The 63,492-nt window shown below is 44.3% G+C and overlaps 4 protein-coding genes across 10 annotated transcripts in view; 3 read left to right on the top strand and 1 right to left on the bottom strand.

Annotated features, from left to right (window-relative positions):
• The first annotated feature begins 2,974 nt into the window (after positions 1 to 2,974).
• On the top strand, positions 2,975 to 25,361 carry tprg1 (tumor protein p63 regulated 1). Of its 2 annotated transcripts, none has more exons than XM_077015097.1 (6): positions 2,975 to 3,082; positions 3,890 to 4,116; positions 5,074 to 5,165; positions 7,570 to 7,746; positions 23,111 to 23,264; positions 24,188 to 25,361. In XM_077015097.1, exons 2-6 carry the CDS (start codon positions 3,904 to 3,906, stop codon positions 24,380 to 24,382), a joined length of 831 nt encoding a protein of 276 aa, XP_076871212.1. In that variant the 5' UTR covers positions 2,975 to 3,082; positions 3,890 to 3,903; the 3' UTR covers positions 24,383 to 25,361. The 2 variants fall into 2 exon arrangements, with proteins under 2 accessions (XP_076871212.1, XP_076871211.1); XM_077015096.1 differs by lacking the exon at positions 2,975 to 3,082 and adding an exon at positions 3,397 to 3,543.
• On the bottom strand, positions 25,328 to 33,254 carry LOC143521775 (uncharacterized). 2 transcript variants are annotated; one of them, XM_077015098.1, is made up of 3 exons: positions 32,807 to 33,254; positions 29,205 to 29,349; positions 25,328 to 25,525 (listed from the first exon to the last, which is right to left on the bottom strand). In XM_077015098.1, the coding sequence occupies exons 1-3, from the start codon at positions 33,134 to 33,136 to the stop codon at positions 25,458 to 25,460; spliced, it is 543 nt and encodes a 180-aa protein (XP_076871213.1). In that variant the 5' UTR covers positions 33,137 to 33,254; the 3' UTR covers positions 25,328 to 25,457. The 2 variants fall into 2 exon arrangements, with proteins under 2 accessions (XP_076871213.1, XP_076871214.1); XM_077015099.1 differs by lacking the exon at positions 25,328 to 25,525 and adding an exon at positions 27,498 to 27,616.
• A 9,185-nt stretch (positions 33,255 to 42,439) lies between these two features.
• Positions 42,440 to 50,493, top strand: LOC143521772 (tumor protein 63-like). Of its 2 annotated transcripts, XM_077015094.1 has the most exons (4): positions 42,440 to 42,547; positions 42,725 to 42,838; positions 49,964 to 50,101; positions 50,264 to 50,493. In XM_077015094.1, exons 2-4 carry the CDS (start codon positions 42,786 to 42,788, stop codon positions 50,469 to 50,471), a joined length of 399 nt encoding a protein of 132 aa, XP_076871209.1. In that variant the 5' UTR covers positions 42,440 to 42,547; positions 42,725 to 42,785; the 3' UTR covers positions 50,472 to 50,493. The 2 variants fall into 2 exon arrangements, with proteins under 2 accessions (XP_076871209.1, XP_076871210.1); XM_077015095.1 differs by lacking the exon at positions 42,440 to 42,547 and having other exon boundaries at positions 42,599 to 42,838; positions 49,967 to 50,101.
• Positions 50,494 to 60,694: 10,201 nt separating this feature from the next.
• Positions 60,695 to 63,492, top strand: part of tp63 (tumor protein p63) — a 29,181-nt gene continuing 26,383 nt past the window's right edge. For 3 of the 4 annotated variants that reach the window (XM_077015091.1, XM_077015090.1, XM_077015092.1), the window contains exon 1: positions 60,696 to 60,882. In XM_077015091.1, coding sequence (XP_076871206.1) covers positions 60,841 to 60,882 — 42 coding nt within the window. In that variant the 5' untranslated portion in view covers positions 60,696 to 60,840. Of the gene's footprint in view, positions 60,883 to 63,492 lie in introns of all 4 variants that reach the window. The other variant, XM_077015093.1, reaches the window with a different exon arrangement.

Below are 63,492 nucleotides of genomic sequence, written 5' to 3'. Positions count from 1 at the left end.
GGGTTCACCTGGGGAGTAACACTGCAGTCGGAGCCTACAATACCAGCATCACTGCTCCGACACGGAATGAAAGCCTGGCATTCATCAACAGACATTTACAGTGACAATATCAAAACCCAGAACTTTCAATTCTACCATTTACCTAGTCTGATTGTGTGTGACTTGTGTATTTGTGTGTTAACGGGCCGCCCAATGGAGGATGGGTTCCCTTTTGAGTCTTGATTCTCCCGAGGTTTCTTCCTATTCCCCACCATCATAGGGAGTTTTTCCTCGCCACTGTCGCCTTTGGCTTGCTCATTAGGGTTCTGGACCCATAGTATTGTTAACCTTGTAAATCCTGTAAAGCTGCTTTGCGACAACTTGAGTTGTTAAAAGCGCTATACAAATAAACTTTGATTGATTGATTGATTGAAATAGCGCCCCCTGTGGTCACAAAACTCGACGGTCACAGAATCTGGTGTAACACCGGTCTGCGTCAGAAGGACGGAAATGAAATTAATGGGGTGCACTTTATAAATATTAATATGCGTTTTAAAATTTAGATTTTTTTTGCAAGTAAACAGGTTCAAGTCCAATTCAAGTCCCAAGTTATTGGTGTAAAGGTCGAAGTCAAGTCTAAGTCTCTGAATATTTTTTCAAGTCAAGTCAAAAGTCTTAATATTAATGACTTGAGTCTGACTCGAGTCCAAGTCATGTGACTCGAGTCCCTACCTCTGCCCATCACACACTGTCTGATTACATACACACACTCTCTCCACCATCATCATCTATCACACACCATCTCTACTGTCTGAAGACTTGCCTAACACACATTAAAGAACCACAGATTAACCAGTTTCCAAATACTCTCTTTCTCAGCAGAGGTACAACCAGCATCATGCTCCATTGCCTCAATGAGGTTATTTGAGTGGCAAGTGTGCACATCGGTCTTCCATGCCTCAGAGACACTTCTATCATATAATCCACCTAGTACAAACAGCATAACAATGGATCCACGCACCCAGCCTACACGCCTACAAGTCCCTACAACCCAGTGAGATCTTCAAGGGGACTGCAGTGGAATTGTAAACCTGCCTGGTCAACACACGCAAGCTCAGGACATGAAAGGCATCGTGTGCAAATGATGTCGGGTGTCCTGCTCTTCAGCACGGCTGCACCGCACACGTATTTGCTCATGCACAGACGTCTGAGTGACTATGATGTCACAGTTGAAGCTCACGACCCGGAAATGCTTCCCAACAGCGGCGGACAGATGGAAGTCTATTCTTCGCTGCGTGATGTCAGAGGTCACGCGGCTCCACCGAGCCTAACTGAGTGAGTGTTCGAGAGTGCTGTATGTTCATGGTAGGCTTGGCTTGCCTGTGCACTACATAAACTGATGACATTTACTTTCATTGAGGTGGATACATATATAAATATACCTACACCCACCTATCCACCCTGTGGGAAACACCGTCTTGGCACCTGCAATCTGGCGTCTTTATTAAGGACATTTTATACACGTTTAACCACAGACTGCAGTCCAGCGTGCATTATGGGCCCCTCCACCTCCACCTCCACCTCCCCCTCCACCCTGATCAAGTGTGCTCAGTTTCTGACCACAGGACTATCACTCAAGGGATATTATTTGGCCGACGCACCGTTGTTAACGCAGCGGTCACATTGGCGGTGTAGGCGTGTGCTGGTGGGAGTGTACCGGGCACAGGTGCTCAGACTGGTGCACCAGCCAGAAACATGCTGTCATACAGTTAGAAAGTGACCACTGATGAAACACGGAACAACAGCTAAGATGAACAATACATGGTAACGACCTTATATTCTGTAACACTACACCAGGTGGTAATTGTATATGAAAGTTATTATTAGTGAGTTATGTTTAGACATATAATTTACACCATGCATATAGAAACAAACTCTGGAAGCAGTTAATACATATGCTGTAAACAGCTCTGCCCACACACTGAGATTCTCATAACAACCTTGACAGCACGTAATTATCCACCAGCGTATACAACCACTCTCTGTCTCTCGGTGAGCACATCTGTAGCATGGACGCATCACAGCAGCTATTAACAGACCCACAGGAGTCTTCATTTACATTCACGTTTGCGGTACATTCATGCCGTTTGGACTATCCTCAGTGCTTCGTGATCTTATAGACTGTTTCCTAGCCGTTGCAGCCCACCTGAACCATTGGACAAGGATACTGGTATATTCAGGAATGCTGATGTCACAGGTGTAGCACAGAATTCTGGGGGGCCCACCACAAGACATAGGTCGGAGGGCCATTCTTGAATATTGTAATTATTAATTTTATTTACGGTCTCCTCCTGGGGCCAGTGGTAGTTTTGCTGAATTTCCCTGCCTTACACCACTGGCCTCAAAAGGAGTGCAAAAAAAAAACCATAATATTGAACAACCATAACAACCATTTCTCACCTTAGCAACGATTAAAATGCCTGCATACATGATTCTGTGAGACGGGTGCACCTGCAGCACAGAGCGCGCGTGAGAGAGAGAGGCCCTCCTCGCAAAACGTCCCGTTGCATCAGTTTGACAGATTGCCCTATTAGTGTATTAGGAACCCTATCACAAAGGAGGAGTATTACTACGGTATTGAGTGGTGAGGCTCGCAGACTAATCAAATGTGCGGTCTGACTGGGCATGTGCCAGGTATTAAGCTCTCCATAAGCTGTTGTGTGGTTGATGCTGAGGGTATTAGCTCTAAAGATGCTGTCTGAAAATAGTGTTTGAAAGCATCGTGTTTTGGAAATGAAGAAAGGATCAATTTCAGAGGCAGGTCCCATTTCTTGGGTTTTTTTCCCTCCTTTGATGGAGAGGAATTATGAATGCTTTTTTGTAAACACTCCATCCATGTGGATGTGTGAATAGCTGTTTCACACAACATCTCTCGCAGTATCCGCGGCCTTCAAGCGTGTCAAAGACGATTAGCGCGAAACAGAAACTGACGCCTAAACGGGGTATTGTGGGCGGAAAGAAATATAATTCTTGTAAAACAATCCACATCATCCCACTCGTCCGATCGTTGGCGGTAACATTTAAAGGCTATTTGCTGTGTGAGGTAAGGACATGGATTAGAAAGCTGTGACTGAGCAGGATGTTAACAGCCCAATGTGTTTGTGGTTAGTAAGTCTGAAGAATATGCTGGACAAATAGTCAATGTCAAGTCCTTCATCTCTCTTCACAGCCAGGGATGGGTGTTAGGAGAATGCTGTCGAAAAACAGTTCAGATACACGTGCATCTCTATTGTCTGATCTGTGGGTGGACGTATTTTTTTGTTTTCAAGTAGTTAATGTCATGTCTCAGACAGCTTTTAAAAAGAGTTGGGACCGCAAATGTGCGTCCATGTGCGATGTAGCTAGATCTCTTGTTTGTTTTTTCCAACGCCCACTTGTTAAAGATGCTTAGAGAATCACGGAAGCAGGAAACTAATACACCTGCTACTTAGTGCAGCGATTGGGTTTGTTTTTACGCAGCTTAGCTGTCTTCAGTATCGATAAAATACTCTCGCCCTGTTGCCGGTAAGCCTCCACTTTTCACTGCATTGTGTGTAAAAAGTGCGAAATGATTATTGAGCAATGAAACGAAAGGTTGTTGCGTTTAGTTGTAGCGGTTACAGATGCCACTTACAGTGAGTCCCACTGATGTGTTTCTCCAGGAAGCGCTTCAGTTTCACTTTAGTTTCATTTCATCCGAGCTAGAATAAACACAAAGATCATGTCTGGCTGCACGCTTTACTTATATCGTTATTATTATTATTTAGTGGACATTCGCGTGCTTTAAAAAAAATTACCTTGTGCATGCATAATCTATGATTTGAAGTCACACCATGAGCCTGTAAGATTAAATATTTCAAACTTTCCTCAGGTTTGATAAGCAGCATGACCGAGAGCGATGAGTCTTCGTTCCGCGCTGTGCAGCTTGAACAGCACGGTGCAGAGTCCGCAGGGCCTGGTGAAGCAGACACGCCTAGCAACAAGTCCGCCGAGACGGACAACTGGAGCCCGGACCCAGAACCCAGTCCACTAAGCCAAGGAGGAAGATGGACCTCTACTGTGGAGCAGTTCAAGCTCCGGAAGTTTTTTGTCCTTCGGGTATATATATATATATATATATAATGTCATTGGAGTTGATTCTCAGTAGTGTTATACTTTGAGGTTATGTTAGTATGTGTTATGTCTGAGGCCTTTATCCAAGAGGGACTTGGACACAGCTCTCCCATACAGCATAAAGTTTAGTGTCATAAAGAGAGTAGCAGAATTGTGTGAGTAGGAGGTAAATGTGTGATATTTGGCTTCGAGCTCAGCTCGGTTTGCTGATTGCCTGACCTCTCCTGCCCTCACAGGACTACAGAAGTTCTCCATAATCTACATACTCTCATTGAGCATTGTAACTGATTGTATTAAGATGCCATTGTTATAAACACAGAAGACTGTTCGGTTCTAACAATGGAGCGCTCCTCACCACACCCACTGCAAACATGCTGCAACTCTGGCAGAGAAAAGCTCACCTACTTTCTCTGCAAGTGTAGCCCTTTGTGTCTTTGTCTAACATGTTGTCTACTTGTCTGCAGCACAGGTGTCAGCTTCTCCACAACGCCCTGGCAACATTTGCTTATCAAATCCTGTCGGCGTACTTGACACACTGTACAGTGTGAATGGAGTGCGTAGTCATGGCGATAATGCCGTCATGGGGACGTTAGGCCTGTTCCTGCGGCTCGGCCATTTTTGTGGCAACATTGGTGGTTACATGCTGGCGATGCCCAGACAGAATAGAGGCAGGTTGATGCTCCTCTACGTATCTGGGTTGTCTAGATGTTCCCAGTCCTGACCTTCTGAATCCCTAGCATGGCCAAATTTTTAGTTCTTCAACATGCATGAGCATGAGGTGATTGAGAGTTCGGTATCTCCTGCTTGGACGTTGAGTGTTAGAAGCTAGAACTGCTTAGGAGATAGAGAATATTTGATCTAGAGATAATCACACCAGCTTTGGTATATGAACCTGTGTACTGGGAAAAGTTAACTCTTTGCTATATTCGCTTCCTGGTTTAGCCCGGGACTCTGGATCATGCTATCGAGGACATCAAATCCAAGGTCGACCCAAAGGAGGATGGTGCCGTTCAGAGTGTTTGGTTAATGGCTGAGTATGTATTTCATTTGTCTTTATTAGTTAGTTATATATAATAGATATAATGTCAACAAGGCGAATTTGATAATTTTAAGATTGAAATATTTTTCTTTTTCTGTTTGTGTTATGTAGAGCACCTCGAATGTCACTGCACCAGTGCAGACTTCAGTTGCTTTGTTTCATTAGATTCCTGGAAAAAAAAATGATCTTACACTGTTCCACATGTAGAAATTATATTAAGCAAGCAACCATGACTTCCACTTTGTGTTATTTTAAACATTCTCCACACGGATATTGGTGTCTGGACAGGAAGTTGCACATATGTAAATGATGAACAATTTATGTGCCAAGTCGTGTTTTCCAGGTTAAAAGCACAGGTAAACCCTCCACATACTCCACGTACTTTCCTCAAACCCACATAAGGACCACCATAGAATATGTGGCACTAACACATTTTTGCATGCTGTTTATAAACTCGGAGTAATAAGGAGACCGTAGTATATAAGCATCTTAAAAATCCCAAGCTGCAGAATGACTGCAGGGGGTGAGGCTATTACTGCCCTCTGTGTTCTGGGAATAAGTGTGATTGGAGGAAATGATCAAAGAGAAATAGACAGGCAGCACAGTCAGACTGCAGGAGGCCCTCTGGCTAAGTGTTGTGGCGGAGGTCAGCTCCCGACATGGGCTTTCAAACCCTTACCACATCACAATGAATCATGTAGCATTATGTATGTCATTTTCTTGACGCAGTACAAAAACACAAATATGAATACAATATTTCCTGCAATGGCTTGCTCTATGGCTTCATGTATTCTCAGCAAAGGTGTTGAATGTGTAATAGTAATAACAATAATAATAATAATAACAATCAGATTTTATTCAGCTTACATGCAATCAATTATTTTTATAGGTGTATATTTATAGGTGTATTGTTTAAAGACTTGAATGACATGGATGTTTATGCTAAGGATAATACATAATCCACAACAGTGTAATGTAGATAACTGCATATATCATAATGTGCTCCTTAGATGTTTATATGTCATAAAAGAATGATTTGAAAAGTGTGCTTCACAAAAGCAGGGATGTCCGTTAAAGGCTTAGAGTATAACCTGTCAGACCTGTAAACCACGAAAAGGCTCCCTAGAAGATTAGTCAGATGCCATTTCTACCTTCCGAGCTGGAGGAACTGGTTTGTTGGGGTGACCTGAGGTAGGACTCTACCTCATAGGTCTCAATCGTGTGTGTGTGTGTGTGTGTGTGTGTGTGTGTGTGTGTGTGTGTGTGTGTGTGTGTGTGTGTGTGTGTGTGTGTGTGTGTGTGTGTGTGTGTGTGTGTGTGTGTGTGTGTGTTTTCTGCATGTCTGACCCTGGAACACTGAAAGTAAAGTCCAGCCAGAAAAAGTGTGGCATAGGCCCTGGTCCTCTGAGGTCTTGCTGTGTAGTACGGTGTATCAGAGAGGGCACAGAGATCCTGACGCATTAGTGCCAAAGTCCTAGAGGGAGACTCAGCTGTGTGCCCATGGTTTGAATTACGGGGGTGACTGGAGAGACTGTGAGGTGCATTAGCCCAGTGCTCCATTGAGTTCTCACTAGTTCTGCCTCTTCACTGCTCTTCCTAACACACGAACACACACACATCTGCAGAAGCACCTGCGGCGACTCAGAAAACTGGTACGGTTTGCAAGCTGCTTGTGTTTTGGTTGTAGTTTCCAAAAGCCAAAAGGTTAGTCACGTTCACATTTTGATTAATGTGCAAACGGTTCTTTTTTCCCCTATGTGGTGTTTGGTGTAACATTTTGGAATGTATTGTCTAGACAGAACAATTTATATATGTGTGTGTTAGCATTTGTGTGTTATGTGTTTACATGCATGTGCCCTTTCAGGCATTTCATTGTTGACGTTTTGCCAAAGGCAATTCGTGAAATGTTTAATCATTTAGATTATGCACATAAGTAAGTTTTTGTCTTAAAATAACAAAACATTCACTCTGTTTCGTCAAAATGTGCCACCCACAACTGCAGAACTAAGCATCTGTGAAAACTGGTCATGCAAATTTGCAATTACACAAAAAAGTAAAAAGAATACCAACAACAATGAAGACACTCGAGTGTTTTCTTCTGTTCTTAGAATTACGTAGTGTGTGTGTGCACAATGAAGTTGAGTGGCTCAGTGTATATCACAGCTAGAGAAATGACTGAACTGTTTTTTGCAAATGAGTTTATTCTGAATATTCATAAAGGTGTCTGAGAACCTAAACAGACTGAAACTTCATGTCATGCAGGTTTCATTATTTCAGTCCTTGCTGATATTTTGATAGCTCATTTGTCATTCTCTTAAGATGTTAAGTAGAGTGGAAAAGCTTTCCATGAAGGCATAAGTGCTCTATCACTCTCTTTGTCTTTCTGTCTCTCCGTGCAGAATTGATCACTGGAACAACGAGAGAGAACGTCTGGTGTTCATCACAGAGAAATCGCTCCTTCTCTGCAAGTACGACTTCATCATGCTCAACTGTGATCAAATCCAGAGAGTTCCCCTCAACTTTGTGGACCGCATTACCCATGGTGCTTTCACCTTTCCTCCTCGCTCCCTCCTCACGTGAGTAAATCCCTGCGTTCATAATGTGGTTCATAGCATCTGATCCTTCATCAGAGGGTGAACTGGTGCCTCACGTGTCTCCTTAAGCAAGTAGTGATCATAATATCTTTATCATCATCATCATATCATATGTTTTTGTGATGCTGTATAGCACCATTCTGACATCTACTGACACATCTATATCACATAATAATGACATCTATATCATTCAAGTATGTTAAAACAACAACAAAAAAAGATTTAGAGACGTGGAATTCTATGTGAAGAGGAAAGTTTCAGCTGAGATTTGACAGGTGAAGTAGAAGAGATTGTAGAAAGATTACAGGAGTGGGGCAAAAATGTAGAGTCCATGTCATAAATTGACATTCCACCCAGTGAGGACTGCTTGGCGGACAGCACTGGTGGAACAAGCACACAGATACACTGCTCACATAAAGTTAGGGGCATTTGGCTTTTAGATTAAATTTATGGAAAATGTAAAGCTTTCATGCTACAGTGATATTATATCATGAAAGTAGGGCAATTAAGTAGACGCATGAACCAAAAGTCAACAACAGTAGTGGCTATACCCCAACAAAAATGTCATTTGCCCTTGAGCATCAATTACAGCTTGACAATGATGTCTCATGCTGTTCACAAGTCAACTGTCACAAGTTGTTGCCTGTGGAGGCCTGGCATCTCTCTTGAAGTGCAGCCCTCAGGTCATTGAGGTTCTGGGGTACAGAGTTATGAACTTCTACAAGGTGACTCAGCTGATCCTGTAGGTTTTCTATGGGATTCAGGTTTGGAGAAAGTGCAGGCCGCTCCATTTGAGGTTCCCCAGTCTCCAGCAGCCGTTCCCTAATGATGTGACCTCGATGAGTTGGGGTGTTGTCATCTATAAAGACGAAATTAGGCTGTGATGTACACAGTTTCAAATGGGTGGCTTGGGTGACTCTCACCTCCCTTAAATGTACCTGGAGTTGTGTGGCATTCAACATCCGGTTCGGCAGGATGTGGCCTTCTGTAACCCTTCCAGTCTCTCTGTATCTCTGTTGCAACCTGCTGATGACACTCTGTGACACTAAACTCAGTGGCCACTTCTGTCTGAGAACATCCTGTTTGAAGCCTTGCAATGGTGAGGTACTGTTGATCAATTGTTAGGAATCATGGTCTCATGAAGTCAAAATGTGAACAGCACAATACCAATTTGAACTGAACTAGGAAATGTATTGGTCGTTTCATGGATCATACACCCGTTATGAATTTTGTCATTAAGCTCCTTGTTAGAGAAAAGCAAGTTGTGCAAAAAGTACTGAAACATTGAGCAGTTTCTCATTTTTGCATTCAGAAGTTTAGAGAATGTCACATTAAGAAAGCTGATGCCATGATGACAAATTATTTGTGCCAAGGGTGGTAAACAGGACAGCTAAGCAGGATAAACAGTAGAGGACCAAGAATGGATCCTTGGGGTACACCACCATGAGTGACTTGGGAGTAAAACAGAGCGAGTAAAGATCATTTTTTGACTTTTGGTTGTTTTTTTGTGTGGTCCCTCAGGGTTTCTCCCTATTTTAGTAATAGCCAGTTCCAGAGATGCTCACAAGTCATTTTTTGCAAGTCCAAGTCAAGTCTCAAGTCTTTGATCTCAAGTCCAAGTCAAGTCTCAAGTCTTTGACCTCAAGTCCAAGTCAAGTCTCAAGTCTTTGACCTCAAGTCCAAGTCAAGTCTCAAGTCTTTGTTCTCAAGTCCAAGTCAAGTCCCAAATATTTGAGTGACACTGTAGTCGCAAATCACTGTATAGTTGTAATGGTCTTTTATGACACTTCCGATGTATAATAGCTTAAACTAGTTAATGAACACACAAATGTTTTCCAGATAAATTTTGTATCCGTATTTTTCTCCAAAAAGTATTTTTCTTACAAAATTGTCATTTTTCTGGATACAATATTCTCTTCTTTCAGTAGAACATCTGCTATATTTTGTTCTAAAAGATAAAGGAGGGCTGTGAAATTAAAAAATCACATTTTAACTATATATATATGAAAGGTCTGCATATAAAGAAAATAGCAACCAAATTAGTGATTATAAAATAAAAATTAAAAACAGAATTCAAATTTTACAATAATAATGATTCTGACATAAAAAGCCCTGCAGCAACAACTATTTGTCTCCTAATGAACTGGATCAAACACAATCTATTTGAACTTCAAGGTGTCTTTCAGTTTCCAATACAAGGAAACTGTTTATGCAACTAACGCATTACATTTTTAAAAGATCAGGATTGACAGGGTACTTGCACTTATCCTGGCTCGGTGAGGGCGCATTATGAGACCTCCATGACTGAACACCCTCTCTACTGCCACCACTGGTGGCAAGTCAATACCAATATTGCAATATTGCTAATAACCTTTCAGGCAGTGACTAACCTTTCCGGGTGGGTTTTCATGTGGCGAATAAAATTAGATGTGGTGGAACCAGCGTCCTGTATTTTTATGCCACACACGCTGCAGTTTGCTGCTCTTCTATTTGCTACTTGTACTTGTTTTGTACCCAAAACTTATTATGAATGGTGGAACAGAAGCGAGCGTCCTCACCAACGCCGCCATGATCGCGATGTTTTGCGCCAGGTTTGAGGTGTGCGGAGTCGCGCGCAACGGTCACTTGCGAAATATTTGACGCGTCGCAACCGTCGAAAAAAATGACGAAAATGTTACGTCAGCGGGAAGTAAAAAGCATACACACAGGCGGAGAAAAGGTTGTCAAATGAAACACAAAAGAACATTACAAATAAAAGATTGTTCACGAGTCTCAAATCACGAGTCCAAGTCGAGTCGCAAGTCTTTTGAATGCAAGTCAAAGTCGAGTCTGAAGTCACTGTATATGCGACTTAAGTGCGACTCGAGTCCGAGTCCCAAACTCGAGTCCCCATCTCTGGCCAGTTCACACCTGTCAGGTCTCAGATGACAGCTGCCAACCAGGGACACCAAGCGCTATCACGTGCTTCCTCCAAGTGGAACTCTGTGTCTTTTCAAGCTGTGGCTCATGCAACATCATTGGGGAGTGTAACATGCATATAGAGGAGGAGAAAAGAGGATAATATTCTGTGATTTATGGTATCAAACTTCTCATAGAGATGGATAATACTTGGTGAACAAGCATCAGCAGAAACCAAAAGGTCGTTGATATCACTTGAGAACAGATTCTGCACTGTGAAATTAATGAAAAGCAGACTGAAAGGGCATATAGAGAACATTTGCTGTGAGAAAGACAAAGTTGCCTGGCCCCCACTCTATCCATCATTTTAAGTAAAAACGGGAGGTTGGAGATTGGCCTGATATTGGCTAAGAAAAGCAGGATCAAAGCCAGGTTTCTTCATGGGTGCTGTTACAACAGCAGTTTTAAGAGAAGAAAGAAAGAACAGAACCAGAATGACAGAAAAGAAAGACAGAAAGGAAAGAATTAAATGAATAACAGAAGTAAAGATGGCAGAGAAACAACCTTTTAGAAGAAAGACTGGGGCTGGGACGGGCTGACTTGATTTCAGACATCATGATCGAATACTGTAGAGAAACTGCTATGTGCAAATTTCTAGGGTCAGTGAAGTACTTGTGAATTGAGGATCAAAGGAATATGTCAGAGATCCCGGTACTGATGTCAGATATCCTGGTATTTCAGCATCTTGTCCGAGTAGAGTGGAGAATAGATATGAAAATGGCAGTTTCCTTCACCCAAGACGCCAGCCCAAAGTTCGTAGAACTCTAAGCTCAAGAGTGTATCATGAGAAGTGTGTTAGCAGAACCAGATTGGTCCTGAACTGGGCATTGTCACTATATATGTTAGAAATCACACTGCAATAGTGTGACATTATGGCAGCAGGACAGGGAAGTGCAGGAAATTCAGACAGTGAAAAGGAGAAGAAAACAATGAAAGACAAATAGATGTAATAAGAATAGATAGATAAGAGACAGTAGGGTTTTTTTCCATTGGTGGTTGGCACACAGAGGCTATATGCAGTGAAGTGATGGTAGAAATACCAACTACAGAACCAGCGACAAAGATATCATTAAACACAATACTGGCCCTGCCACACACAAGGTCAACCCCACCACCCCACGTATGCTTGTGGGCTTGCTGTCCTTAAACTCTTATATGTCTTTTGTGGTGTGTGCTACAGTGCCTCTTGAAAACTATGAGCACCCTAATGGCTCGGTTTTGGAGAACCAGCAGAAGCAGAGGTGACTTCAGGGCGGCACACTTGAAGAAAGGACTTCCAAGAACTGGGGAGTGACTCACACCCTGCTCCAGTGAATGCACTGTGCTAGAGTATTCACTAATAATTGGACTCATTACTGTAAGCCTTCTGACTGGTGGGCGCTTTGTTTAAAAGTTCAGTCGAATTGTCCCTGCTTTGATGAACATCAGGGACATCTTGGATGATGTGATAATTATTGATTGCTTTTGCAACAGTATGGAGGATGTACATTTTATTGCCTTTGTACTTGTATATTATGTGAAATGACTCATGTACAAGCAGTTCTAACCAGCTGGGTTCATAGCTGCTCTGGATAACCTTGGCCTGATTCATATGTGCTCTCTACACAGCAGTTTTCATTCTTTCCTCTCTTTCTCTCCCTATTTTATCTTCATGAAAAACTCAGACATATGCTGAAGAATACCTGAGGTGATTTACCCCAAACAGTACTGAGAGGTACCAGTGGGTAAGACTTGACCAGTGAGACAAGCAAACCAGCACTGTTTTTTCCCTTTTTGTTAGTCGCTTCTCCTTTTTGTTGGATGGGGATTTGGCAGAAGGGGATGGGATGTGAGGAGAACTTATATCAGACAGGAAGTGAGGAAACCTTATATCAGACAGGAAGTGATGAGGCCTTTTATCAGACAGGAAGTGAGGAGACCTTATATCAGACAGGAAGTGAGGAGACCTTTTATCAGACAGGAAGTGAGGAGACCTTATATCAGACAGGAAGTGAGGAGACCTTATATCAGACAGGAAGTGAGGAGACCTTATATCAGACAGGAAGTGATGAGGCCTTTTATCAGACAGGAAGTGATGAGGCCTTTTATCAGACAGGAAGTGAGGAGGCAATTTATCAGACAGGAAGTGAGGAGGCCTTTTATCAGACAGGCAATGAGGAGATGAGGGGGCCTTTTTATCAGACAGGAAGTGAGGAGGCCTTTTATCAGACAGGCAATGAGGAGATGAGGAGGCCTTTTTATCAGACAGGAAGTGAGGAGGCTTTTATCAGACAGGAATTGAGGAGACCTTTTATTAGACAGGAAGTGAGGAGGCCTTTTATCAGACAGGCGCTGAGGGGCTGAGGATGGGCTGAGCTGCCTCATGCTTATGTAAGTGATTAGTGGCAGAAATTAATGTAGAGGCCTTTTATCCGAACCTTTTAAAACTGGCTCAGGGGACACCAATCCAAGTAAAACTAATTTGATGAATAAAGCGTAATGTGGCATGAAGCGCTTAGGAGAGGCAGAACGCTTTTGAAGGGCTTTATCTCCACACATTACATTCAATTATAAATAAAACGCAGACGAAAGCCACCCCAAAGTGCTGAAAGGAAGCCAAGCTACATCACACTAGAGACTCTTTCTCCTTCTCCTCTCACACTAGAGACTCACTCTCTCTCCCACTCCTCTCACATTGCAGACTCACTCTCTCTCCCTCTCCTCTCACACTGGAGACTCACTCTCTCTCCCACTCCTCTCACATTGCAGACTCACTCTCTCTCCCTCTCCTCTCACACTGGAGACTCACTCTCTCTCCCTCTCCTCTCACACTGGAGACTCACTCTCTCTCCCTCTCCTTTCACACTGGAGACTCACTCTCTCACCCCCTCCATCTCCTCTCACACTGGAGACTCACTCTCTCACCCCCTCCATCTCCTCTCACACTGGAGACTCACTCTCTCTCCCTCTCCTCTCACACTGGAGACTCACTCTCTCTCCCTCTCCTTTCACACTGGAGACTCACTCTCTCACCCCCTCCATCTCCTCTCACACTGGAGACTCACTCTCTCCCTCTCCTCTCACACTAGAGACTCACTCTCTCACCCCCTCCATCTCCTCTCGTCTTTCCTGACATTCTTCTCTTTTTAGTTTCCATCTCTTTTGCACTGTGAGTGCACTTATGAATGAATTCCACTCGCCTCAAATCTTTCAGGCTGCAAAACGTCAAAGCCAGCCAGATCCCGCTGCTCACACAAATCAGTCGTATTGATCTGTGCACCTTACCGCGACACCTAGAATTTAACCACTGCCAGTCACACTGATTGAAAGAAGCTCCATTCAAATGTTATCAGTCAGGTATATAACTTAGTGACATAAGCCATCCTGAACATACGGCTCCTCTGTGGGACTCAGCAGAACTCCTACAGCTCCACAGTGACAACATCATTCAAATGAATCATTTGGTGAACAGCATAGCCCTTTGTTCACAGCTGCCTTCCAGAGTGAGTCAGCAGGTATAAGCTGATGTGAATCTGCACTCAACATGCGTGTGTCTCTTACTGTGTTGCTAAGCCCACCTGATGGGACCCCTTGTCCTGTTCATGTAGATCTTCGGTGATACTCATTTGAGGAGATTAGGAGTGATGAATCTCTTGATATAGCTGTCGGCCGCAAATTGTTTAGCTTGATTAGTGACTCATTTTCAGGTATTGTATAATGGCAAATCAGGCATGAGTAGTACATGAGTGTGTGTGTGTGTGCGTGCGTGTGCGTGCGTGTGCGTGCGTGTGCGTGCGCGTGTGCGTGCGTGTGTGTGCGTGTGTGTGTGTGTGTGTGTGTGTGTGTGTGTCTGACTTCTTCTCTTTCTCCTGCTCCTCCACATGTTTGTTCGTGAGAAACTTTTTTCCCATGAGTCATGGTGACTTCACAGAGCAGTAGAATCACATGAGGTTTCTGTGCCTAATCTCATTTGTTTACTGCAGAGCAGGATGGTTGCTTTGGGATTGCAGTCCCAGCAGGCTCTAGTCAGCCTCTGGTTTGTGGTTTTACAACACATCTTTTAGAGGCCCTAGAAACATATCTTAAACGTTAGGAGAATATCTCAGCTGTGGTGTGGAGTCAGTCACTGTGTGGGTGTGAAGTAGTGGGATCTGGCAATGGATGGCGGGTGAGAGTCAGAGATGTGTTTTTGAAAAGTGCTTTTCTCTCTAACTGTCTAGACGAGGTAATTACCCCCCCAGTTACCCTGCGTATCACTGCCGTCTTCTTTCATGCCTGTTGAGGAGAGCTTGTTGCGAGAATTTCAAAGAGTGGTTCTGCCTGAAAGGTTTTCAGCAAATTGAGTTTGAAATGCATGCACCTCTCTTTACCTTCCCCTGGTTTTAGGCACGTGGTTTCTGAAGGTGTGCATATCAAACGATAACGGGCCTTGTGGTACCTGCACAAAACGAACTCTCCGTTTCCGTTCCGTTATGCTGCGCGTTAGACGTTTGGCTGTTGCGTTGTACTATGATAGACAGGTTGTTTTACATTTAATTTTAACTTCCACACCAATATCTGCCACCTCCAATGGAGTCTGTTTATTATGCAAATGTTTCATTTTGATCGTGCGACCAGCCAGGTGAGGTCAGGTGAGGTCAGGTGAGGTGAGGAGAGGCTGCTTCAGCTATTAGCAGCATGCTTAACATCCACCTAGCACTGAGTCAGGAGAGAGCATGGAGCCCTCCACCCAAGTACACCACCCTCCCCCCACCCAGAGCTCCATGTGAGAAAGCTGGCAACATTATTGGGAGTGTTGGGCGAGGTCACAGAAGATGGCAAAAGAAAAACAAAAACAGCTTTGCTTTTGCTACAAAATTGCTTAGTGACATTGTTTTATATAGTCATAATTACCAGGGGAATGCAGATCCAGACACTAATAGGTGAATGTGTGACCTTTCGAGGACAAAACAGTGGTTAAACTGTCAGAGAAACATTTTGACCCAAGAATACCCTGGTGTTCTGTTCTAGTGGGATGTGATCTGCTAAACATACGAGTTATCATAGCATTTCATGGTCACAAGTATCAAGGACCCATGTGATGCGGCTTTCTGTCTACAACAGAACCAGATCGACCCTGAACCCAACCAGCTCGCCAGTTTTCACTCAGTTGTTTAAGTCAAGCACATGTTTTCAAACAAGGTTCTCAGAAATGTCTGTTAAATAGGGGCAGTAACACAGTGGTGTTGGGCTGCATACAGTGATCATGTCTCAGAAGTGTGAGCCATTTGGCTAAATTTAAAGCCAATTTAAAGCAAATTCTACAGTTTCTCGGTCATTCATTGCTGTGGTAGTAGTGGCAATCGGCTTTAAACGGTGTTCATCAGTGTGAACTGAGTAACTCCATAACGGACAAACTGACAGCTTTCTTATTAGAACGGACATTCCTTGTTTGGCCAGCAGAGGGCAATGAGAGAGCAATGTTTCACATATATATGTGCGTACTTTTCTTCTCATGCAGCTGCAAAGTTACCAGAAGGCATTTTACGCCCATTACACTGTGCCAGAGATGATATCCACAGCTGTTGAATCATTCTGTGACAGTTTTGTGGAATCTTTCTGACCGTGAAGTCAATCGGTACTGTTCACACAAGGGCGTGTAGGTGGAGTTTGAATATTACCAACAAAAGTTCTGTCCCCCTGTAGTGAATACACTCGACTTCCTGATATGGAAGGCAGGGATTAGCCTTGCTTGTGTTTGGATTTGTTAACCACTTCTTTTCAGCAAGCGTCTGCTTGTCATCTATTTCATGGTATTGGAGCGTGTCTGTTTTGTTACTGCGCTGTACCAGCACAGCTGGGGGGGGGGGGGGGGGGGGGGGGGGGGGTTTCGTCCCACCTCTGACTAGATGAGGTGGCACGTTACATTAGGCTGCTAGGGGTGCTGCTAACAGATATACCAAAGCAGGTTTCACAGTGACTTAAACATGACACCAAAGATGATGAAACTAAAGTTGATGCAAATGGAAACAAAGTGAAAATACGAAACGTGTTTGAAATGTCCGGCGTTGCTTTTCTTGCACAAGAACACAACGGCACTGCTTTGAGATCTCACTGCTCAGAGGTGGCTGTGACCCCAGGTGGCTGTGACCCCAGGTGCCCGACCAGCCTGCTGCCCTGAGACAGCCGTGCCCCTCACTCCGGAGGTCGGTTGAGCAATCGGGGGATTTGTTAGCTGGCCCAGGCTCAGCACAAGCCGCTCGCCATGACAACTGCAGTGGGCCGCTGATGTTTATCTGCCGTGTTGACTTACTCATCCGCCAGCCCCACAGAGAGCAGTCAAGCGCTGCAGGAATTTCAAGACGCTGTCCTGAAGCTTAGCTAAGAATACACTGGAGTGAGTGCGTGCGTGTGTGTGTATGTGTGTGTGTGTGTGTGTGTGTGTGTGTGTGTAAGAGAGAGAGAGGGAAAAGAAATGAGCACTGGCTGTTTTATGAACAGCAGGAATGTTTGCTGCTGGTGTTTGAGCTGCTAGTGTTTGAGCTGCGGGTGTTTGAGCTGTGGGTGTTTGAGCCCTGTTCATGGAGAGTTTGGAAACTCATCCACACAATTTACTTTCTCTTTTCCTCTTTTCTATCTTTGTGTCTTTTATCTCCCACTGTCTGTGTTCTATGTTTACGTATTAGTCCTTCAGAACATAACAGTCATCCAACAGAAGAGTCTGTGTATGTGTGCGCGTGCGCATGTGTGTATGTGCGCGTGCGCGTGTGTGTATGTGCGTGTGTGTGAGTGTGAGTGTGTGTGTGAGTGTGTGAGTGTGTGTGTGTGTGTGCGCGTGTGTGTGTGTGCGTGTGTGTGTGCGTGTGTGCGTGTGTGTGTGTGTGTGTGTGTGTGTGTGTGTGTGTGTGTGTGTGTGTGTGTTCATGATCAGTGAAAGCACTGTTCTGTACCATAAACAGTGAGTCTGTAAGAACTCTGTAGGCTGCAGCTCAGCCCCCTACAGCTTGTCTCAACTAGCCCTCTTATTCTGATAGCTTACCAGGAATCATCTGGAAATCTTTACACACACACACACACACACACACACACACACACACACACAGCCCTCAGGCTACACACTTATCGTTTTTCGACGTGTGCAGTTATGCATTGGATCTCACAAAACCATGCACACAAACACACACACACACATACACACACACTGCTTTCACATTTGCTTGCACATCCACTTCCAACAAACTCCATTCTCTCGAGCGGAAGCCTTTCACATAGTGCCGCAGCCCTGGGTGTGAATAGTGAGCTGTGTGAGCCTTTCTGCCTCCTCTCCTCTCTCGCAGGGTGGAGTGAACTCCGCAGTCATTGTTAGCCCTCTCACAGCACCAGGGTAAACAGCCGTGTTCCTCACATAGCCCAGGGCCAAAGCTCCTCACCCCGAAGGGGTGTTGTATACGGGCGTGATCTTGGACGGGCGTGGGTTTGGACAGATGTGGGTTTGGACGGGCGTGGGTTTGAATGGGCGTGAGTTTGGTCGGGTGTGGTTTTGGACGGGCGTGAGTGTGGACGGGCTGGGTTTGGACAAGCGTGGGTTGACTGGGTCCCTGGCTCCCCACCCACCGCTGCCTCTCTGTGGCCAGCCGTCAGGTGCCAACAGAGACGAATCTGTCTTCATCCGTGTCTAGGGGAGTTGAGCGATCGGCCCGCACGCTTCCCGCACTCTGTGTGCACTACACACAATAAGGCTTACAAGCAAGTGACACGGCGGGAGAAATTAATGAACCGCTCCACCGTTGTTAAACACGGGTGAAAACGTAGTCCATTGCTTGGCTGAGATAAATGCGTCTGTCGCTTTTAAGGTCAAGCGGTTCACATGTATTTGCCCAAGTTTATGTTCTGGGAGGATTAATGCAGGTTACTGTTTCTAAGGGAGGGATGTTGTTTTTCTGGCGTGCTCATGGTTTGCTTTTACACTCGCTGTTATAATGGGGACAATGAAGAGGAGGAAACCAGTGAGGAGCACACGGCCTGCTAACTCCTCATGTGGGTGAAAACTGAGGTCCTGGGTCAGTCCCACCAGGAGCCCAGTGTCACGACAGGGACGGGGAAATGCAGAGGAACAGGGGGAAGGAGGAGAGGAGAAAAATGGAGCAGAGACAGAGAGGGGCAGGGAGAAAAAGAGGGAGAGGGAAAGAGAGAGGGAGGGTTAGAGAGAGGGGGAGGGGGAGAGAAAGAGGAAAAGAAAGAGGTGACAGCGCTGACAGTTAAATATGCTCATCGGTCTGTAAAAAAAAAAACACACTGTTCTTCATTAACACCACAACCTGCAGAGTCGTCCCTTTAGTCCAGCCTGTCTGATAACACTACACCCTGCAGAGTCGTCCCGTTAGTCCAGCCTGTCTGATAACACTACACCCTGCAGAGTCGTCCCTTTAGTCCAGCCTGTCTGATAACACTACTCCCTGCAGAGTCGTCCCGTTAGTCCAGCCTGTCTGATGACACTACAACCTGCAGAGTTGTCCCTTTAGTCCAGCCTGTCTGATAACACTACACCCTGCAGGGTCGACCCTAGAGTTCAGCCTGTCTGATAACACTACACCTTGCAGGGTTATCCCTAGAGTTCAGCCTGTCTGATAACACTACACCCTGCAGGGTTATCCCTAGAGTCCAGCCTGTCTGATAACACTACACCCTGCAGGCTCGTCCCTAGAGTCCAGCCTGTCTGATAACACTACACCCTGCAGGGTTGACCTTAGAGTCCAACCTGTCTGATAACACCACACCCTGCAGAGTCGTCCCTTTCGTCCAGCCTGTATGATGACACTACACCCTGCAGGGTCGACCCTAGAGTCCAGTCTGTCTGATAACACTACACCCTGAAGGGTCGACCTTAGAGTCCAGCCTGTCTGATAACACCACACCCTGCAGGGACATCCCTTTAGTCCAGCCTGTCTGATAACAGCACACCCTGCAGAGTCGTCCCTTTCGTCCAGCCTGTCTGATGACACTACACCCTGCAGAGTCGTCCCTTTAGTCCAGCCTGTCTGATAACACTACACCCTGTAGGGTCGTCCCTGGAGTCCAGCCTGTCTGATAACACCACACCCTGCAGGGACGTCCCTTTAGTCCAACCTGTCTGATAACACTACACCCTGCAGAGTCATCCATTTAGTCCAGCCTGTCTGATAACACTACACCCTGCTGAGTCTTCCCTAGAGTTCAGCTTGTCTGATAACACTGCACCCTGCAGGGTCGACCCTAGAGTCCAGCCTGCCTGATAACACCACACCCTGCGGGGTCGTCCCTAGAGTCCAGCCTGTCTGATAACACTGCACCCTGCAAGGTCGACCCTAGAGTCAACCTAGTGTCTGATAACACTACACCCTGCAGGGTCGACCCTAGTGTCCAGCCTGTCTGATAACACCACACCCTGCAGGGGCATCCCTACTTCCAGCCTGTCTGAGGGAAGTAAGAGGTTGCCTGTGGGCTTTGGCTGTGACAAGGGTCCAGGTGGCGAGGGTTCACACACGAAGGGCATGTCTGTCCTCACACCAAGCCGAAGAGGTGGTACTTCACTTAATGGCAGGAGCCTGCGGGTTGGGGAGAGTGGAGGTGGTGGGGGTTGGTGGGCAGCAGAGAGAGCTGGAGCTCTCATCTAGACCACAAGAATATGTTCTAAAAAATACTCCCACTGTCTGGACGCTGAGGTAGTCTAGAGTCTTTCTGTGATTAAAACAGTGACTACACAAACTCCGGAGGAAAAAAAAGTTCTTTTAAATTTTCTTGGGAACCTACACGGGGATGATGAACCAAATTGCTTTCCAATGCAAAACTGAGTAAATGTTTGTGACATCACGAGTGTTAATGACCACACTCCCTCTAGTGTTAATTAGGGGTGACCTGCAATAGTGGCTGATTCGACTATAGTCGACTATACCCCCTAGTCGACTATGAACGTCATAGTCGAATGTACCATTCTAACTACATGGGGGTGCCCAAGGATGCAGCTAAGCATTAGTTGTTACATGAAATGTCTTTGTTTTCGTTATATATAGCCTTTTGTCAAATAAAATCATCCTAATTTCTGTTAATAAATATTTAAAAATGATGTTTGCGCATTAACAATAGGCATCTTCCTTACTACACATTAATAAATCACAACCTGCTGTTGCACAATCCAAATGAGCGGAGCTGAACACACTACAGAATACGCGCAGTATCTGCCAAGATTATAATGGCTACTAAAAAACTTCAAAAGTATTTTGAAAAACATAAAGATGAATCAAACAAAGTAAAGTGCAAGTTATGTCATCAACGTCTTTCATTTCGCACGACAACAAACAACATGGCATACCATTTAAAACGTATAAGGCGAAAAAAACCGTTTGTCGTTTAACATTATAAACGTATAAACATTTTGTTGTAATTTGCTTTTAAACGCCATTACTTGAACCTTTCCTTGTATTTTTTTGCTGTTGTTTGGCAATTATTTTATATTTTCAGGCAGGTATATTTTATTTAAAATATTTTTGACATTTTGCACCTGTCTGACAGTTCGATATGCGCAATGCGCACTGACGGTTAATGTTCTCTAACGTTTCATTAAAAAAAAAATAAGTAAATAAATAAAAGGTGAATAAAGCCAACCTACCGTATTTCTTCATTTATCTGAGTGTTTTAGGTTTTTACTTTGAAGAGGAAAAAAGTCCTGAATGAGAACGGGATGCCGTTTAAGGCGCTCTAAATAAAATAAAATTCGATTCGACTATTAGTCGACTAAAGGGAAAAGCTGACGAATCAGATTCGACTATGAAAATCCTTAGTTGAATACACCCCTAGTGTTCATGATCACACTCCCTCTAGTGTTAATGATCACGCTCCCTCTAGTGTTAATGACCATGCTCCCTCTAGTGTTAATGACCACGCTCCCTCTAGTGTTAATGACCACGCTCCCTCTAGTGTTAATGATCACGCTCCCTCTAGTGTTAATGATCACGCTCCCTCTAGTGTTAATGACCACGCTCCCTCTAGTGTTAATGACCACACTCCCTCTAGTGTTAATGACTACGCTCCCTCTAGTGTTAATGATCACGCTCCCTCTAGTGTTAATGATCACGCTCCCTCTAGTGTTAATGATCACGCTCCCTCTAGTGTTAATGATCACGCTCCCTCTAGTGTTAATGACCACGCTCCCTCTAGTGTTAATGACCACACTCCCTCTAGTGTTAATGACCACACTCCCTCTAGTGTTAAAATGAACAAAGCAACGTGAATGTCCAGGACAAAGGCCTGATAAATATACCTGCACCAGGTTCCAGGAACATGATGTCCCTAACAATTACTGTCCGGCCATTCACATTTATTAGGTCACTAATAAATAAGGGTAATTGAAGTGCGTTAATACATCAAATTCAAGATTAGCTGCACCAGGGGCACCCTGGGTAATTTCTGCTGGAGTGTGTGCTACACATCGTTCCAGAAATCTGACCCACTCCCTGGCGTGATTGATGAACAAACTGTAAACAGTGCGTTCAGAAAGATCTTGGTGAAAATGGAAGGGTTCCAACATCATTTCAAAGCCTGAATGTGAAGAGGTTTTTAAGCTCACTTTTGGCTGCAAGGCGCTCCCTTGTCTGGTGGGGTTTCATCAGCCTAGAAAATAAAGACGTGGCCTCTGGGGGTTTCATTAAAATCTGTTTACTTACTTAAGAGAAAAGCGAATGGGAGGCAGGGAAAGAAAATGTGATGAACGCTGGGAACTGCCTTTAAGCACAGTAAACATTAGATTGGCCCAGGCACAGAGGAGGTGCCCTACCAGCGGGAGGAGCTTGTGTCTGGCAGCCAGGCAACTGAGGGGTTCGAGAGGTCAAGCTGACCTATTTGCAAACACAAGTGCGTGTGCGTCAGTGAGCGGGTCAGTGCGGGCTGATGGCAAACACCGGCACACAGATTACGGCACACAGACCACGGCACACGGGCTGCTCGTTCAACACTAATTCTGTCTGAAATGCTACTGAAAGCCCCACTCCTTACGTCTCGGCCATATTTTCAGAAAATTCTCCATTTAGTTTATTCTCTTTCAGTGACTTTTCTTATTTCTTCTGTGTGGTATATATGGTCATCTTTTATGGTAAAAAGTCCTCCAAAAGTATACCGTTAATATCAAAATAGCTTCATTCACCATTCATATGTAGTTATAGAAATCATGGGTAAAATAAACACATTTGATACTACAAATATTAATCACTGCATAATGATGAAAACATATCTAGCTAGGATCAGTATGTTTACATTACATTTATTCTTATAAATTCTTATTTATATATTTATTTACAGTTCTGTGTGATTTGTTGTCATTTGTGTTGTGGGGCACCTCGGTCTTGTTTGTATGTGTGTAAATGGGTGTGTACTGATGTGTGTGTGCCTTGTGTCACAGGCGAGAGGGAGAGGGACTGCGTGTGTTTTGGGACAGGCTTCGAGAGCCCACCTTCAAATCGCGGTGGAACCCCTTCGCCCTGGACTACCCCTACACCACCCTCACCTACCACCCCGTCCACAACGCCAACGACAAGCTGGCCAGAATGTGTGAGGTGAGAAATGTAATTAAGGAAGGACGATGACCCAGAGGCGTAGACGCACACCTTTTCTAATGTATACAGAGAAGTGAGAACGTTATCGCACTCTCCTCTCACCATTCTTAGGAAAATTCTCCTTGCAGATGTTAGATAGATTTGCCCGATATGAGTATCCATTATTGCTACTGTACTATGAAGAGATTAAATAATATATTGTTGAACACAGGTTTACCGCACAGATGTGGTCTGCAATTTTTTTTTTATTAAGTTATTTATTGACAGTACCAATGGCATGTCTGGAGACCTAGATGAAAACTTTATTTGTTAGCTCCAAGGACCTTTCCAAATGACCCAAGCCAAAGGCTGAGTAAAGACGATCTTCATTTTCAGCATAAACTAAGCAACAGTTTGTCAGCCCTGTGACCCTGTGAGTCTTGCTTTAGGCTGGGGGGGGGGGGGGGGGGGGGGGGCTGCAGTGATCACACTTCAGCAGGTCACGATGGCTGTGGGTGGGGGTGCAGGCCTCTGTACAGGTAACCCTGTAGATCACATAACCACTCATTTGGAGAGACAAGGTGTCAACCCTCCTGGCCCCTGTCCTAATTCCAGACATTCCACCACGCCCACAGAGGTGAGCAACAGGTTGGAGAGAGGGAGAGAGAGAAAACGAGAGAGATGGAAAATGGAGAAATGAGATGAGATGATGCATATAATGAGAATGTTTTGACAAGCAGAGTACATTAAACCACAAAACACAGGTTGGTTTGAAAGAGTACTTTTGAGAAAATTCAGGATTTGACCTTTGAAATGTCTTTCGCTATCAAGAACAGTCTGTCTTGTTTCTGAATGTTCTTCAGCTTACGGGAAGCGTAAGCAGGTCGACCTCGCCCGCGGACGTGTGGAGGTCTAATTCTCGCCTGTACACTTTCACTTCTCAGATCCACAACTTCAGGGAGCAGCTGACCACGGTGGCACAGAAAGCCCATGCTGAGAATCCAACACCAGGAAAAGCCAACGGAGTTCTAGTTCTGAACCAGCCCATCATCATTGAGGCCTATGTGGGTCTCATGTCTCTCATCGGAAACCAGAATAAGCTGGGTTATTGCTTGGCTAGGGGTAATGTAGGTTTCTGAGCGGAGGGCAGCTGTGGCACCATGTTATGCTATGATTTACACAGCAGCATGGCCATATAGAAAACGCATCGGAATCACACAGATAACTCAGAGGTTACTTATGCTGGTTTTTAAATTATTTTATAATTTTGTTTTGAATTGATTATGTGGACACACACAATAACCACGAGCAGCTTGAAGATCTCTCATAATAAAAGCAGTGTGCTCACTTTAAATAATCCTTAATCCCCTTCAGCGTGATTAGAGATAGATTTATTTTTCTGCTAAAATTTGTTTTTCTTAATGGCTTTATTTTGTCATCACAACAGTTTTTGCAATCGCTCCGACTTCTATGTCTTGTCATTTCCTTGACGAGCCATTGTGTAAGACTGTAACTTCTCTCCCCAGTCCTTCTGTAAGAATGTTTCTAAAAGCCCTGATTGGCCATGCTGTCATTGGTTCTTTTGTGCCTTTGAGAAAGCCTCCGTGTTTTAGCAATAGTGGCAGCTACTGGGCGAGTCCCTCACGGCCGCTACAGAGGCGTTGGGATGAGGACTCCTTCTGATACTCTGGTCCCAACATCGTCCTGGTTTTTCTCCTCTATAGCCGCTCCGTCAACACGCTGCTGCGTTCGGAGCCCCCCGCCCCCGCCGTGCTGCTTACAGGGGCTCTGAGGCGTGGAGGTGCGCATGTCATATTTGTTTGATGGTTTGGAGTGTTGGTACAGTTGAGCGCTGTGCTGGAATTCCCCCGAATCCGAAACCACAGCTTACTGTCAGCACACCATGGTTACCTCCCCCACCAGAGCGGCCATGTTGAGCAAAGTCCTAGCCCGTGAGGACACATGGCTGCTTTTCTGGTTCTGATTTCATTTCATTCACAGGTTTTACAACTTCTCAAGAGCCTCTTAAAACATATCTGTTAATGCTTGGCATGTATGTGTGGACGTTATCTTCTTGTTCATGTCATCTCATTTTATTAAAATAATGGTACATCATTGTCTTGTATTTTCTAGCCTTTTCATTTTATAACACGTGCGTTGCTTTGTGCATAAGCGTAGAGCCTTAGGTGAGTTAAGGTGAGATCGATCAGCTTCTCAGTAGAGTTGTGTCATCCAAGTACTGAATTCCATCTTGGTGGGTGGATTCCACTCATGTGTGATTCCTTGGCAAATGCAGGAAATGACAAGCAGTTACTCACCTGCTACAGAACAACCAGCCGACTTCAAATAAAGCATTTCGGCCTACAGCTTCCGTCATCGCTTTTTAAACAGAGTCAGTGATGCAGTTTTAAAAATGTGGATCAAGTAGAGAAGATCTCTGATTGGATCAGATGGGGTTTTTTTAAAGCTCGTGTGCGTGTGTGCGTGTGCGTTTGTGCGTGTGTGTGTGTGTTTCCACTGTGAAAGTGAGAGGTGCTCTCCTGGCCTGTCGAGTGTAAAGGATCCTGCCAGAAGGTATGTTCACCATACGCCTGGCCTGGTGCATGTTGTGTTAAGCTCCTGTTTATCTGATTATGTTAAGGACTCCACACAATAGGGCCCTGTTAATGTGCACTGCTACCAGATTTCAAACCAGACACCCTGCAAATGTGTGTATGTGTGCATTCTTCCCAATCTGCAGCCTCCCACGGTGTCGGCTTACATACGTATGGCTACAGTGCTCACCGCACACGTGTGTGCTGAAACACGCTGTTGTAGCTTCTGTGGTGTAGTCACACGCTTCATCACTCCCTTTAGTAAGCACTGTAGCACTAATGTGTCATTAACGCTGATTAGTATTGCCTTCAGTATGATGTTGCCAGATTATATCCAGTTTATCATCTCTACAAAATCCAGACGTCGAGCATGCAAACAGTGAAAACTGCAGGGACGGTTCTTGGATTGAATCACTCGCAGGGATTAGGTGCCAGTCCTGCCCTGGACTTCCTGTCCTTGATTAGGCTGATATACTGACAAGCTGCCACCTGGTTGTGACTGTTTACAGCCTGACCGGGTCTTTATGCGCTTACCTAATGTGGCCTACCTTTTCTCCCATCCCTCTGATAGTATCATAGGGTACACTTCCTTTAGACGCATGGCCTCTAAAGTTTAGTATAAGAAGCATTTTGTTTTGCATGTTGCACACACGTGTTGCAGGACCTTAAGGGTTAATACAGAGCTAGAGCAGGAGGTTTCTGCTAATTCAAGGTGAAGATTGGTGGTTCCCCGCGGGCAACGCTTCTCGCTCATGTGCTTGCAGTTAGAGTTTCAGCTCCTAAAGGCGCTTTCACACACGCTAGGACGCCAGCTAACCCTGCCAGCTGATGCTCTAGGAGACAGAGGTGGGACAGTGTTCCAAGTTGAGCTGCTGTGATCTCTCGCGACAAGCGCCATACAACAAACACGACGGTGGCCTATGTAAAGGGACCCCGTGGCCCGAGGGCTACCGTCACCTGTGATGCGGCCACCCAAAGAAGCCAGGAGTGTCGGGAGGTTGTGAGCCTGCATCCGGGTTATGCCCCGCTAGATTTCGCTGTCTGTTAGCACGTTTGGCTGGATGAGCCCTTTAACTGCTCAGTTTGTTGCCACGTCTCCATGGAGGCAAAGTTAACGACTGTTTCAATTGAGTGGTGGAGACAAGAATTGACGGCTCAAGGGTCCCTTGAAGGAACACAGATGTGCTTCCCCATTACACAAAGCCTGTTATCCAGCATAACAAACAATACATCCAACACCAGCGTCATCCACAGACAGCTATTTACTCTCAACACTGGCTTTTACATTGTTAAAACTGTTCAAGCATGACAATTTTTCTTTAATGGTCACAGTCATTTTCTGGGAATTCTCTAAAGCCCTTACAACGCTTCTCTCTGAATATGTCGCTCCAAACTAAGATGTAAATTTTAATGATTTAACTCTTTGATATTTTTACTCTCATATTCCAGAAAACCAATTGTTATGACATATAGTTTACTTTATATTACCCAGACACCATAGGGTCAACACCATGGCCCTTCACACATTTCTTTTGTTCATAAACTTGCTTAGGAAATTACCATGTATTGAATGTACCTTTTACATGTGGACATCCAAAGGAATTTCTCATAAAAAAAAAAAAAAACCTCAACGATTCGTTGACTCACATATTACACTCTGCGGTAATGCCTGAACGGACATGTGGGGCGTTATTTCATGGGTGAGATTCAGCACTACGATGCTCGATTAATCATCCTGAGGACCCATTCCAAAAGCAGTGCTTCTCCCCGCATTCCTCTCTGAGAAGGTAAAACATCGCCTTAGGTTACAAACTGCTGCCTCCAACCCCTCCTATGGCCAATCATTTAGACAGAAATACCATCACAGGCTGTTTTTTTTTTTCTTTCATTCTCTCATTCTCTCTTTCTCTCTCTCTGTCTCTCTCTCACTTTCTCTCTCTCTCTCTCTCAGCTATTGTTCACATTCTTTGTCCTCTCATTCTCCTCTTCATCCGCATCAGTGATAATAAGTGGTTTTTTGGTTACCCCAGTTCTTGTTCTTGTGCACTTGTGACATTCTCAATGCTAGACGTGCTATTTTCACAAATTCAAAATTCTCTCACTCGTTCTGGATCCTGGATGGGTGTGGTCCGTTTCTGACCAACCTGTCGCTTGTGGCCATCCTGTCTTACCTCACCCTGCTTCACCTCACCCTGTCTCACCTCACCCTGTCTCACCTCACCCTGCCTCATCTCACCCTGTCTCACCTCACCGTGCCTCACCTCACCCTGCTTCACTTCACCCTGCCTCACCTCACCCTGCCTCACCTCACCCTGTCTCATCTCACCCTGTCTCACCTCACCCTGTCTCACCTCACCGTGCCTCATCTCACCGTGCCTCACCTCACCCTGCTTCACTTCACCCTGCCTCACCTCACCCTGCCTCACCTCACCCTGTCTCACCTCACCCTGTCTCATCTCACCCTGCCTCACCTCACCCTGTCTCATCTCACCCTGTCTCATCTCACCCTGTCTCACCTCACCCTGTCTCATCTCACCCTGTCTCACCTGTTAAGATTTAGTGGAAGGAAAAATCGTGTCTCAATAGACAGGCGCTTTGCTGAGTTTGTTGTGATCCGAAGTGACGCTCCTTGTTTCCCTGGAGAGGAATTTGCCTGGCAGAGAGGGAGATGGGTGGAGGGGGCTTTTGAGAAACGTTTCAGAACGCCCATGACCCCGGTGACCCCACCAACACCAGAGCTGCACAACATGCCTGGGGTGAGTAACACTAGACCCGGCGCAGGGGCCGTCTGCCAGCCTCACGTGGCATGTGGCCCCTGGCTCCTCGGCCCCTAGGATCTCTGGCTGGAGACAGTGTTGATGTGCGGGCAGGGAGCGTCCGTGCTGCGCGGACCCGGCAAAGAATCACACGCCACAGACCGCTCTGTGGTTTTGTCAGTCACTGGATCAGTTTAACAACTCAGCATACCTCTAACCGTCCTGGCTGCCACAGACTGAGCGTGGCTGCGTCCCGACTCCAGCCATACAAGAAGGGGTCAAGGGGATAATGTTAGGGGAAGGATTCAAGGGAGGCCAGGGTCAGAGGTTTGAATATGGACATGTCCTCAGGTCAGCCCTATGCCACTCTGTCCCCTCGGCGTCTCATCGTGTAACTTGTTTATTCAGTAAACACGAGGCACCTGTTGGCGGAATGTAGGTTGCCAGCTAGACTTGCCGAGTGGCATTTATTACTCCTTATGACCCCGCCCACAGACACCTCTCCTTTTTTTCCCTTTCAACTCTTTCCATCTGTCAATCATACAGCTGTGTGTAAGGAACTAAATGAGTGTGTGTATGTGTATGTGTGTCAACATTTTGTTTTTATTTACCCCTGCTTGGCAGATTCCGGCCCAGCTGTCGGTGTTGTGTCTGGAGCGTGGCGTTGAACTTGGAGGGCTGCAGGACTCTTGGACAGGGCTCAAACTTGCCAGGCCTCCCAGCTATGCAGCGGGGAGAGAGGACACTCCCTGGGCCCTGCTCGTGGAAAACAATAGCTATGGCGAAAATGTCATCACTGTGAAACGACAGCCATGCTTAACTCTTACTGTCTTTTTAAGCAACTTATTTTGATTGATCTAAAGAGTTACAGACTTACAGACTTCTGTTCATTTTTGTTTGTTTGTGTGTGTGTGTGTGTGTGTGTGTGTGTGTGTGGTCTGATTGCAAATGAAGATAAACCTTTATTTTGAAGATAATAGCCAAAGAAAAAGCCAGCAAGTTTACTAAAGTGGAAAAACACATTTTTGAATGATGATAGAAATTAGAAATGTAAGTCCTTTCTTTACTTTGGTAAACTTGCCATCAATTAAATAGATATGGGAACTATAAAAAAATTGCTCAGGAGACGAGGAGTGTTCACCTAGCAACGCAGCTGTGTGGTGTAGAGCCTTGGTCTCAGTCTCAGACGTTTACAGCAGGATTACACTGAGCAGCCAGCAGGCATAAGTGTGCTCACACGTCCCCACCCCAGAACACGTAGTTTGTCTAACCCTTGCATGGTGCTTTCTTCACCTGAATGAACCAAGGTAATACGGTTCACTGGACGCCCAGTGTAAAAACAGGATTTTATTTTTTTTATTGCTGTGTTTATTTAGTCATAGATCGGTTTTTCCCCATCATTACAATAGGGAAGTAAAATGGGGACGACAGCTGTGAAATGAACTGAAACAGCTCCATCTCATTTTGCTTTGCTAAAATCTTCCTGTAATCCATACTAGGGAGAGGAGATAACTGATCATGAATCATGGGAGGTTTGCGTAACCTGCCGACTCCGGTGGGGACGAAAATGGGGAAAGAGGTAAAAAGAAAACACAACACACCCCGATTAGATAAAGATCTCCTCCGAGCTTGAAAGGCATTTGTCATTTAGACAGCTGTTTCTGTCTTCTGCAGAAATCATTCCCATCTATAACATTAAGACAAATATGGGTGTTTGAAGCTTCTTTCCCCATGCATGATCCACAGTCCCTCCCACACAACCTTCAGAACTACATTTGCATTGAGTTTAATAATTCTGCAATATTTTTAATGCCCCTTCACCTCCTTGTTATAGTTATGAATACATACAAGCACTGACCACTTCAGTGTCCCTCTTCTAGCATGTTCCCTAAAGTGTAAAAATAAGTGTGTCATTTTTTTTGTGTCAAATCTTATTATATGGAAGCATGATCTGTTTCTTTTCATGTTTGTGCTTTGTATTTTGGGAATTGGAAGGGGACTAGTAAAAAAAAGAAGGAAAGAAAGAAAGAGAGAGAGAAAGAGAGACCCTGGCAGTTTGCAGAGGCTGCAGGGGCCGGGGACTCGGGCCTGATGACAGGCGGGTTTAGGGGGCCTATCGAGGAGAGTAACAGCAGATGCTACTCAGGGGCCCTCCGTAAGCCCTAGAGGTGTGTTCAGTTCACGCTCACTCCATCCCTCGTTACTCCCAGCCATCTCAATCTCTCCCCCCCCCATTTCGCAAGTGTAATACAAGCCATGGAAATGCACCCACCAAAAAAACCCCTACATGCCGGGCTGGTTGGAGTGCCTGAGATTCTGCAACTAACAAGCAGATTGCAATGGAAACACATTCCGGAGCATTCCAAAGTGATCTCGAACATTTTTGCAGATGTACTGTGGGGTAAATATAGAGGCTGTGTATCTCTCGCTGCCATAAATACATTTAATTTATGACTGTCGTTCCGCACCTCACACCTGCACGCGTGCAGCGCATCTCTGCAACTTTTAACCACGTCCAGTGGCTCAGTGAGTTTCATGCATGTGACTATTTGCCAACAGGGGGCGATACATACCTTCATCCGAAGCAATGTAACGTAATCCTGTGCAATGCAATCCTGCAGCAGGTTCTGTTTAGTCAGCAAGAAGCTGACAAGCTCTCTGCCCTCCAGTATTTAAACAAGCAGTTGCTCTCTTTCCCTTTGTCATTTATTCCTGACACTAATACACGCTACTCCCTCTTATGGAGGAGCTCACCATTCAAGAATGTTCTGTTGGTTCTCTTGGAAATGAGAGCAAAACCCAATCTCTCATCTCCCTGCTTTCTTCACCTCCTAAGATGCGGCTGTGTACAAACGCAGCCCGAGCATGTGTGCAAAAGGCAACAAATCGGCTTTAGCCATAAGTGATGGTAATAAAACCTAATAGCTGAAGGCAGGTATTCAGTGTTGAGCCCCTCCCTCCAGGGGTCCCCCCCCCCCACCCTCGGGCCCTCAGAGAGTTTATGAGCGAGGTCAGCTCACGCCCAACCACACCCCGACGGCCCCGGCCCAACCCCCCCCAGCCTCAGCCCTCCACACCAACCTTCGGACCCCCCCACCCCACCCCACCCCAGCCTCTCCCTGCTTGCCCTCTGGAAGCGAGGTGAGATTTTGACGGCTTGTTGCTTACGTGCGCCTCACGCTTCACTCTGCAGCCAGTCACACCCCCCCCCCCGCCGTCTGTCCCCGCGAGCCACGCACCCCCGCATCCACATGCATCAGCACTCCGTCTGTCCCCCATAACCCTCTGGCTTTCACCGTGCCCTGACCTCGCCGACCCGCCGCATACCAGCCCATGGCCCCGCCTCCTCCTCCTCTTTCCACACCCGCCCCTTTCGCTCACCCCCTTTCTGCCACCGTGTCCCCGGCAACCCTTCACCAATCACGCAAATATGCCCTCCTCGAAATGGCCGGCATCTCGCCCACAGATGTCCGCGAGGGAGACGTCAGGGGACAGGCAGCAGCTGTGGGCTCATGGTTTCACCAGATGTCAGTCGGGTGCTCGCACGAGGGCGGACGGAGGCCCCTCCACCCGCTCCACCTCCTCTCCCCCACCAGGCCTAACGTCGGATATCTCCGCAAATATTTTTTCAGCACAATCGGAGGGCAGCAAGGTGGGGATGTAAGTAGAGGCCCGTCTGGCAAGCGCAGGGATGATGGACACTAGTCTCATAGTTAGCATGACTCGCATGGGTGGTGCAGGCCGGATGAAGTGCCTCGCTAAAGACGAATCACATCTGTAAACGGGGGGGGGGGGGGGGGGGGGGGGGTTGCTGGATTATTTGGGGCTCTCACTATTATAAATCTTCTGACCTATTAAGAGACCAGCCACCTAGTGGTGGATTGTGGTACTAGCTGACCAGCTGACAAAACTAGCTGATTGTGGTTTTGGCCAAGTGGGCCAGGGAGATTGTGCCAACCGGGTTTGGCAGTCAGCGTTTCGGAAAAGCCGCTCACTTCAGGCTTTCGGAAGACTTTCAGATTTGAAGGAAGACGCTGCCATCATCAAGGAACCACTTTAACAAAATCAATCTCCTCAGGACATTAAGGAAAATGTACCCCGTCTTAGAGGACATGTCCAAGAACCCTGCTGCTATGAAATGCACCTGATTTCCTACCACTAAGCTATGCATGCGTTATCCCTGATTTGAACCACATTAAAACAGGATCCTTACAGCAGACGGAGCCGCAGCAGGGTGCAGCACGCCGACGGAGACGCCCACGAATACGTCCAGCTTTCCTTCGGGTGCCGAGGCCTCCGGGCGGAGCGCAGAGCCACAGCTCCGACGCCCTTGCGCCGCGGCCGGTCCCCGCGCTTCTGAAACGAGTGTGCCGAGTGTGACGACGCCCGGTGAAATGCGGCCCGGCTTGATTGATGGCTTGTTTTTCTCTTGCGGCGGAGCAGCACAATGGCAGGCAGGACGGTTGTTGCGCACTGCGCCGATCGCCTTGGGGGCCGCCGTACGGTGACACGTGAGGTCTCCTCCCGTCTGCCTGCGTCTCATCAGCCGCGCTCGCTGCCGGCGGCGTCTCACAGCAGAGCAGCGCCGCGCGGGGAGCACACCCTCCGCTCCCACACACGGAGTCCTCCTCCGCTCTGATACATGCACCTATCACTTTACGGCCAACGTCAGGCACTGCCAGTGCTCGAAAGCAATCACTCTGGAATTGCCGACCTGGTTAGATTAGATCTTGACGTGTAGTTAAGAGGACGGTTGTGTTTTATTAAATCCGGGGCCAAGTTCTATTCATGCAAGTCTTTGTTTGTGGATGTTTTGTGCTGTTTCTCTCCACTGTTGCTACAGCCAGACTGTGCTCATTCAGGGGACGGTGCCTAGGTGCGTGTGCATGACGCCGGTGGTCAGAGCACGTAAGACCTTCTCTCCCAGAGAAGGCAGGGGGTTTCTGCTAGAGAGCTCTTTCAGGCTGAGTGTCCTATCTGTCATAGTGGTAGCTGGGGGAACAAACCGATTGTAGTTTTGCACGAATGAGGACTCTTGTTTAGACTGTTGTGTCACGGCGTTTTATTTCCTGACCCAGTGCCTGGATGAGGGAGCGTGGAGAACCACTCAGCTTCCAGAGTAAAAGAAAAAAAGTTGATGGTGTATGGAGGTTTAATGGAAGCAGGAATGCATTTGCGTTCAGTGCATTCAACTCAATCATTCAACTCAATCATTCAACTCAATCATTCCTAAGATTCACTTGAAGGTCACTTACAGGAATATCTTTTATCTACACCTGTTCTCTCACTCATATATATGTGTGTGTGTGTGTGTGTCTGTGTGTGTGTGTGTGTGTGTGTGTGTGTGTGTGTGTGTGTGTGTGTGTGTGTGTGTGTGTGTGTGTAAGTAATCTGCTTTTTGGTTGTCATATCACCTACTTTCAACCTACACTGAAGGCTGTCACTGGAATTCCCTCTTCTTAAATATCACTCTTTCCTTTCATCACTGACGGCTTTGAGCCACTGTTGCAGAGTTTGTGTGGCATCTACCCGGAACATACACACGCAGTGGGCTAGCGAGCTTGGCTCTCTGAGAAGGCCGTTGTTTTCTCTGGATTCAGCCCCACAGGTATTCAGCATAGACACTCCTGTGGACTGAGAGAGAGAGAGAGGAGAGACCAAGGAAGATCCACTGCATTTGAAGTGTGAGTATCTTTCATAAGATATTCTTGCAAAATACATTTAGTACACTAACTCTCACCTACATTTCTCTCTGTCTCTCCCTCGCTCACTCTCTTTCTCTCTCTCTCTCCCTCTCTCTCTCATATACACATGATCATACATACTCTCTCTCTCTCTCCATTTCTCTCTCACTTGCTCGATTACAGTCTTGATTAGAGTCCACTAAAGTCCAAAGGTACCACTGCCTCTTTGTACTGGTGAGCAGTGGGACTCTGGCACCAGTTAAATCAAAATGTATTTGCAGCAAACCCACTGCATGTCACTATGGAGACCAACCCTTGGGCTAGAGATCTTCTGCCAGATGGTGCAGGTGAGGGCGGGATCAAGAGGTGGAGGAGGTGGAGGTTAATGTTTTGGCTGCTTCTGACTTGCCTGCTGGGATTTGAGGGAGGAAGCACGAGGAAGAACGTGCACGATCTCCATGACGACGTGTTCACTGGGCGTAATGTTCACAGCTCGAATCTGGTAACCTGGCCCGTCTGGTAACCTTTGGCTTGACAATATAGTGCTCTGAATATGGATCAGAATTTGAATCAGAACCCACTGAAGAAACATACCATAAAATGTACAGTGCTAATAGGCTCAATTTGATTATGTTATGAGTGTGACTGTAGTAATGCTTAAAAATTTGTTAGTTACCTGTTTACCTGTGTTAAAATGTCATTTTAACAAGATCATGTTGCTTGAACTCTTATGGAGGAAACAAGTAAGGAAAATAAGTGACACAGTGTGAGATTTTAAAAGTACAAAAACAATCTCAGATCATTTAAAATGACACACACACACACACACACACACACACACACACACACACACACACACACACACACACACACACACACACACACACACACACACATATGCATGGGTACTGCACACACCAAAGAAGCTTCACATGCTATGACTTTCCCATCATGCATTTTCCCTCCACCACATGCAGCGTAGACAGTGGACAGCGTTTTAAAGCGGAGTTACACTTGACATTTCCAGCAAGCCAATGACCGACCACAGACTGCCACTCAATCCATAATTACACTTTATTATTATTACTGCTGTCATCAGTTCCACAGCGAGACACAGAAACGATGCAACCTCATAACTTCAGACCCTCTCACTGCTAATCGTAGTTTATGGCCTACACGCAGGTTTACCATGTTCAATATACGATCCTCAACAAATTCAGAGTCACACGTCATCCCTCAGATCTTATTGAGCAGCACCGGGTCGTATCTTTAACGTCTTACTGCACAGCGTGAACGTTGCGAGATAGTGCCAGTGGTCACAACTGATGTTTACATTCCTCTAGCGTAAGAGTCCTCCCTCCCTGGAGCGCTGGGAGCAGCTTCTATCACAGATGCAGAGATGCCAACGTGATACCGTACCATGGAGCTCCTATAGGTGGCTGACAGTGCAGCAGACAAAGGAAAAAAAAGGTTGATCACTCAACAAAACAAATTCCAGTTCATTAACTGATTCGACTGGTTGGAGAGGAAGAGAGCCGGTGTTTATTCTTGGATGGGAACGTTTTAATTACGTAATTTAGCAATGATTCCGTGGCTTTTCCTGTTTTTGTTATTTGGCCATTTTATTATGTTGAAGCACCTCTGACTCCCTTATCTCATGACCTACTATGGGTCTGTACAATAGGAGACATCATAGTTACTGGCTTGGGAAGGAGGAAATGTCTTGATGAGAAGTCTGTTGGTCTGGCATGTAACAGAGAAGGTAATGGGGGTGTTTATGTCAGAGATGCAGTCTACTGGAACCTGCTTACCAGGAGTCCTTACCAGGTGAAAGAAGCCAGGTTACTGAGCCATGGTGTAAATGCAGAAGCTGACGTGTCTGTATTACTCTGAACTCTGAATTCATCGTACCCCATTTAGAAGTCAGCCCCTGTTCAATGGAACCCACCTGCCTCTGTTCACCCTAACAAACTTCATCTGTAAATTGATCTGGAATGGGGAATGAGGCCTGGCTGTTCACTTGGGTTCACTCGCGTTCTCGATGAAGGAGCTGTTGTTGTGAGCATCATCGCCCCTGCCAGATACGTGTGTCAAAAGCAGTAAACAGTGAATCACTGTCCCAATGTGCTTTGTGTCGTTTGGAAGCCCACACACCACCTCCACCTTCAACCCTTGACTCCTTCCTCACACAAGCTTAGCTAGCAGCTGGCTATGCTGATTGACAGGTGACGTTATCCGCTAGGAACCTGGCCCACACTACACACTAAACACACACACACTTTTATACACGCTTACACCACACCACTTCCCCAGATCATTTTTCATTCACTGTCATATCTGGAAATTTCATTCGCTGTCGAGTCTGGAAATTTCTTAATCCAAAGTAATTACATTTACAAATGACAGGACTTTTACTTACTCTGTCTATAAAAGTCTCATACCACATGTGCCTCCTGAGAATCAGTTAAGCCAAACGTATTTTTGACGCTGTTGCATTCTTTTGTCTTAGCCATGACTCATGTTCGAAATGTAAAGTGCACGACCACAATGGCCCTCTTTTAAGGTAATCCTCACAAAATCTGTCCCACCAACTGCACATGTGTTTCTGTGAACACATCACACTAAATGGCAAATAATATTTACCTCATATGAAATTTGAGGGGCATGTTTTAAAATGTGCAGATCATCCTGAATGCAGCACAGACACCTAATTAATAACAGGAAATTGCTTTAATCATTTGTGGAATGTTTACAATGTTGGAACTCAGTAATTAAAGGACAAGATTTGATGTTCTTTTACCCACTGTACCTTCATTCATAATTGTGTATAACATAAGTGGTGGATAACTATAATAGTATGAAACTGTATCTTTTTATTAGGTTTTGTGTAAATTGTTTAATTCTCCTTAATACTTCATCTGTGATAAAACTCCTTTTTCAAAAATGGGAAACAGTGTAGTTATGATTCTCTTGTCGCAAGATGTCCCATTGCAGCATTTATTAACTTTAGTTTGCATTTTTGAACATTCATTCACTTGATTCCATTCATTACTCCATTCATGACTCCATCCAAAACTCCATCAATGACTTCATCCAAAACTCCATCAGTGACTCCACCATGACTCCATCCATGCCAGAGGTTAGACATTGTATTCAAATGTGAGTGTTTTTTTATTCAGAACATGTTCTCGAGTAAACAGAATATGCAAAAGCGAGGAAAAGAGATTTATCAGGACTTCTGAAGAATCATCCCACTCAACCGTATTTAAGATCAGTAAAAATCTAGAATACTGTAAATAAATGTTCATGCTGCTGGAGGGAAAATACTTTGAATAAGTCCTGGGTTGTGCATCACTGTTTTACTTCCGTCATCAAAGACCATTAAGATTGTTAAGGGTTTTATGCTATCACAGATGTCATTAAAAAAGAATGCTTTGACTAGTTACCACAACAATTTCTTACTGATTGGAGAATTCCTTATTGGTCCCTCTGGCCCTGAGCAAGCTTTGGTTCAAGCATTGCTTCATATCCTCTCACCATGTTTTATTTTTAAAGCCTATCCAGTGACAAAGGGCACCTCAGACCCTCTCTTAGATTACGCAGGGTAGGGGCTGCTTCATGGACCTGGGATAAAATGTCGTTGAGATGCCACTGAACATCATAATGTGCTACACATACATCCACTTTAACAGGTTGAGGGGCAGACCAATCACGCTTGTCACTCCGTTGCCTGGATACGGCTCTCCCGGTTGCTAAACACCAGGCCTTAAGTTTTACATCATGGGCTATTTTTCTGAAAGTTAGAATATCAAAGATAAGGTTACCTCACAGTAGTGCTGAGCCTGGGACACCTGCTCAGATGTGTAGGGGAGATGTTAAAATAGGCTTCTCTTCACACTCCATACTGTACTTTCCCTGTGACCACGTCAAGTGTGCACTGCTGTCCTGTTCTGCACTGCTAGTTTACACACTAGTTATTAATCCGATTTGTGATCAAAAGCTTAATCATGGCATTAACGTCATATTTGATTACAACACTTCATTGTTTGATGTTGAAGCCTTTGACCTTTGCTTTGAATGCTGAGTAACAGAAGGGCAATAAATTCATTATGTCTGTAAGATTCAAGACTGCTTATCTAGACAGTATGCCTGAAACGTTCAACCCTGCTAAATCTAGCAAGCGACAAGACAAACCACAAAGAGAACTATGCTGCCAAGTGTTAGGGAGAGATTAAACCCTGAGCTAAGCCAACTCTGAAACTGGTTCTCAGGGACTGATAGGTTGTGGTTCTGTGGGTTAATTGTATAGTGAAAGCCTTAGGTGTGTGGCAGTGAGTGACTGTTGGCATGAATTAATCCAGAGGTTATTTGCTGTTATGACTGTTCACCGACTTTCTGTTTGATGCAAAGACATTTCTGCACTGCATATAAACAATAACTAATCAAGCCAGAACAGCTAGAACTCCATCTGTTCATTTTCACTTTTCGTTCCCTGACGACAGAATGGAAGAAATGTGCGTTTTTAAATATTCAGATTAAATGCACTATATTGTATTCAAATGCTAAACCTCTCCACCACCAGCAGCACCTTTTTTGCCATCTATCTATTGAATGCAAATATATTTTTAGAAAAAATATCAAGTATCATTATTTAAATGTATATATACATAAAATCATCTTTAAGTAAAATACATGTGCATAAAATACACAACATGGATGTATGAAAGTTGCCTTATTACACATGTTAAGATAAATTAAATTAAGAGTAACGCTTGCGTGATTCTCAGTAAAGTGGTGTTCTATATCTCATGACATTCGCCCAAACATTTTTGTTTGTTAGAGCAGCAACCACCAAACAGCCTGTTTAGTCTGTGGAATAACAGCTATGAGTGACTCAAATGAGTCAGCAGCGATCCACAAAACCAGTTCATCCTTTTTGACAAGTCAGATGACATACAAAAAAAAAAATAGAACACAAACAAATCTGGTTCCCACCAAAAGTCGTCCTACAGGATTATCCAAAATCTGGCATTTTGCTTTTTTATTGGTCGCCGTAGGCAATGTGAAATTTTCCCATGAATTTGCGTTAGGTGGAGAAGTCACCGTGACAAAAGTGAACTGAGGAGAGAAAACCGTGAATCACGTCGTGGGAAAATATGCACCATTGTCTGATTGTTTATGCCCTCAAATGAGGTGCAGTCACCTGTTTATCCGACCTTCAAATGATAGTGTTACAAAGGCGCTCGAGTCCGAGGACCACGACAGAGGCCAACGCAGTCAACCTTCTACAGTCTGCATTTCTACACTTTGTGCATTGTGTTTAAGCACAATCAGAATTTTTTTTTTATTATTATTGTGAAATTTGAGAATAGAAATTGTACTCATTTTGACATGTTATTAAATTCAACACCAGTCTTAAAATGGTGATTCAGTAACCACTGCTACACTCTGTGTCTATATATACTGTGACAGCAGCTTTGATTATCACCTGAATACGGGATGCTACAACAAGCATGTCATATCTAAAGAGTGACGTATTTCAATCTCCACTTTAGTAGGAATTTACTCTCCTCGTGTTTGACGTGCAAACAATGATGAGTTGCTAGACAGTTGTTGGAGATCTTCGAGGTACTACGGAGGTCTCTGAATTATCACCTCTCAAGCGCTGAAGTGGGCTGTGGACTTTATGACTCATCCTGACATTTACTCACAGGGTACACACACACACACACGCACACACACAGACAAAAACCCATGACCCCATGCAGGTCCAGAGAGCTATGTCCTAACATATACCCCATTATCATGTCTTCTCAACCCCATATTGAGAAGCAGAGTGGAATCAAACTCTGCCCTGCTGACAACTGCTTGGTGGCCTCCTACGTATAATCCCAAGACTCCCATAACCAGTGGTGGCCTTTAATGTGCACAGGAAGACACAGGCATCAAGACGAATTAGGGAAGATGATGTGTTTAAAGCCACATGTGCTGCTCTCGCTGCATGTATCCACAGGGGCCCAATGAGCTGGGGCCGATTCAATTACAGCTGAATACGAGCTTAGTGCCGCGGCTCAGGGCTTGAGCGTGCTCTGATCCTCCGCGTGCGGGGATAACGAGCACATTAGAGGCATGGGCACGAGTACAGGCCGAAGCTTGCAGCGGGCACCCTGATGTAACCGCCAGGCCCTCTGAACAAGGGCATGCATCTCGTATGAAGTAATATAGAATGGGTGAACTGGAATCCAGCACCTGCACAATGAGCCCAGTTAACGGCCTAGTGAGGTAAGAGGTTTCGTGTGTCGCTAGGGATATGAGTGTTAATCGCTCCCGGGTTACGTCAGTAGTTTGGAGGTGGATCGTCCTTGCCCTCGAAGGACAGGAGAGCGAGGCGTCGGCCGCAGGCTAAAAACGAAAACGGACGTACGGGCGCGAGCAGAGCGGGTGTGACGGGCGGTCTGGGCTGGCGGGACACGGCGGAGATGATGCGGAAGGCTCCTACGTTAAAGCAGCCTTGGCAGGTGTTGAAATGCAGGTGCTGATGTTCCTCATCGTTAACGTCTACGAACAGAGCTGCTTTGTCACCTGAATTAATAAACACCTGCTTGACTTTCATCATTTCCTTTTAATGTTTTCCTGCACAGTTGATTAACGTAAAAGTTAACAGTTGTTTCTTTGAAGTTCTGTGAGTAAATCGAAAATATTCATCAATTCCCAAAGGTACACCACTGGGAATGTCCCTGGGTACATACAATTATTACATTCTAACCACAGCTGAAGCTAAGAATTAACAATATTAGTTCTGCTGAAATTTTGATGTCAGCTCTGACTTTGATGTCAGTACAACATGCATTTTCAGTGAAATAGAAAACTGCACTACTACAGTTGTTGTCAGTGCTTGTAGTACTTCCTTTCATAGGGGCTTTTAGCAGCCGTGCGTCACATGTCAATTAAATGTTTGCAATTTTCCCTGGAAGTCTCTAACGTGAGCTCTAGGAATGGAGCTTAGGGCGAAGCACTGTTCAGCGCGGCAGCGCCTGCCGTTTGACGTGTGCGCCGATCAGGAATGGCACTTCCAAAATGAGGAGACACAATTTGCAGATGTTAGTAGGGCCATCTATCTGGCTGGGTGTGGATGATGGGTTCATATGCAGTGGGCGGGGTGGGAGAGTTTTAGACAGAAATAGCCCTCTGCTGCCTTGGCATGGGGGTGGGATGAAGGGGGGCTGAGGAAAAGTGGATGGTTGCAGGGGGGCACTGGTTGGTTACTGGGGGGGGGGCATTTTTTATCCACGTCACTTTCTCTCTGAATAGGCTATTAAAAAGACACAGCCGGTCTGCAGTCTGATCTCACTGTGTTGGCATACTATGCTGACATCACCAAGGCCTCCAGGTGCATTGTGGGTGGTGCAGGCATTGAGGGGAGAGGGCGCTAGTGTGACTGTTTCTGAAAGGTACAAAAGTCCTGCATGATGGCTCATGTTCCCTGGATACTCAGCATCTATTTATTATCTATCCACCCCTGCGACCTGCTTCTCTAATTTAGCCTCTGATTCATCTGCTATTCATTCCCCAAAAAATGCAAAACGCATCCACATTTACCGCCACCACTGGACAACTCAGCGAGGCAGCAGAGAGTTTATGTCTGCGTTCTTATATGTGGCTTTAGATTTTAGACTGTTGTTTATAAGAACGTTGAAAAACTTATATTATAGCAGCGTCTTTTTGTCCCTCCATGGGAAACTTTCACATAAAGTCAAGGAAGGGACCGTTGGCACATTGCACTTGTTCATTAGGTACTGCAAGGTCTTGTGTCTCTATTACCGCCGTTTGTTGAGTATGTCAGCAGCGAGAGAAAGAGGCAGGTGAAGGCAGCTATGCTTTTAGCCCTGGGCTTTAGCCCTACTGACAGATCAGGAAGCCTCCTTAGACACCGAGGGCCATTTGACATGATGTTTTTTTCCCACCTTGCCAGTTTAGGATGGCGCTTTAGGACCTTTAGGAGTGATGCAACTGCACATGCTTGGCTGACAGCGCTGGGGTAAAAGACATTTCAGGAAGCAAATGGGTACTGGAATGAGCTTTTCAGTACAGTACTTAGACACCCATCACTAGGGACATGGTCCAGGAATGGAGTGGGTGGGGGAGAACTGGTGGTGGTGGTGGGGGGGTTGTTTCTTAATATCCTAGCAACTGAGCGAGTACGATACCCTGTCCAGTTGTTGTCAGGGATTGGTCAGCATGCTGGAATTGACGCCGCCCCCCTGCTTGTGGTACGTAGAAAGAATGACCCAAAATCAAAACATCCTCCACACTCGAGCCACTCCTGTGCACTTGATCTACCTGCACTTTAATCTGCCTGAAATCACATTTTATTATTAATGTTTTCTCGTCTTTTAATTAGTTTCTAATATTTACAGTAGACCTGACCTCTTCCCTCGCCTTGATAGATGTGCTTGTGCCACTGGCTGATAGTTTTAAAGTCCTTGGAGAAGACCACAGTCTGGCAGTATGACATCGCCCTATGCTGCTCTCCCACTCTACCCAGAGCACACCTTTCAACGGTAAGACAAGACCTGCGTTTCTCTGTAAGTCACTTCAACTTAAGGCCAACTGCTTGGTCTGAGTCATTGAGATTAGTGACGCTCGCATGTTTCAAGGATTCAGATGACTCAGGAGACTCGTTTAATTTTACAGCTGTTTCCTTCAGAAGCAGAACTCGGACTGACCGGTAACCCCTGTAGGTCATTACTCACAGGACAAACTAATATTTGCTTCATCTTTTTGTAATCTTGCGCTACGGAAACAACTGCACTGGGTTGCTACGCCAGCTCATCCAAGTCTTGCACAACACCACGTATTGCTGTATTGGGTTTGTTCCAGTTTCCAGTTTTGTTCCATGTGTAAAACAGAAGGCATGGTTATCTGTCCTGAGACAGTGGAACCACGTCTGAAGATGACAACAGTTGTATGCGCCACGCCCCTCCCCCACACACCCGGCTGCTGGACTCTGATATTTATAGGCGCGTGTTCTTATGGTAACAATGCAAGTGTATGGGAGTGTCCAGGGTTTAGGGTAGTCAGACTAGACACTTGAAACCCTGAACATGCTGGGCTGCTAGCACGGTACAGCTTGCTGCTGAGCCGAACGGACCTCCCGGTACAGCTGTTCTCCTGGTCAGTGATGTCCAGTACTGAAAGAGACCCGAAAGGACAGTAAAACAAACCAGTAAAATGTCCATGAGCCCAAAAAAATTATAATAATGTATGCAATGTTAACTTTTAATAACATTTTACCCCTTACTTAAACAGCCCTTTATATGTTATAGCCACTGGAATAGCTAATAGTTTTTCATTATTTCACAGTTAATTTAAACATTAGCAGTAGCATGAGTGGAATTAATATTGCAGCTGTTGGGTTAGGTGAGTTAGGTTTCTGACATTCCAAACAAAACTATGTCCATCAGGGAACAGTCGATAATCTGTAACTCTGTAAGCACACATTAGAGTTGGAGGACAGTCTAATGAGAGCTTAATCACTCCTGTGCCCTGTTCTGAGCCCCATGTGACCGACGCAGGTGCGCTCTCCACCGTGTCTTTACTCGGTTGAGCAGACGTGACCCTTATCACAGGTGCATAGACCTCCAGTTGTTGTTTCAGCGTTCGGACCAATTGCCACTGGTTACGCTCATGTCCTCGGAAACGAAGACAATAGTAGAAAGCTGATCTGAGCCTTAACAAAATTCCTCAAAATAAAATAGAGCAGAACACTGACCTTAAAAGGCAAACCTACCTATTTACATCCTGTCAAATTAATGTGTCCCCTTCCTAGTATTTGGGTGCACTGCATGAATTCATTTTATATTATTATTATTATTATTATTATTATTATTATTATTATTATTATTATTATAGACATTTAATGCTGATAACAAAAAAAGTGCAGAACAAATTCCAAAACAAAAATACATTAGTATAATACATCTAATATTGAATACATAATGTACTGATGAGAAAAAAAGTTAGCAATTGTTAGTTTTACTTTTCTTTCTTTATTTATTTTTTGTAATCAGAAACTATTTGGAATCATTTGCAATTAAAGAGTAAATGTTCCTTTTAAATCCTTTGAACATATAGGACTTTTAGCTTTGAGCCCAAGGCAACACTTTCCCCGTTTGGCTGTTTTTCTCGGCTTTGATGGATGAACACCATATATTACGAGTAAAGCACCGTGACCGACTCAGTGAACATCAGCGGCGCTCAGCTGAAATCATTCAGACCCTTTCACAATGAAGCACGCGACAGTGGTGAGGAGAAACCCAGAAGACCACTCTTCTTTTGTCTGAGCCTTCACGTCTGTCCTGCAGCCTCTGTTCTGGGGGGCGGGGAGGGCAGGGTGCTCATGTCTTTGAACAGCGCCTGGCTTTTGATTAATGTAGACACTGGAGAAGGCCTCCACAAACACCCTCCTCCCCCCAACACACATCAGCAAGACTCTGTTTGTTTTGATTGCATTTTCATCACTGGATGTGCCCGACCTGCCAGGAAACAATAGACAGACCTGTTTAGCTGTGACCTTTAACCCTGTCCCGTCTGCGAAAGCGCCGGTGTGCATTTAAGTGGACATGGTGCACCTTTTCCCTTAGGCAGAATACATAACTCCCTCAGAAACCAGATACCCAGCTGCCCACAGCCCCACACCAGCTCGCACTGGAGCTCAAACCCACCACACAGCGGAGCGAGGCAGAAAATAACCACAATGAAAAAATAGAGAGGAGATGGCCATTGTCTCCAAGGAGGTTTTGAAGTGACAGCCCCATTCAAGCAGACCTGAAGCAGAAAGCCTTAAATAGCTTTGAATTAATCTCCCCAAACATTTCTTAATCAAACTTTGATCTCTCCTATGTAGAGATGAGGTGTCTAGGCCAAGGATGAGATGTAATTTGAAGTGATGACTCAAGTGACTGTCCCAAAGGAGGCAAATTCACTGGAAACCATAGCTTGTCTAATGAGTGCAAGAACGAGTGTCCCAAGAAGCCATTTTACGAAAACACACTGTGACTCATAGTGAGCGGCAGTTGGGTCACTAGCAGGTTACAGCTGGTGCACCTGTTTTGATAGAATTATAAGGCCTTATCAAAACCCTTAGGTCCAGCTGTCAGCTTTTACGTTTGACCAAGATTTTGGTGTCTATACAGGACAAATCCACTATAACTGCAACAGCTATCTGTGGACCTCAGTGAGCCTACAGTGAGCAATGCATTTCTGCATTGTAAATCACACAGCTTTGACACATGAAATAGGCCTGGATGTTTCTGTGTGTGGGTTCTGTGCCTTTTTGTGGGACCATGATGTCGTTCTTGGCCGACACTCCTGGTCAGCTGGAGGACATTTCTGGCTCTTACCCAGCATACAACGGCTATAACGTGATGACCTCTGTCCTGTCTCTCTCCTTCTCCTCCTCCTGTCTGACCTTGCATCCTTGTGCCGCTTTGATTGGCCTGTCTTCTCCATCCAGGGTTGAGGATGATGATATCATGACACAGGGCTGTGTAGTCAAGCTCTCGGATCTCCAGCAACAAATCTTAAATATGTGTGACCTGAGAGAGTAGCTACTCAGCACCTGCTGCAGACCTATATAATCTTCATGTTCTCACTGGCCTGAAATGTTGACAATATTAAATTCAATTACATAGAAGTGAAGGACACCTTATCCCTGCAGGGGATTTAATAGCCATTACATCCTATAAGTATAATGTCGTTTTGTGCCAGAGAGAACCATAGCACTCGGCAGATATGATTAAGGGTACCTGCAAATGAAGGGTGAATCGGGAGAATTTCACTGCACTGTAAATTAAACACTAGCTCCGTGTCATATAAACACCTTGCATACACCTATTTATACACTATGATTTAGTTGTTTACTAACATAAAAGAGTGATAACCTAGTGCATGATGCTAGAATGCTTGTTAAAATAGTATGACTTAAGGAGCGAAAAAAATCTTCAGCTATCCAAATTAAATATTCGCTTTTTCAACAAATAATTGCACAAAATGTGTTTCTACACTTACATTTTCACGTTTTTATTAATATGTTTGGCAATAAATGGCTAATTTTACCAAGAGCCAACTAGCTAACTTCGAAGTCTGCTGTCACATGACTTCCTGTACACTGAAGAAACTTACTGACTGTGGCTTTAAGAAAAAGTTGCTTGCTGTCTAGTCTGTCTGTCAGATGTTGTGCTATAGTTTAAATCATCTTACCAAATGACAATAATTATTTGCTCATTTCAGTTTACTTTTAGCAGGTAATGAATATTTGATAAATGTTTAAATATTAATATCATGTTTGATTTTTGCAAGTAATTTACGTAATATCTGTCATCACGTGAAATTACCTTTGTTGAAATACCTATGAACCTATGAATATTGGAAGATGCTTAACTTTGCAAAACAGGAAAAAAAAATTGTTTAACGGCCTCCTAGCAGTATTTCTGTGGCCCACGTGTTGATCAGTTTAGCTGATCAACAGACCCATGTGACTAGTTCAGAAACTAGAAACAAGTCTCTAGACAACACCAATGTTCGGGCTTGTTTGCCATGCTTTTATTGTTTATTATTTTATTTATTAATCAGGCATGGAGCTAGTTAGTAAAAAAAAAAACAAACAAAAAAACTAAACAACCACTGTTAGCTAAGTTTATAAGCTGGCTAGTTTTCGAAGGGTTGTTCCACATGAGAGCCTCCCCAGTCTGAATCAGCCAGAAATCAGTGGTTAGATAACGTCAGTCCAGCCAGAAAGCTGTGGATGGAGAAAAAAAAGACCTATCTATCTACTGTACAGCACTGGTGTGGCTGGGTTGGGCATTTCTGGCTTCCCTCTGGCCCACACGCCGGTGTTGTGCCGCGGCTCCATCCTCTGCCCGCCTCTGCTCCCGGGCAGCCTAGAACGGGCACTGACCACACGTTTCTGGTTCAACAGCTCTTTTAGGAAACGTCCAAGAGTTTCTTTAAAAAGGAGCTTGTTAAAAGCTTCTCTGTCAGTCTTCACCATTTAGGAATTAGAGTTAATTCTAGTGTAATTCCGGTGTCAGGACTATCCCATAATGTTTATTCTGTTCTGACGTTCAGACGTAGGCATGACTGCGTGTTAAACTAACACGGGTTAAAAATCAGTGCTTTAATTGTAATTCAGTGTTGTAAGGCCGTGCCACACCTCTTTGGCAGGACATTAAAGGAGGAATTGAACATGATTTTCTTGTTGCTTCTTGGCAAGTCCAGATGGAGCACTATGGACTTCTTTGCTGCATTAACTACAATAAGAACAACTAACTGTCCGGAAATGTTGATGGTGTGTGTACAGGATTCACACTATGGTCAAATATTCCAGACTGCCGAGACTGTTGTGTCCAACCACAGGGCTTTCACTTGGGGACACGAATAATTAACATATAAATTAAGTGATTTGTGTATATATATATATATATATATATATATATATATATATATATATATATATATATACAGGACTTCTGTCTTCCTCTGTCTGTCTTTCGGGAAACTGTACTACATTGTACTAGAATTTCTCTCTCTCTCTCTCTCTCTCTCTCTAAAAAATATATTTAGAATTCTTATTACAATAATTGTATTAATATACAATTATATAACATATATATATATATATGTATACATTTATATATATTTATATGTATTTATATATTTTTTTGTGTGTGTGTGTATATATATATACACACACGTGTATATATATGCATATATGCATTCACTAATAGAAAATCCCTGTTTCCAAACTGACCATACTTTCATTTTCATAAATGTAATTTCTTTTTCTTTTAAAAGAAAGAGTTCTTTCATTTTTGCTTTCTTTATGTTTTTATCCTTGCAAGTAAAGCTTTCATTGACTTCGTTACGGAAACGGCTTGGAAACTTATGCTGTAGACTTCATCTCTCCACTTAAGATGTTGTTGAAGGCATATATATATATATATATATATATATATATATATATATATATATCTCCGTGCAATGCACATGTAGATATGTAAAGATTTGGGGACACCCACAGTTGCCTCTGTAATGTTGACTTGTTTGTTTAAAGGGTGAGAGTAGGTTTAGGTTTAAAAGAACACTCTGGAAGTAAAACTGCACTGCCATGTGTGTTATTCTTTTGATAATGCATAGATGGGCCGTCCATGAGTCTGTTTTTGACAGTAACAGTAGCACTAGTGTCTCTCTTAGTGCTTGTAGGATCAGTAATACAGTCGACGGGAAACATGGCTGTCGTGTGGTTCGCGTACTTAGACAGCTGCTCAGGTGAAGGTGCCAACCCCCCATTTTTTCATATTTTGTCTGAAGGCATCAAATTAAACGGAAAAGCCAGATCATAGAGAGACTTTAGTGGTCATCCGTTCCGATTTATTGAGACTATAAAGAGTGTGTGGCTTTTCTGGTCTGTTTCGGGAGCATTGTGGGAGGGAATGGACTGTTGGAATTCTGGACTTAAAGCTGCTGTAGTTGAGTTTCATCTGTAGACTGCGGTAAGCTGAAATCCTGCTTCAAAGTTATTCATTAGGTATGTGTGTGTCGCTTGGCGTATTAATATCACTCCCACACAGGATGCAGGGAAATTCCAGCCCTACACCCCAGTGCCAGCCTCAGATTATGATTTGACATCGCCATTCTCAGCCACAGTCCCTCTCTCTCTCTCTCTCTCTCTCTCTCTCTCACACACACACACACACACATGCACACCTACGCAAATGTTCTGGCCCTGCCAAGCCCAGCTCAGCTCAGATACAGGGGCAGCCTGCTGCAGATCAGAGCACAGGCAGTGTCGTTGCTGTCACCCAGACGGCGGGGGGAATTCCGGCCTGGGCCTCCAGTGCACACAGCTCCTCAGCAGGAACGCCGAGACGCTGGCCCCCCACTGGCCTGTCGCTTGGTGTTATGTTTCAAGAGCAGAGGGGTCAGGATGTCTGCGCTGACACTCACTCTGTCTTTTGTCTTTAAAAACCTCACATCAACTTTGTTTGTTGATGAAGGGTTTTCGGAGCCATGTGCAGTGCTGTGGGAGAATAGTTAGACCATCCTGCCTCCATAGAGGCCTAGATAATGACGGTGAAGCTTTAGGATGATAATAACAGTTATAAAAAAAGTCATGACTTAAGATATCTATGCTTATCTCATTAAATGTTGGGTGAATAACTTTTTCAGGTGGAACGACAGCCATCAACCACCACCATGTTAAACCACATTTCCCAAGAGTCTCAGCATGCATATTGCACCAGCCCAGTGTATGTTGACTGCTGTGACCGCTTGGTTCTTATCTGATCATGGTCTTTATTTTTGATAGCACACCTCTTGCCTCCTACCAGCCATTAAAGCACAGAAACAGTGTTCGCATGGGTGTCCCACATTTCTACTCTACCTGTATGCTGTCTGTCTTTCATCTTCGTTATTTAACTCCAGTAGGGAATTTACATTATACCGACCGCTCCAGGCCTGGGACTTGGGGCGAAAAGATCTTTTGCGTTCTGTAAACTAATACCAGTCTTGACATTGATTCTACATGCATTTTCAGTGCAGGCATCCCCTTCAGAAGAACACACAGATGAGCTTGAGGTTGTTTTCGGTATTTTCTTCACTGGGTGTTATGTGTGAATCTCTTTCAGCAGACTGAGGGAGCCGGCTGCTTGTCTATCGTGGGCTGAAGGATCCTTCTTGGCTTCAATGTCTCAGACCCCGAGCTCCCAGGGAACTGACATCCTCAGCCAGGATGTCTTCAACCAGCTGCTGGAGATGCTGGACCAGTGAGTACCACTGCAGGCGGAAACACGCACACGCGACCGTCCACACCCAGACGTGCCGGTGGGGGGGGGAGGGGGGGGGGGGGTGTGTGAGGTGTTGGTGGCTTGCACACCGGTACCATGCCCTCAAAACACAGCCAGATGTTCCTTCTGCTTCACCTTTAGGTCGGCGTTCCACTCTGTGCAGCCTATCGAGCTCAACTTCTCTGAAGGCTCGACTGGCAGTTCTCCGTCCAACACCATTCAGATCAGCATGGACTGCATCACCATGCATGGGTCAGACGAACACCTGACAGTGAGTGTCAGTCAGCAGCAAACACTACACAAACACCTCCGTCATGCCCTCAGCCGGTCCAGGCTCTCGAGACGCTAGCGTTTTACATTACTACTAGAAGACCAAGGTATGATATGATGCATTTTGAGGTTGTGTTTATCCGCATTATCGCAGCAGAATTATGCGGTGCTCTACGTTTTGTCTGAGCTGCATCTTATTGGAGGCTGTCACCGCTCATATTACATCATGAGTTCCCACAGTGCTTTGCAGCATATCCTCAGGATTAATAACTCAATTGCATTTAAAACATTTCGCAAGACAGGAAGTGGTTGGGTGTTTGTTTGAACATTTGGCAGGTGTGCATTTATGCTGAAGCTGGAAGTTCAGCAGGGGTGGTGTTAACAATGCTTGAAAAAAAAAAGTGCCTCAAGTGAAGAAATCAGTCCTGATGACTATTACGATGTCCTCTGTAGTGTGTTTCGCAACTTCAAACACACCTACCATTCTTCAATTGATCTGCTCTATTGCTACTATTAAGAGCTCCCAGGAATTAAACTTTGCTTATCTTTAAATGTTGAAAAGGTTATTATTATTATTATTATTATTATTATTATTATTATTATTATTATTATTATTTAGCAGTACATTTTCATTTCTTTTCCTACATTTAATCCAATAAACACATTTTTTAAGATTAATTTTCTAAATAGGTAAATAGAGTAGGGCTCCCATGGGAGGAAATGGTGAACACTGCTTTTCCTTTCACTAATACAGAATTTACTCAGAAATTCCCATGAAGCAGATGTGGGCCAAGCACATGTTTTCTTTCATTATCTGAAAAACTCCAAAAAAAAAAACAATAAAATATATCCAGTAGTGATATGTAGGACAGTGTGATGTATTGTATGTGATTTAGTGTATTAGCATTTATAAACTTTTTATGACTACTTTTTGAATTAAAATTTTAACCCATTCATAATGGGTGAATGCATGAATGAATTTACAGCCTATCAGACCTACCATCATCTTAATTTGAAGGCAGCATATGAAACTCTGTGTGTGTGTGTGTGTGTGTGTGTGTGTGTGTGTGTGTGTGTGTGTGTGTGTGTGTGTGTGTGTGTGTGTGTGTGTGTGTGTGTGTGTGTGTGTGTGACCAGTGAGGTGCATAAGTGGGTTTCTGGGGAATTCAGGGGTAAACTCCAGTAAAAGCCGTTATCGCCCATATGCACATCTGGGGGCGTTTGTTGTGGGGTTCCCCTGGTCGGGAGAACCTCCCTGGCCTAATAACCACTTGTCTGATTGGATTTAGTCACTGTTAAGTTGAAGCGTATGAATGTGAACCAGTAGCGATCGCTGGCTATAACAAGTGCGCTCCAGGTCCTGATGGTTACCTACTTCTATTTTTTTCCTACCATGTTCTTGACACATGTGTGTTTTTGCTTCAGGTTATTTTCTGAGATAAGTGTTTAGACTGCGTGTGCCACTGAACAACTGTAAAACAGAGTAGCTTGGTCAGATTTGGGTGGCTAGAACGGACCAATGCTCTGTGAAAATGGAGAAGACTTCATACAGAACTGTCAATCAGACATTTTCTTCTTTGATGTAAGTCATCCATTTTTTTGTTAATGATCATTTATCTTTTTTTGTTGTTGTTTTGTTGTTGTTAGCCAACTGTTTGTTTTTCATTTGTGGCTAACCTTTCCCCTCTAATCCCCTCTTTTAGTATGTTTTTTCTCTGCAAAACATTTATAACCCCTTTCAGCTGTTCTTTTCCATAAATACCGGGTATGAGAGAGTCTTTCCCTCAGGAGAATTCCATTGGCACGTAGGCGCTACATTATATAAGAACACAACAGGAGAGCAATGGAAAGTCTGACTTTTAAACATGTAAGCTGTAGGTATAGCAGGAGCACCGTCAGAGTCTGCTGTGAGCACCCAGACACAGGAGGTGAGGTGAAGTCTCCCCTCCCAACACAGGAATGCTCCTTCCCGGTAGTAAATAGAAGAGGGGGAGGAGGTGTGACACTCTGAGCAGTTCTGTGATTCTCTACCCTGGGGTGTTGGGCGGGCGGGTGTTGGGGGGGTGGTGGGTGAGGGGGGGGTTCTCTCCTTTCTCTTGAACTGGTGATTAATGCCCCCGTCCTATACTTACAGCACCACCCTTCTTTTTCCCGCCTCCGTCTTCCCTCCGTGAAAGGTGTGGCACGGTGGGGAGAGAGAGAGAGAGTCACGCTAACACCCGAGCCTGCGCCAGCCAAACTTTTTAGTACAGGAGACTTATGAAATCCCAAGGAGTGTGCTTTAAAGAAAAATGCTTTAGTGAGCATTGCCACCCTCTGAGATGCCCTTCACCAGCTCATCTCCCCATCCCCCATCAAAAAAGAACAAAAAAAGAAAAAATAATATAAGCTGCTCGGCTTGGCACCTCCTCCCAGGGGTGCGGCAGCGTGATGAGTCATTAGACGGTGTTCACTCTTTTAGCACCCTGAGGGAACGGTATTCGCATTGTGGAGGGGTTTTTGGATTAAATCTGAAATTCCTTCTGTTTTTTTTTTTACTTTGGAGGGTGTTTGCTTTTTCACTAGCCACAGGGCAACAATTCTGAGCAGCACCTGTCACAGTGTAGGTCAGAGGCCTGCGTCCTCTCCGCCGTCGTGAGGGAACACTGAACACTGACCCGCGCGGCAACAGACTGAAATGTAGAGTCAGGTAACGTGGAGGCATGTGGAGGGAAATGGCAACCTGGGGAGGCCCAAGGAGTAGATGTCAGAACCCGGTGCTCTCCCTCGTTGTGATGGGCTTGTGGCTCGAAGGAGGCAGGACACACGGAATCGTGGCTATTCCTATCTTGCGGAGTGCTGTGCGGGAGAGACTCGGCTCATTCTGTTGTGTGTTTATCTGTGGAATCACAATTACCACCCCCCACCCACCCCTCCTTTCTATAGCATTCCTGAACTTTGTAAAGCTGTTTAGATGCCTCTGTGTATCTCATCTCTTTGACAAGGAAGTGTGCTTGTCATCAAATGTATTTTTACAGCATCATCGCTGTTAAAATGTACCTGGAAAAGCCCGTCGATGTTCTTGGCGTGTTTATAACATTTGTTAAAGACAGATGGGTCCAAGTTCATGTTCTTTAAATCACAGCCAGGGAAAAGGCAGGGCCTGGACCAGGTGCTGACAGACCTGTGAGAGAGAATGTGTTTTGCCAACTGACATGCACATTTTGGGCGTGGGTCTGAGCTGGGCCGAAGGGATCTCAGCTCGGTTTGGAAGCCTGCGTTGCCTTTTGCTGCTTTGAATGAGCTGTTTAGTCGCCAGTGTGTTTCAACTCTTGCTTCAGTCTTTTCAGCCAGTGCCTGACTCAGCGCAAGGTGCTTACAGAGCATTAAGAAGTTAAGAAGGTGTGTTTCTTACCTCCTGCCCCCCCCCCTTACACTCTTACTGTCTCTCTTACTCGTGTTCTATGCAGAAAATGATCCTTTCTTCAGTCTGTCTAGCAGAAGCATAGGAGTACCTTAAAATGTTTTCAGGACTTTTTTATCTATAGGCTTTCTGAAATGTAGGCTTTGCTGTTTGGTGGAGGAAACTGTTCTCAGATCAGCCAAGGTGAATGATATCCACCTGGGGCTATATCCCAACTGCTGCTGCCTTGTGCACTCTCCAGCTCTCCAAACTCAGCTGCTCAATCAGCGTCGGCTCCTGTGTTCTGCCCGTGGGCCTGGAGCAGTATCAGGAATCAGGAACACAGAGTTCCTTTCCAGGAGACCCTGACTGTAGTTCAGCGTCTTTGACATACACAACCTCTCTACGCAGCGAGGAGACGTACTATGGGTCGTACAACATTGTTCACTGTGTTTGTGGTATGGTAGATGGTTGGGTAAACATTTTAACATCACACAGTGTTACACAGAGTACCAGGCAGGACGGTGACCAGACAGTAGTAAGCTAAACCGGCAATAAATGCCTGGTGAACAAGAAAGTTGTATAAAGTTTCATGTACCATAACAATGTAACATACAACAATGAACAGACACAACAATCTAAGATCATACAGTTTGTGTAGCAAGGAAGGAAGACATCAGTGGGAAGGACTCTTAGTATAAGAGTTTGAATTAATTACTTTCTAGTTGTTCCTCCTTTAGGTTGGGCCTGAAATGACATCTGGTTATTGCATATCTGGTTTGGTAGGAAAGATGTGTTAACTTAAACTGGCAGAAAAGTGGCGTAGTTCGTGTAGCTTATCCATCTGATCATGTTTTGTGAGAAATCTTCTGAAGTGTGTTAGTTTACTTATGCTTATTGAGTATATCATTTTCTTATAGTCAACTGTTAAGACACTGATAATTGTTGTATATGTGATTAACCTAGTACATGTGCTGGAAGATCATCGGTTTTTGACAATGGTTGTATTAAATTTGTTTTCGTTTAATTGCTGTTTGAATACAGTCCTCCCTAAAGCTATTCATGAGCCTGGAAGTGCTCTCTGTGAGCAGGGCCCCAACAGGATGGAGAGGTTCTGGAGCCAATTACACAGTAAAGCAATTCCACAGTAAGTGTGCAGGTGTTGACTACCTTTGGCTTTTAGGAGGCACAGGTGGCTTGTTCCTTTGCCATTGCTAACAGTTTATTATCCTGAACTTTAACACCATTGGTTATACAGCTATAGAGGTGCATTTCACCACATCCAAAATGCCTGTCAGTAAATCAGAAAAGATTATGCATCGATATCTTGCATATAGTTTGGAATTCATTGCCCCTTTTGAAATTGACTGTAAAACTGATGTCTTTTAAGACAGTTGAAGACAAACTGTCTGGTTTTGTAGATCTGTGGGGACCCCATGCCTACCTGCCCCTTGAGGCTTGTCTTTATCTCTGATTTGCCCTGAGGCGTTCCATTACCTTCATCAAAGTGCAAATCCCTATTTCACAGGAGTAAGAAGAGTGGAAAGACACCTCATCAGTTACAGGCTAAGAGGGCAATAATAAAATGAGTCATATTATTCTGTCTCTGCTCTCTCTCTCTCTCTCTCTCTTTTTCTTCTTTCTCTCTCTCCTTGTCCCTCTCTCTATCCTTTTGAGTTTCTCTTTTAGAACAAATAAGTCTAGAATCTTGAAATACACATCCTTTTGTTGACACAGTAAATGAATGCAGTTCTCTTCAGTAGCCCTTAAGGTGTATGGTAGCAGGTGGGAGACACAGCTGAACTCAAGCACAGTGACTGACCCCCCCACCTCCGGATTGCTCCTTGGCTTGCGTTCTGCCCCCTCTCTTAGTAGGGGGTGATAGAGCCTGTCAATTCCTTGTACGGGTGTCTTCCCAAACTCCAAGCACCTGACACACGATACCTGTCCTAATCCAGCAGTCTTTAGCCCAAACAGCCCTCAAAGAGTCAAATTCACTTTAGAGCAACGTCTTTTGTCTGGCACACAAGAAAACATCGATGTTTCTCCCACTCCCTCTGTGAAGAAAAGCTTGTGTTTATTGCCTCACAACCGAGGCCTAATTCAACCACTAATGTTCTGTATGGGGTGTGTGGGTGTGTGGTTATTCTCTACCTAATATATCCTCTGTGCAGAAATAGGAGTTGGAGCACTTAACAAGTACAAGTATGATCACTATTGAGCTACTCTCTGTGGTGTGCTGTGAGCTAACCACCTAGCATTCATACTGATACTAGGAAGTTATTTTTCCACACATATAGTTATAACTGTATTGAGTGACCTGTCAGACAGAGACCCCTGGGAAGTTTTAAAAATAGGCCAGACAAGGTAATGGTAAAATCCCCTACAGAATACATATCTCATAGTGCATGGCGCTAAATGTCTTAATGAAACCATAAGAATAATCTTTACGTGATATTTCTGAGTGATTTATTCTGTTTGTAAAATCAAAAATAAATAAATAAATAAAATAATTGAATGAATGCTGGATGTGTGTCTCTGTAATGTAGGATATTCCATAATTTAAGCAGTGTAAAAAAAAATTATCCACTTCATCAACCAAATGGTTTGCTAGTTTACATTATGTAATTCTTGGTATGTTTCTATTTAATCTTGTAACTCAATTGGAAACTAAAACTGCCACATACATTGGCAGCACAGACTACCAGGGGACTTGAGGTTGATTTTTCTATCTGCAGGATTAACACCATGTATGCACATACATATTGAATATAGTCTGTCTAAAGCACGTAATATTCAAGCATTTGATGCTACTGTGAGCTGTCAGTGTAATGTTAGACTGTGCTCTTTCTACACGGTTCAGTCCAATCTCTCAATAGGGCCACATCAATTACAGAATTATTCATTTAATATGTATTTTATTCCTGTTTTACCAGCTGTGGTATGGTTAATTAAATAGATGAGTGACTAAGTACTTAACTTTTTGTAATTTACTTTCTACGGCACTCTATAATTTACTTTCTGTGGTCTTCTCATATTTCTCACAACGTCTCGTTTTTTGCTCGTCCTGCTTCCATCTGACATTGCTTGCTTCACTTGGACACACTTCCTCTTCACTGTCTAGAAGATGGCCTCTACATTTGTAAAGAATCACTCTTGAACCGTTAGGTGTCTGGCTGTATTATGCCGTGTGCTTGCGGTTGGTGGGCGAGGCACATTTGTGGAGCCGACCCTTTGTTCTGGGGGGCCGCTGTCAGATAAGGCTGAAACCCTAATGCAGTCCCCGTAACCTGTTCCCCTCACGGGCCATTATACATTCTTTAGTTAAGCTCCTGTATGGTATAAGGTAGATGCCAGGCACAGTAGAAAAGCAGTTGTATTTATTAGTTATCAGTGTGTAATGCTGTCTTTAGTGTGCAGGAAGCGAAATAATTGGGAGTTTTGGTCAGACTGCTTTGCGAAAAGGCATTAATAAATTGTACAGTGTAAACTGCTTAATGTCAGTGATGCTGTCTGAAATGTTGGCATGTCTGATATTTTGCACAACTGATTATTTTAATTGGTGCACGTTATGCACACAGAGCTGGAGATGTGCGAGAGAAAAGCACTTCTGGCCTTTGTGTTATCATCTTCTCTGTGAGGTACCCAGTATCCGTCAGATCGGGACTTCTGATTTTCACACTGATGCTTATCACATTTTTAGTGACATTGTTCTAAAAAACTGTTCTAAATAAAGGTTTTCTTTTGTCTTTCTGCAAATGGCTGAGGTTTTGTGCGCCAAAACCTATAATACCGCCCACACTCAAATGCATCCGTATGTTTGTTTCCACGTACTGTAGATGTGGAGGAGTTCTAACTTGGAGTGACTGTGCTTTCTACAGTTTCTCAATGGGCCCTAAAATTATATTGTAATCTAATTAGACTTCACTTTTGTTCTTTGCTATCAAACAATAGTTTGTTTTTACAGTGGCGGCAGCAGTATCCCGCTGGGATTTAAAAGGCGCACCAGAGAGCACCCCATTCAACACCACAGACAGTGTTGTTTTAGCCTAATGAGGAGTTTGTTTAGCTAACCTGATTGCTCTCCTCAAGAGCATTGTGAAGAACTGCTACCACCATTGCTGTAGTGGAGGCTAGAGGCAGCATTGTCTGATTGGTCCAGGTGACCTGAGGCTAATAACCCCCCACCCCCACCCCCACCCCCGTAGCAAAACAGGGTGTGGGCTGCTGTTTGGAGACGGCAGTAGTTACAGGTCCTGGAGGGATTTTAGCTGACAGCTCTTTATGGGAGCCTCATGGCCCGAAGGTTGTAGTTTCTCAGTTTTGACCTGGATTAATAGGATCCCCACCCAAAAGCTAAACTCAGACCCACAATGCAGTCCAGAACCACAGTTCAGTCCAGACCCACAGTGCAGTCCAGAACCACAGGGCAGTCCAGAACCACATCTATTGGATACTAAGTGTGTCTGCAGTTCATTTGCTGGTATTTCATGCATTTGATAAAATAAAGTGATTATATTAATACCTGATGTTGTCTTGCAGGTGTTCACAGTATATACACAGTTATTGCCATTTGTCAGGAATGGCTGTGTGCATTTATTTGTATGGTCAACACTTGGTTCCATGGAAGCCATTTTCACATGTAATGAGGACAGTTTTGGTGTACGCTTTATCTCAACATTTGTAGGGCAGATACCATGGAATGTAATGAATACGTAAAACATTTCTGTGCTTTGGACCCTGTCAGTTCACATTCTTAGCATTAGAATGTACACAAGATATCAAAACAATTCATAACTTGATTAGATATTCATCCATCCAAGTGCATCTATGCACCCAAAAACAAACATCTGAAATTCTTAAAGTTAAGTACATCACACACAAAACAATGCCAAGGAACACTAAGTTAAGTTGACTGGACTTGCAAAATCAAGTTGACTGGACTTGCAAAGTTAAGTTGAATGGACTTGCAAAGTTAAGTTGACTGAACATGCAAAGTTATTTTTTGCACAAAGAAAATTAAGTAGTTCATACAAAGACTAGTTGTATTTGATCTACATAATAATCTGATGCAAAAAGTTGCCTTGATTTTTTTAAGTAGATCAAGCACAGTATTTTTATCAATGTGTGATTTGCTAAATACGATATGGGAACGTAGTAAGTATTTGTGAAATTAGAATAAAATTTTAATGCATTTTAATTTCCAAGGTAAATCTGTGCTCTGTGTCTCATGTATAAATTTCATATGAATATCTCCTCCATTGTATTTTGGAATGTTCTGGAGAGTCACTGCACATTTTAGATGTTTTCTTGTCCAGTATGATTGATTTAATGGCAATTTTTCATTTCTTCGGTGCTGAAGGATTAGAGCTTGTGAGCCCTGACATCACGTCCAGAGATGCTGTTTGTCAGACAGAATTTAGATGTGACTGCCACATGTTATCAGATTGATGTAGTAATTTTTATTATCATTTAAAATGTTGTACTGTGACTCTAGTACATTAAGAGGCATTCTGAAAGTACAGAAGTAGAGATGTAATCAGAATTGCAGGGATCTATCATTTAAAATTAAAAACCATTTCAGTAATAATTATATTTCATCATTATGTATAATGTGGTAATAGTAATAGTGTTTACAAATGTGGCAGTTGAGACTTAATTCATGAATGACATTGAAATAAGGACATTGTTACCTTTTGACTTGTAGTTACGCTGTAGATTAGTATTACAGCTCATTATCTTATGGTTCTCAGATGCTTACATTACACTCAAAAATTCTGTACATGCGCATGCTAGATCATTCATTAGTAACAATTTTTCTGGAGAAAATGTAAAGCTTTTAATCTTAGAATCTGAAAACCTAAAATAATAAAATGTGTTTAAATAAATTGTTTGACAATATATATAATAATCTGGCTAACTGACTCTCATTGTTCAAGTAGATTAATTCACATATATTAATTCACATAGATGAATGTCCTTTTTGCTACAGATACAAACGAGAGATTCAGTCCCCACTATCTGAACCAACATTTATGTGTTCAAAACAGATCTACACCAGTCATCTCTGATAGATACAAGCAGTCTACAGCCAGGCTTTTGTTTTTCAAAGGACACTAATAGGGGTGTTGTGGCCAGGTCGGGGGTGGGGCACGGGGACCTTTCTTATGTAGATTATGGCTCCGAATGCTCCAGGTGATCCGAGTCTGTATAGTGAACAGATCCTTAGCATTCTGGAGAGATAGTGTCTAAAGACATTCATCTAACTGTCTCAGGGTTTCAGAGGGTAAAGTCATGGGTCAGGTTAGGCCCTCCCTGGCATTTTTAGTTGTCTGTTTAGTTATTTTTGTCTATCGTGTGGAGTTTGAAGTCTTTAAATTATTGAAAATTATTGAAAGTTTCACAGCTCTAGAATCTAAATGTAAAGAAATAATAGGGGTTAACAAAGCAAGCTCCCTCATCTTAATATTGCATTTTTCATTCCTAATATCTCACAATCCAGAAAAATGTGCCTGTATTGGGTATCTGAAGAAATTTTCACTAAGTATCTGAGTCCTTCCTGCTGAAAGTATCAGACTCACACTTCACACTAATTTAAATATTTAAAAGCATTGGGGGTGCCCGTCAATGAGAGATTTTTTTTTGTCATCATTTCCACACATTAATAAATAAAAGCAGCCATGATCATTTCTTATGCAATGTCTTGCATATGACATGAAACATGTCGCTCTTTAATACAGATTGGATTCTAAGGAGCTGTCGCTGTCTGGTGTGTTTTCAGAGCATTGCAGGGTTGTCCTTAAGGGAAGAGCTAGAAGATAGGTAGTGCCTTCCCAAAGAAAAGGGTGTGGACTCAGGTATTGGACAGGTAGCTCCTCTGGCCCTCCCCTCTCATCTGCCTTGTATATAGGGCAATCCCATAGAATTCCTATAGAGATTCTAAGCTGGTCCCGTTCCCGTCTCTGGTCCACACCATCGTTTTAGGGGGAAAGGGAAGGAAGAAGGGTTAAGAATCCTGGAGCCTGTGGGACAGACAGCAGCTGTACTGCTCAACCTCAGCGCCAACATGTTGTACCTGGAGACCAATAACCCTGCATCGTACAGTGAGGTAAGGCCTTTTGCCATTGCACCGTGTGCGCGGAGACAGGGGTGTTTGCCAGCCTCCGACGGAGGGCTGAAGGCAGGATCCCATGGGTCAGCTGGGAGAACTGGACCCATGGAGGCCTAGCTGAAGTGTAATTCTCTCCTGTAGGCTACCTGTACCTGTTCATCTTCAGTGGCCCCTTCAGTACACTGAAAAGAGATATGGGTGCTTGAATTTTGGTGTCATACAAAAAAAATACTGACTACATTTTTATGTTTAATTACTGTATTTGTTGTTGTTTGCCTAACTAGTAAATTCATTGGTTTTCTGGGACAAATGTTTTTGACTTGTGACCTTCTTGGTGTGTCGGGGTATTTTTTTGTCTCAGATGGTCCACAGTTCTTCCTTGTTTGTGTTGTGTCTATTGAGGGGAAAACACAGAAGTGTTTGTCTAACTTGTTTTGCGTGTTACTTTATAGCTCTTGTGTTTGAATTGAGCCATTCACCAAACACTGGGAGTTTGTTTAAGATTGCTGAGTCTATTTGCATAGAGCAATTCTGTTGTATTTGCCAGATCTGTCAAGAAGGTCAGTGTAGGCGGCAAAAACAACTGTGCAAAAAAAAGGTGGGAAACGTGTAGTTTTATATGAGAACAGCAGAATGCTACTTCACCGACTTATTATCATTATCTTATTCATAATTCATTACCAACATCTATATTTTATTGGGATGAACTACCAGATGAATCTGATAAAGGCATTAACCAAAACGATTGTAGATGCCAGCACTGCAGATTTCAAGGAAGATATTGGAGGGAAATCTGCAGTCTACAGATTTTATTAGAATTTATTTAGACTTTTAAAAAATTCTACTTTATTTAAATTACTCAGTGGTGTAATTCCTGATTTAATTATAGATGTTTAAGGGTAAAGAAATATTTATTTATATATATATATATTTATATATTAACATTTCTGCTCAAAATCATATTGTTAGTAAATTTCCAACCTCGATTAAAATGCTTCAAGTTAAACGAAAATCCGAGTTTTCAGGGAGCGGCTGAATCATTACATTGGGAAGGTTCCGGAGGGATCGTGTTTGAGAGAAAATCAAACTTCTCGCACTAATCTCGATTTTTGTGTGTGTGTGCTTTTTTTTAAACTGATGTGACATTTTTCTTAGTCAGAATTGTGCTTGACATTTTTAGGAGACGAAGATTTCAGATTTGGTCCTCCTTTGAAATCCCCCGTCAGCGTTTAAGACTCGGTGTGGATCTGAGTGTTTGTTCTCCAGAAGCCCCTCCATTCCTTGTTGGCAGGTGGTAGTTGAGTCTGCCAGCATCAGAGCCACCAATCTTTGGCACAAAGCTGTTGTCAACACAACACCGTTAGTCCAGAGTCTGACCCGAGTGAAGTTAGGAGCCCAGTAACCCCCCCAACCCCCCCCACCCATTTAAAAAGCTGAGCTCAGGTAACCAATCCACAGTTCACACAGCTTTGATTAATGCTCTTAAATGCTCTGTCTCCCTCATCCTCTCTCTCTCTCTCTCTCTCTCTCTCTCTCTCTCTCTCTCTCTCTCTCTCTCTCTCTCTCTCTCTCTCTCTCTCTCTCTCTCTCTCTGTGATGATGGTAGGGGTTGTGAGACTATAGCCAGCCAGCCGTGTTTGGTGTTGTAAGAGGAGAATACAGGTGGATGAACCGTAGAAGATATGTTTGTTTTCTAGGTATTTATCCCAGTAGTGGGACGGTTTTTTTAATGTTCCAGAAAGACAACTGGTAAATTAACCTGGCAAAAGGTGTTGTATTTCATGAGTGCCCACCAAAAGAGGAGCTTTTTGGAGTTTTGGAATCCATTAGTGTGAGCAGCGAGTTGCAGATTTGTTAGGTGTGCACAGGTTTGCTTATAGAGTTGCGGTTGATCTTTTGAGTAGCGTCCATCTCTCTGTCGCCGGGGAAGGGGGGGGGGGGGGGGGGGGGGGGGAGACTGGTTAAGCTCCCCCTCCTCTGCATCGCTTGGCAGAGTCTCCTCAAAGAATGTGTCCACTGAGACTCCGCAGAAGAGTGTCGGGCGTGAGCGGTTAATTGCTTTAACAGTGTTTTGATTCAGATACAATCACCTGTCCTGTTCAGCCCAGTGGGCATGAAGTGAGGGAAGACACCCCACCCTACACATCCACCCCCACTCCACCCCACCCTGCTCAGCCACCCCCACTCCACCCCACCCTACTTAACCACCCCTCCTCAATTTGGTGCTTAATGGACTCTCCCCACCGTGTGCCCGAACCGATCTGATTACTCAGCCTGGGTTACACACTACCCAGGTCAGTGGAGCAAAGTTAGCACAGACCCACAGCCCCAGGCCTGGCCAGTTCTCTTCTGTCTCCTACCACTAAGCTTTAAGACATCTGGCAGTGCAGGACAGACCCGGATGGCCTGCCGGGTCGCACCTATCCAGGGCTACACCTACCTCTGAAGATCCAGGTGATTTATTGTTGCTTGTGACCACTGGAATTTTCACCAAGCTGGTTAAGTTCTTTGTTTTCAAGACAGCAGGCAAATGTTAATAGATATTCGGATTAGGTTTTTGAATGAACCATTATTTAAGGAATTAAAGAAGAGAGTGCAATTATCTGT

Source organism: Brachyhypopomus gauderio, chromosome 8 (assembly GCF_052324685.1).
Source record: "Brachyhypopomus gauderio isolate BG-103 chromosome 8, BGAUD_0.2, whole genome shotgun sequence".
NCBI lineage: Eukaryota > Metazoa > Chordata > Actinopteri > Gymnotiformes > Hypopomidae > Brachyhypopomus > Brachyhypopomus gauderio.
The sequence above is the reverse complement of the archived record's forward strand: the minus strand, read 5'-3'. Positions and strand labels throughout refer to the sequence as shown.

Bases quoted from the DNA above. Each gene is read 5' to 3' on its own strand.
- tprg1 (XM_077015097.1), top strand. From the start codon at position 3,904: ATGACCGAGAGCGATGAGTCTTCGTTCCGCGCTGTGCAGCTTGAACAG. The intron at 7,747-23,110 runs GTGAGTAAATCC...CTTGTGTCACAG, and splicing joins CCTCCTCGCTCCCTCCTCAC to GCGAGAGGGAGAGGGACTGC. The intron at 23,265-24,187 runs GTGAGAAATGTA...TTCACTTCTCAG, and splicing joins AGCTGGCCAGAATGTGTGAG to ATCCACAACTTCAGGGAGCA.
- LOC143521775 (XM_077015098.1), bottom strand. From the start codon at position 33,136: ATGAGACGCAGGCAGACGGGAGGAGACCTCACGTGTCACCGTACGGCG. The intron at 29,350-32,806 runs GTAAGGATCCTG...TTCCACGAGCAG, and splicing joins CTGCTGCGGCTCCGTCTGCT to GGCCCAGGGAGTGTCCTCTC. The intron at 25,526-29,204 runs GTAAATAAAAAC...GCATTTGCCAAG, and splicing joins CCGGAATCTGCCAAGCAGGG to GAATCACACATGAGTGGAAT.
- LOC143521772 (XM_077015094.1), top strand. From the start codon at position 42,786: ATGACATCGCCCTATGCTGCTCTCCCACTCTACCCAGAGCACACCTTT. The intron at 42,839-49,963 runs GTAAGACAAGAC...AATCTCTTTCAG, and splicing joins CCAGAGCACACCTTTCAACG to CAGACTGAGGGAGCCGGCTG. The intron at 50,102-50,263 runs GTGAGTACCACT...CTTCACCTTTAG, and splicing joins CTGCTGGAGATGCTGGACCA to GTCGGCGTTCCACTCTGTGC.